The sequence below is a fragment of the Sphaerodactylus townsendi genome, linkage group LG03 (assembly GCF_021028975.2).
Source record: "Sphaerodactylus townsendi isolate TG3544 linkage group LG03, MPM_Stown_v2.3, whole genome shotgun sequence".
NCBI classification, from domain to species: domain Eukaryota; kingdom Metazoa; phylum Chordata; class Lepidosauria; order Squamata; family Sphaerodactylidae; genus Sphaerodactylus; species Sphaerodactylus townsendi.
In genome coordinates, this window is record NC_059427.1 from 10,821,435 (window position 1) to 10,883,444 (window position 62,010).

General features: G+C 57.7%; 3 protein-coding genes across 3 annotated transcripts in view; all 3 read right to left on the bottom strand.

Annotated features, from left to right (window-relative positions):
- Positions 1–18,354, bottom strand: part of LOC125430041 (protein-glutamine gamma-glutamyltransferase E-like) — a 20,257-nt gene extending 1,903 nt beyond the window's left edge. The window contains exons 1-13 of the mRNA XM_048491717.1: positions 18,348–18,354; positions 18,147–18,180; positions 15,731–15,961; positions 15,436–15,629; positions 15,025–15,267; positions 13,928–14,046; positions 13,342–13,470; positions 11,789–11,972; positions 9,974–10,109; positions 6,462–6,565; positions 4,779–5,024; positions 3,721–4,008; positions 1,615–1,775 (exon numbers count right to left, since the gene is read on the bottom strand). Coding sequence (XP_048347674.1) covers positions 1,615–1,775; positions 3,721–4,008; positions 4,779–5,024; positions 6,462–6,565; positions 9,974–10,109; positions 11,789–11,972; positions 13,342–13,470; positions 13,928–14,046; positions 15,025–15,267; positions 15,436–15,629; positions 15,731–15,961; positions 18,147–18,180; positions 18,348–18,354 — 2,076 coding nt within the window. The remainder of the gene's footprint in view (positions 1–1,614; positions 1,776–3,720; positions 4,009–4,778; positions 5,025–6,461; positions 6,566–9,973; positions 10,110–11,788; positions 11,973–13,341; positions 13,471–13,927; positions 14,047–15,024; positions 15,268–15,435; positions 15,630–15,730; positions 15,962–18,146; positions 18,181–18,347) is intronic.
- Positions 18,355–34,424: 16,070 nt separating this feature from the next.
- LOC125428814 lies at positions 34,425–37,460 on the bottom strand. Its single transcript, XM_048489487.1, has 3 exons — positions 37,318–37,460; positions 35,898–35,993; positions 34,425–35,372 (listed from the first exon to the last, which is right to left on the bottom strand). The coding sequence occupies exons 2-3, from the start codon at positions 35,950–35,952 to the stop codon at positions 34,555–34,557; spliced, it is 873 nt and encodes a 290-aa protein (XP_048345444.1). The 5' UTR covers positions 35,953–35,993; positions 37,318–37,460; the 3' UTR covers positions 34,425–34,554.
- A 6,576-nt stretch (positions 37,461–44,036) lies between these two features.
- LOC125428838 (myb/SANT-like DNA-binding domain-containing protein 2) lies at positions 44,037–52,523 on the bottom strand. The gene is made up of 3 exons (XM_048489529.1): positions 52,353–52,523; positions 47,760–47,867; positions 44,037–44,773 (listed from the first exon to the last, which is right to left on the bottom strand). The coding sequence occupies exons 2-3, from the start codon at positions 47,815–47,817 to the stop codon at positions 44,112–44,114; spliced, it is 720 nt and encodes a 239-aa protein (XP_048345486.1). The 5' UTR covers positions 47,818–47,867; positions 52,353–52,523; the 3' UTR covers positions 44,037–44,111.
- Positions 52,524–62,010: the final 9,487 nt, after the last annotated feature.

A 62,010-nucleotide genomic window follows, 5' to 3' on the forward strand; every position in this document is an offset into this window, starting at 1 on the left:
GGGCGCCAAAAATGCAGGATTTGTTTGTGGGTTTTTTTTGGTATTTTAGTGGGTTTTCCGTTTTTGGCCTGCAGGGGGGTGCAGTTTTTAGGCTAGCAGCACCAAAATTTCAGGGATGTTTTGGGAGACTCTCCTGATGCTATCACCCAAGTTTGGTGAGGTTTGGTTCAGGGAGTCCAAAGTTATAGACTCCCAAAGGGATTGCCCCATCCCCCATTGTTTCCAATGGGAGCTAATAGGAGATGGGGGCTACACCTTTGAGGCTCCATAACTTTGAACCCCCTGAACCAAACTTCACCAAACCTGGGTGTTATCATTAGGAGAGTCTCCGAAAGATACCCTGAAAGTTTGGTGCTGCTAGCTCTTACTGAATATAGTAGGCACCCGACAGGCAGGGCACCCCCAAATTTCCCCCCAGATTCTCCTCCTTCAACAAGTCTCCCTCTTCAGCATGGTGGGATTTACAGGAGGGAGAATCTGAGGTCCCACACCCCAGTTTAAACATTGAAAGTGATGTTGCTTTCAGGGTGGGGGAGAATCAATTTTCGTGGCTAGGCATCACTTTCAATGTTGTGCTTAAATTAGGAACCCCAGATTCTCCTCCCTTTAAGGTGGGATTTAAAAGGGAGTAACTGGGCTCCCTAGTTCAACAATCATTAGAAAAATGATGCTATTTGGGGGGTTGGATTCCCAGCATCACTCTGTTTAAACCTAAGGGTTTCCAGATTCTCTTTTAAAATCCACCTTAAGGGGAGAATCTGGGGGTTCCCAGTTTAAATAATATTGAAAAAATGATGCTGTTTCCCCCATAAATTGTGGGGGGACTGATACAACACCACATAAAATGTTTTCATAGCAGTAATAAACATTTTGAAAGCATTTTGGAAAAATGCGTTCTTCAAAAAAATTATTGCTGCTGTGTGGCAATGGCTTATTGCTGTGTCTAGATTTGTGAGTTGGGGCAATGTTCTATAATGTGATGGTGACTTTGAAATCCACCTGGTAAAAAAAAATCATTGCCTCTGGTCAATAAGTGATGGTGGGGGAAGGTGGCCACCCATTGGGGGGGGGCGCCAAACTCCAGTTTGCCTAGATATGCCACTGGGCATAGCTACAAGGGGACCGGGGGGGGGGGGTGTTTGCATTGCACCAGGCACGCACCTGGGGGCATCAAACTCAGGTTTTGCCCAGGGCTCCAGTTTGCCTAGTTGCGCCACTGGGGGTGAGGCACAAGAGCCAAGGGCTTTGGAGCCTCTTTCAGGCAAGTGGGGGGGGGGGCGGGGGGCAGAGAGAGAGAAGGGAAAAATTGGCCTGGAGGCAGCTGGCCATCCTCACCTTGCTGTGGCCTTCCCAGAAACCTCACTTTGCACCACTGGCTTCACTTGCAGTGGTGAGACTTGCACAGAAAATCCCCCCCAGCCAGTTCTGCAGGGTGACCCCCACACACACTTTCTGCCCAGAGTGGTCCCGCCACCGCCCCTGTGCCTGTTGGCCCTGGCTTGAGAAAGAGGGCCTTTGCCCCGTCCTCCTGCAAAATGTGTGTGCCACGCGGCCGCTGCAGACCACTTCATCCCAAGACACCCGCCCTGGACATTGCGGTGGGGGGCCACTGACCTTCACGGTGAGGCTGGGGTTTTCCAGCATGAGGTTGCGCTCCACCAGGGTGTCCCAATCCCCCCCCTGTGGGCGGCACAAGGCTGTGATGTGGATCATGTTGTCTGTGGTCAGGTGCTGCTGGTAATCCTCATAGGTGATCTTCACAGGGAAAGTTTTCTCTGGAGGGAGAGGAGGGAGAGAGGAGGGGGCCTTCAAGGTCAGAAAAGGTTTGTCCGGCTGTGCCTGGGGCGGACTTTGCTGAGGGGTTTTGCCTGGAGCAGGTGGATTCAGGCTGCTGGTAATTAGACGGTTCTAGGCGATGTCAGATTTTTATCCTTTCTTTCCAGTGGTATTGTGTTTTAGTTGCCTGCTTTTATTGTCTTTTAATTTGATTGTAAGCTGATTTGGGGCCACTTCTGCTGAACAGCGAAGTATATAAAAAGTAAAGTTTCCCCCTTCAGTCATGTCCGACCCTGGGGTACCACTGCAAGCAGTGATTTCATAGGCAAGCTGTTTTTGTGGGGTAGTTTGCTGTTGCTTTCCCTGGCTATTCTTTACCCCCTAGCTATGAGCTAGGTACTCATTTACCGACCAAGGAATGGCTGGCTGGCTGAGTTGACCATGAGCCAGCTGCCAGGATATCTGACCCACAGGGGGCTCGAACTCCTGACCGTGTGAGTGGCAGTGCAAGCACTTAACCACTACGCCACGCGGCTCCTAGTGAAGTGGGTTTCAAAGAAGGCGTCTAATGACTGAGCCACCAGAGTCCTTCTGCGCATCATCATTCTGCTTCACAAGAAGGTCCCTGCAGGTGCAAACATCAAATGTGCCAGCAGAGAAGAGCTCAAGCCAGAACCCAGAACTCCCACCCTGTGGGTCAAGGCGCAGCTCCATTGTAAGGCTTTCTGGCCTAAAAACATCTCTCACCTCCAGGCCAGAAGGTCCGTTGAGACAGACCCTGCAGCACGTCCTGGGAGAGTGCAAGTCGCCACTTGGAGAGGGGGAGGGGGCCATGGCAGACGCCCCCTCCCTCCCCTCCCCCACAGACCACTGGCAAAGGGAAGGACTTTAGGGCTCCCTCATCCCGTCGCAGGTGAGGATGGGTGGGGTCCTTTGGGTGCCATCAGTCAAGGTTAGGCTGAAAGAAGAAGTTTGGATCACAACCATCCTGGGAGACACGGCAACCGAGAACGGAGGGGCAGCCCATGGGGGCGGTTTGCTGGAGACCAGAGCCTCGACCTCCACTCTGGGCACCCGCGGAGGCTTCCAGGTGCTCTTCCACTGCAGCCATTCGTGCATCCGGCAGCAGCCGCAGGTGAACCTGGGTGATGCCAAAGCACACCTGAAAGCACCTGAAAGCCCTTTCTCCAGGGAGGGCAGCGCCGAGCAAAGCAGCTAGAGGCAGCCCCTCCCACCCGACTCTGCCCTCTGCTCGCTGAGGGGCAGCAAGAAAGAGGGAGATTTTTTAGTTTTTTTATTTCAGTGGGATTTTTATACCCCAGGAGCTCATCACGGCCCAGTGAGGTCGGTTCTGCTGAGAGGGCTGACAAGGTCCCCCAGTGAGCTCTCCTGGCAGATCCCTGGCAGATCCCCTGGCAGATCCCCGCCTGACCCACTGACCCCCCCCCCTCCATCCTGGTGGAGAGGAGCAAGGAGCGAGCGCCGCACCCAAAAGAGAGAGGAGGGGGGCAGGTGGGAGGCCTCCAAGGAATGGCTGAAAAGAAAGTGTGTGTGTGGGCGGGGGTGGGGTGGGCAGGAAGGTTGTGGCTTGTGCTGAATGAATGTAGGAGGAGGTGGGGAGGGGAGTCCATGAGGCAAGGGCGAGGGGGAGGGGCTGGGCTGCCTGGTGTGTCCTGAGGGCGGAGTTTGGGGAAGGTGCAACACAAAACAGAGGGGAACGGAGAGGCGGGTGGGGATTGACTAGCAGAGAGAGCACTGGGCGTGGAAGACTGAAGCCAGGCATGGAAATGGGCCAGGGGGCTCACTTTTATATGACGTTCAGGGGGGTCTGCAGCAGCAGGTCTGCTAGCTCTGGTTCTCGCCCTGCTCACCTCCAGTCTGGAAGCCCAACTCTCCCTGCCCCCACACTTCATACCTCCAGCCCCCCCTCTCTTCCCTACCCACCTTCTTTGGGGTTCAGGGTCACAGACTGAGTGTTCTTCCAGATCTTTTGGATTAGCTTCCCCGTGTAGACAATGGTCCATGCAGTCATGTACACCTCTGCGGTCTTGGGCTCAGAAGTAGGGTTGGTGAGTATCAAAGCTACGTGGATATCTTTGCCCACCTCTGGGGTGTTCTCCACCTTGAATTTCCCCAAAATGCTGGGCTTTAGAGGAAGCGGATAAGCAGCTGGAGCGTTTTTATTCATCTTTGACCAGGCTTTCTCAAAGACTTTCCTTTCTTCAGCAGAACCTGAGAGAGAGAGAGAGAGAGAGGGAGGGAGGGAGCGGGGGGGGGGGAAGGCTTGCACATGAGTGAGGTGGGACGCTTCTGTCTTGGCTGAGACTCATCCACCTCCACAGGGCTGATGATAAGGTGAATACCACGGACCCTCCAGCCCTGAGCCTCTGGGCCATGTTGGTAGCCTCACCGTCAGCAAGAGAGGTGGGCGGAGCTCCTGTGGACTACTCTTTGCCAGGGCTTGGTTTGACCACTGCGGGGGGGGCACAAAGGGGTGCAGAGCTCCTGTTTGGCTCCCTCCAGGGCAGATACCAGGGCAATGTTCAGCGCGGGGGGGTGGGGAGGAGAGGAGGTTGGCGTGGGGATATGATTACTCTCCTGAAGGGCTGTCATTTAGAGGAGGACAGGTTCAGTTGGCAATGAAGGAGAGCAGCACCCATAAATAACGTATGTACATTGTACATTAAGGGCGGGGATATATTTGCATGATAGTAGGAAAGACTTCATAACGATAAAGGCAGACTCTCCATCTTGGGAGGTATTTAAGTGGAAGCTTTTGAATTCTAGGATTTTATGGAAAGGAACGAGTGTTCGGAGGCGTTTTTGAGCTGCCCACCTTGACGTCGTGCCAACTGTGCTTCCACCTGCAGGACGAACTTGGCTACAGACCCTCTTTGGGAGGGATGAGGCGACTCACCAGACCTGTGTCCCTGGAGGGGCCAAACGTCAAGCAGCCAGCCTGAGCAGAGAGTCAGGAGGCATTTCCACCCCCCTCCCTTTACCTTCTGGGTATTTGTAATTGTCGGTGACGTCCACCCGGGCATAGCGGCCCACGGCCTTGGTGCTGGTGAACTGGCCGACTGACTTGGTCTCGGTGTAGAGTCTCTTTTTCCCTCCTGTGAACATGTTGTGCGTCCAACTGACGCAGTCCGCGTTGACCTCCGCAAAGACAAAGGGGCAGTCGTACTTCAAGTCCACGTCTCCCTCTTTGATGGCTACGAGGGAAGCTGGACCACACCGGAAGAGGCCTGCGGGGTTCAGAGAAGAGGGTGAGAGGGCAGAAGGACAGGGGGGGCACCCAGAGTGTGTACGGAGGGGAGGGGGGGCTGAATTGAGGGCGTTGAGCAAAAGGAAGCACGGCTCCGTCTCACGCTGTCCAGTGGGCGCCAATTTGTAACCTCTAGCTGTGGGTTCTGTGGGGCAGAACCTGGAATGAGTTTGCAACAACAATCTTTAAAAACAAAATGGGTTTACTTTCTTAACATATAACATCAACATTTAACATCACACTTCAAGGTCCTGTTCAGGTTTGCATTTTCAAGTCCTTCTAGTTACAGTCTTGTAATGCCAAGTCCATTTCTTCTTGCAAGTGGGTTGGCTCCTGAAGACTCCAAGGGCTTGGTGAACAGGATTCAACATGGTGAAGGTTTCCAGGAGAACTCTCACCCATTACAACCACAAAAAAGAAACCCTGAAACAATAAACTCCAACATTTACAACATAGGAAAAATAAACAACTACCTTCCCAGTAGTTCCCAACAATATTGCAGTTACCTTAACAAGGTGTTAAGGGCTTATACAACCAAGGTCCGAGTCTGGTAGCCTTGTCTCCTCCAACTACATGAGGTCTGCTGCAGCCTCTGGCTGCTTTGAGTCTCCACCCCTTACTGGGTCAACCCATTCTGAGCATGGGGGTTACACCTGCAGTACCCAGCTGGCTTTGTGTAGGATGAGATCCAGTTGGAGAGGCAGACAGCAACAGGCAGACTTTGGCCTCCATGTCTCTCCTGAGCACGGGGGGGGGGCTTAATCACGCATCTGGCTGACACTGCAGCGGGGCCCTCTTTGGGCTGATCCAACTGTCTTGCAGAGGTCGGAACTCAACACTCAGAGGCCCAAGAGCAACCACCCCACCCCACCCCCCTGGGCTGTCAGAAGAGAAGGGCAGAGCTGCAGGGAAACGTGGTGCCTTCCATGCCCTGGTCCCGATCCCACCTTTGGGCAGACAGTGCTGCGTTCTTTGTGTAGCCCAGCAGTTCTCAACCTGTGGGTCGCGACCTCTTTGGGGGTCGAACAACCTTTTCACAGGGGTCACCTGAGACCATCGGAAAACACATCTTTCCGATGGTCTGAGGAACCAAGACACCGCTCCTCTATCCGTCTCCAGGCGGGTTCGCCCACATGCAGATACGCCCACATACGAGTATCCGGCATGATGACATCATCGCGCCAACCCCATCACATATACCCTGTACATATATGGAGGTCACCACAACATGAGGAACTGTATTAAAGGGTCACGGCATTAGGAAGGTTGAGAACCACCGGTGTAGCCAGTATGCAAAGGAAAGGGCGAATGAATTGGCAAACTCTGGGAATGCCCAGGAGACAGCAGAGGGCATTTCTGCCACGGGGGACCCACGTAAGAAGCTGGCCTGCGTGACTCTCAAACAGTACTCCCTTACCTGCACTTCTCTCCTGTGGCGTTGCATCCAGAATTTGCCATCCACTGTATGCAGAGCCCAGGTCAGACCGAACAAACCAGCTTTCATTCCACGCGTGGTAGTTCCTGCAAGCAAACAGGAGCCGGTGAGCCCAACAGACCCTTCCGGTTCGTAGCCAGCTTAAATGCCAAAAGCAAATAGATCCCAGGGAAGCCAGAGGGGCTCCAGAAAGAAGCAGCACAGCGACAGCAGAGGAGGGGAGGGGAGGGAAGCTGCCCCCCTTCTGGCTCCAGCTGCTGTGTCTTCACCACCCCCCCGCCTCCTTGAAGTCATCAGTTGTCTCAACCCTGCCATGTGGCACATGGGATCCAGGAAGTCCTGCCTTTCTTGCATCCAACGAAGGGAGGGTTGAGTCTCAGGAGCTTCTGCCTCCAGAAATCTTGGGGTCTCTACGGGGGCTCCTGAGCCATTCTCCTGCAGACTGAGGCGGCTGCCCTCTGGGGCCCCCTTCGTGGTGCTGCCTTTCCTTTGACAGCGGCTCCTTTCTTGGCAACACCCCTCCCACTTTCTGACGGGGACAGGGGTGGGGTGGGGGGTTCTGGGTTCTGACCTGTATGATGCAGAGAGCTGTGACCCCCTGAAGCTTAAACCCTGGGGATGCTTGTGGGTCTCTCAGGTGCTCCTGGACCCAAGCTTGGGATGATCCAGAAAGACCCCCTCCCCTCCCCGGCAGGTGGGCCTTGCAAGGTGGGCCTTGGGGCTTGGAGGCCAGGGAGGAGGAAGCGGGGAAACCTGTGCTCAGGTCATGCAACAGAAATGGATTCCCAGATACCAGAAATGACTGTGCACTGGAACCACCGACCACAGAGCCAGAGGGGGAGCGAGAGAAGTGGAAGCCGCGGCACCAACTGGTCACCGAGTGAGTACAGTGCTATTCAATTCAGCAGTCGTGTCAGTGGGAAGCTACCCTTCAAATTCCAAACTGTAACATTCAGTTTCAGAAAGGGACCTTCATAAAAATAGAAATAGTTAAGAGGAAGCTGGAACGGAAACACAAGAGAGCCAAATCCCTAGATCAGGGGTCTGCAACTTGCGGCTCTCCAGATGTTCAGGAACTACAATTCCCATCAGCCCCTGCCACCATGGCAGGGAATTGTAGTCCATGAACATCTGGAGAGCCGCAGGTTGCAGACCCCTGCCCTAGATGGTGGTCAAAAGCTATTTAAAGCCACACTCCTTGAAGCCCAGGCAGAACGAGCCCAGCCTAAAACACACTTGCAGGGTGAAGGAAGACTCAAATCAAGGAAGCCCTAACAGGCGGAAAGAGTTAAAAAGTGGAAAGCGGAAGGGCTGCCCTGGTGAAATGAGCAGAAGGCAGCACGGCAGGGCATGTAAAAAGAGTCGGAGGAGCCCACTGCTCACAGCACCGAGGCAAATGGTAAGTATCTCTTTAAACAGATCAGAATCGGGCCTGGGGCTGAAATGGCCGGCAACTAAGGGAGAGCAGCAAAGCAGCCAAGTTCACGGGGGACACCGGATCCCTGAGGACGGTGAAAGCCCAGGCCGGCGGTGGAGAGATCCAGGAGGACGTCCAGACAGCTTGGGAGCCTGGAATGCCTTCTAGGGAAGGAGAAGCTGACTGGAGCAGAAAAGCCCATCTGCGGACGGAGGGCTGAGCTTGGGGAGCTCATTCCTCCCCCCCGTCCACAGACACAGGCTGTTTCTAACATGTGTGTGTGGTCACATGTCAAACTCTGATCAGACCCTTCTTGACCTTTCTGACTCGCTCGGAAGCAGCAGCACAGACTGCGCTCTCTGAGACCAGGGAAAAAAGTTCCACTTGCGACCAGGTCCGGAAAGGTCGCGGAACAAGGGGGAGAATGAGCGACAGGACCTGGGAGAAGACGCGGCAGTCACTCCGACAGTGGGGAGTTCGTCAATATTCCGTGACATTTCGCGTGAGTGTAACCCCCATGCCCAGAATGGGTTGACCCAGAAAGGGGTGGAGACCCAAAGCAGGAGAAGGCTGCAGAGCTCATGTAGTTTGGAGGAGACAAGGCTACCAGACTTGGACCTTGATTTCTATAAGCCCTTAACACCTTGTTAAGGTAACTGCAATGTTGTTGGGAACTATTGGGAAGGTAGTTGTTTGTTTTTGCTATGTTGTAAATGTTGGAGTTTATTGTTTCAGGGTTCTTTTTGTGGTTGTAATGGGTGAGAGTTCTCCTGGAAACCTTCATCATGTTGAATCTTGTTCACCAAGCCCTTGGAGTCTTCAGGAGTCAACCCACTTGCAAAGAAGAATTGGACTTGGCAGTATCAGTAGACTGTAAATTAAGGACTTGAAAATGCAACCTGAACAGGACCTTGAAGTGTGATGTTAAATGTTGATGTTTGGTGTTATATGTTAAGAAAGTAAACCATTTTGTTTTTAAAATTTGTTGTTGCAAACTCGTTCCAAGTTCTGCCCCACAGAACCCACAAGCTGAGGTTACAGGAGCATCTCTCGATTAATCAACATTGGGGAATCGACCCTAAAAGAGAAGGGGGTACAAGATGGATGGGAGTGTCTTAAAAGTGAGATCTTGAAAGAACCATTTCAAACAGTTCCAATGAGGAGAAAAAAAATGGAATTTGTCTAAAGAAACCAGGATGGATGTCTAAAGAACTCTCAAGTGAGCTAAGATGTAAAAGGGACACGTACAAAAAATGGGAAAAGGGAGGAATTACTAAAGAGGAATTCAAACAAATGGCCAAGACATGTAGGGAGAAAGTCAGTAAAACTAAAGCTTAGAATGCACTCAGGCTTGTGAGAGATGTTAAAAACAATAAAAAGGGCTTTTTTTGGTTAGGTCCGTAGACAAAGGAAGAGAAAGGACATGATAGGGCAGAGGTTCTCAACCTTCCTAATGCTGCGACCCTTTAATACAGTTCATGTTGTGGTGACCCCCATCCCTAACATTTATCCATTTTACAGATGGAGAACACTGATGCAGAGAATCTTAGGTGACCCCTGTGAAATGGTCATTCGACCCCCAAAGGGGTCCCGACCTCCAGGTTGAGAACCACTGTGATAGGGTCACTGCGTGGAGTTGATGGTGAAATTCTTACAGGGGACGGAGAAAAGGCAGGACTACTCAACACTACTCAAATCCAGAGGGGAAAGGCAGCCTTGGGGGCTGGAGGGTCATGCAGGCAAAGACATTTGGAAATCCCCTTGGAAACCAGCTGAGGCCGTAGCCTTGGGATGGGGCAGCGGGGGTGGGGGGGAGTTGCAACCCATGCAACTCTGCGTGGTGTGGCGTGGCTGACAGTGGAGTGTGGTGGGGTGACATGAAGGCAGGGAAGGAGTCCAGAAGGAGTGACTGGAGGCCTACCTGGCCAGAAGACCTCCGAACTGGCAAGGGTGGCGTAGGGGGGGGGAGGGCCTGGTGGGGAAAGGGGAGCCTCCTTCCCCCTCCCTCCCTCCCTCTGGCCCTGCAGCTGGGCCCTGTTTGTGTGCACCGAGGCCCTCGGCTGCCAGAGCCCGTTACCAAACACTGTCGTCGTCCCTTCCCAGGGGGTTTCCAGACTCATCGTAGTAGACATCCACTGTGAGGTTTCTGTCTGTGTCATGGGCCGAGTTGAAGTTTGTGATCACGCGCGCAGGCATTCCCAGGCACCGGAGGACTAAACCAGAGAGAAGGAGAGAGGATCTTGGGGCGGGGCCTCCCGTGGTGGAGTGCAAAGCCCTTTGGGCAGGTGTGCCTCTCCTCCTCCTGGACAGAAGGTGGAGGTTGTGGCAGCCCCTCCCAGCCAGGCACTGGCAGGGAGGGGCCGTGGCTCGGGGCTGCAGCAGCAGAGGGGCTGCCCTGGGGAAAGGCCTTCCTAGAGCCCTGCCAGTCAGAGGAGACCCACCCAGCCGGGGGGGGGGGGAGCGAGGGGAAACAGCGCCCAGGGAGCACACATGCCCTGCCCCCCTGCCGCAGCACCCCCTGCCCCAGAACGCCCCCAAAATGCCACGCCCCCACCTCAGGGAGTGCCTGGGGTGTCGCCCCCCATCCCGTGGTCGCTACGCCACTGCACCCAGCCGACTGGGACAGGCCGAGACGAACACACTGCCTGCTTCCTCCGTCAGCAGTTTGCCCTGTGGGAATTTGCAAGGGCAGCTGGGCCAGCCAGCCCAAAGCACAGGAAGCCAGCCCAGCTTTGCTCACCAGCTGAAAGCCCAGGCTAAGGGTGGGCTCACATTTCTCCCACTGCAGAGGAAGATCTCTCTCTTTAAGGGGTCTCAGAGGGGCTGAGGAACTCCTTCCCTGCCCCCCCCCCCACAATAGGCACCTTGTGTGCTAGGTGGGGCTGAGAGAGTTCTGAGAGAACTGTGACTGGGCCAAGGTCCCCCAGCAGACTTCATAAGAAGGGAAACAAATCTGGTTCACTAGATCAGTCCTGCACTCCTAACCTGGACGAGGAGAAGAAGTGATGGATTCAAAGTGCAGGAGTGGAGATTCCTAAACATCAGGAAGAACTTCCTGACTGTCAGGGCTGTTCGGCAGTGGAATGCACCACCTCGCAGTGCGGTGGAGTCTCCTTCTTTGGAGGCTTTGAAACAGAGGCTGGGGGGCCATCTGCCGAGGGTGCTTTGATTGTGCGCTCCTGCATGGCAGGGAATTGGACTTGATGGCCCCTGTCTTCTCATCCAATTCTATGGTTCCATGATTGTATTCTAACAACTACACCTTGCTGGTGGCCAAGGGCAACCGTTAGCAATGCAACGGGGGTGGGGTGAGGAAGGAGTTGCTCTGTGAAGGGCTACTTCCCCCTCTCCCCACCTGTCCTGCCTGGCTCCTGCCCAAGAGCAGTCCCTTTGGGGGGAGGAAAGGCCCTGCCCCTCCCTCCCCCTCTGCAGCTTCCTGCCTGCCTCATCCCCCCCTCACCCTGGAGGTTGAAGGATTGGGGGTGGGGGTACAGCAGAAGACCTCTTCCCAGCCTCTGGCCACTGAAATGCCACAGCCCAGGAGAAGAACTCTCCTCACCGATGGTCAGCCCCCAGCTGAACCCCAGAAAGCCAGGAAACCGGCCAGCAAGAAGTCAGTGGAAAGGCCACGCAGCAGGGATGCAGCCCCTGGGGCCTTTGCACTTACGCAGAAGGAGGCTGCACGCTGCAGAGGAGCCTGGGAGTGATACAGCCCCTAGGTGTGGTGGGGTCTCCTGCCCTTGCCTGGCCCTGGATGCTCTGCAGCCCAGCCAAGCCTCTGACCGACCCAGCCTTTTGGCCCCACCACTGCTTCCCACCCACCCCTGCAGGAGTGGCATAACCCCCCCCACACACACACACACACACGGCTGTCCAGGAGAAGGAGACTCACCGGTGTTCAAAACTCCTGCAAAGACCCAGCACTGCCCATACTTCACCACGTTGTAGCCAGAAGCCTTCCACCGCCGGAGGATGTCCACGCTCCCAGTCCAGAAGGTGGGGTTCTCCCCGCCCCGGTAGTTCCCGCTCCAGTTGCCCCGCAGGACTCCTATGTCATAGTCACTGATGTTGTTGACCTGGGGAAGAGCGGGCAGAGTTCCTCTAAGGCAGGGGTCTGCAACCTGCGGCTCTGGAGCCGCATGCGGCTCTTTCAGCCTTATACTGCGGCTCCACGTGGCCTGGAGGTCAGAGGGTAGCATGGGCGTGTCCCTCCAGAGCAGCCACCATCCCCCTTCTGCTATCCCCACAGCCACCATCCCCCTCTGCCCCACGGAGCAGGTGACTGCCTGCTCCATCGGGCAGAGGGGGTTTCCCTGCCCAGTGCCTCCGCCTCCCAGCGCTGGAAGGAAAGGTGAGTGGAGGGGCTGAACCAGAGGTGGCTCCATAGATCTTCGGGGCTGTGGAAAACGGGTCCAAATGGCTCTTTGGGTGGTAAAGGTTGCTGACCCCTGCTCTAAGGCCAATATCCAGGCATTCCCTCCCTCCCGCCCTGGGCACATTTTCCTCCTTTCTTGAACTTGCCATTTCCCTGGAGGAGCCTGAAAGAGGAGAGAATGCACCCCCTCCCCCCTTGCCCTGGGAGATGGGCCAATGCCCCTGCCCAGCCAAGCTCTGCAGGCAGTTTCAGTGCCCCTCTGCCAGGGTGACACGGCCAGACCTTCCCCTCAGTCAAGCCCCAGGCACAAGCACAGCTGGAAGGAATGCAGGTGGAAATGTCCAGCTTTGCTCGTCCACTGAGATCTCCGGTCAGTGGGCGGGGGTGTACTCCACAGCCCCACCCACCTGCCCAGTGCAGCCCCAGTTCATCAGCAAAGCACAACTTCCCTGGGTGAGGAAATAGCCCTGCTCTCGGGACGGCATCGTCCTCTTGGGAGTGGAATTCCTTCCCATCAATCCCCAAGGTCACCTGATCTTATGATTCTTGTTTTCACAAGTGTGGGGGTGGGGGTGTCTCACTTCAGCATTGCTTGCAATGGATCCAAAAACAGACCTTCACTGCCACTCATCTTGCCACAAAAGTCTTTGTTTTGGCTTCCTGAAATGGGGTCCTCGCAGCCTGAACCTCCCCCCCACCCATTGAACTTTCATTCACTTCCTCTAGTGCAGGGGTCTGCAACCTGCGGCTCTCCAGATGTTCATGGTCCATGCTGGCAGGGGCTAATGGGAATTGTAGTCCAGGAACATCTGGAGAGCCGCAGGTTGCAGACCCCTGCTCTAGTGGATGGCTGGCCAGCCAGCACCTGGTCCAAGGGCTGTGGAAAAGCTGTCCGGGGGAGATCTGATTCCTATGGGGATTGGACTGGACAGCCCTAACTGGAGGCCCTTTGCCTCTGTAGGGTTGGCAGCAGAGCAGGGGGACAGGGAGCGCTAGAATGGGGAGCGGCAGGCGGCCGAGCTTGCAGGCATGAAGTGTCCAAACAGGGACTATTCCCGGTCTCTCCTTACCATGACACTCATCACTCGGCCCACGTGCTTGGGGTCATTCCGGCGAGTCAGGTCTCTGTGGGCGTCCTTCCGGAAGCTTTTGCTCAGGTCCAGCATAGCGAGGCAGATATCCAGAATGCCAGCTTGAAACTGTTTGTGGAGGAAGATATTAGCCAGGCAGCCTGCCCTGCTCGCAGGGAAGTATGGGCTTTTTCGGAGAATTCGCCAAAGCTCTTCACACCTCCTTTCCAGCTGACTGCTTGATGTTTACAAACGTAACAGGTTGAGGGACAGAGGCTGGGGTGGGGGTGGGGGGGGGGGAAGGCCAAGACATCTGACCAAAGTTTGCTCCAAGAGACAGCAGGAAGAACCCTCCCCTCCCATTTCTCAGTCAATCATTCTCTGTCCGCTCCTTCCTTCCACACAATTTGGCAAAATTAAGAAAGTGGGGAAAGGGAGTCTTTCTGGACACCGGTGAAACCCAGAGGCCGGGGTGTCGGGGGGCTCTGGGGTTCTCAAACCGAAGAGCTCATTTCAGTGGGTGCCTCTCCTTTCTGGGATTCTTCCCCCTCGTTTGCTTGAGGCCCTTTCCTCCCCTTCAACTTACCTGTCCAAAGTTCCATCCAATCCGAGAGATATAATAGGGGCTGCCCATAAAGATCAGGCCAGACTCCGAGAGGACGTACTCCTCGCGCTCGGCGCTGTTTGGCATGAACACATCATCCCCTGAAAAAGAATGCACCCTCGCTGCAAGGAAGCTGGGGGGGGGGGGGAGTTGAAAGGCAACACGGCCGCCAGCCCCAACTTAGAGGCTCTGTGTTGGGGAAGCCCCAAATGGTGGAAGCGTTCTCATGGTGGCGGCTAGAAGGACACCGTCGAGCCCCGGCCTGGTGGAACGCTCTTCCGCCAGCTTTCCGGGCCCTGCGGGATCTTAATGAGTTCCGCAGGGCCTGTAAGACTGAGCTGTTCCGCCGGGCCTTTGGGGAGACTAGCCGCTGATGGGCCCTCCCTCCTTATAATATCAAGTGGATCCTGCCGCCCCTTCCCTCTGGTTTTTAAGGGAATTGCTGGTAGGTGCCATCTTTTAGGCTGATCTTAATAATGCTGCATTTTAATGGGGTGGGGTTTATTTTATTAGAGCCTATATTAATTGATATTTAACGGATTTTAGTCTGACATACGTGCTCTATTCTATTTGTTGTTTGCCGCCCTGAGCCCTCCGGGGGATGGCGGTATATAAACCTAACAAATACATACATACATACATACATACATACATACATACATACATACATACATACATACATACATACATACATACATACATACATACATAGTGCACCACCACCCCCGTTCTGAAGGAAGGGCTAACCCCTCCTCCCCCAAAAGGAGCGACTGAGGGCAGACCATTCAGCCAGAGGCTCTGCCTGCAGCCGGCACACCACTCCCCTCCCCATTGGGGGTTTCCTTTTCTCCTGAGTAAAAGGCAAAGTCCTCGGAGTCATGCTTGGGAAGAGCACAGCGACAGAAACTCCCCAATAAAGCAGAAAAGTCCCCCTGTGGAATCAGCCAGACAGAGAGAGAGAGATATCTCCCCCCCCCACCCCAGTCCCTGTGAAGCCGGAGGACTGGAGCTGAGCTGAAGCAGGCCACAGAAGATGCTCTGGGTTGCTCTGGCTTCTGAGGGCCACCTTTGTTGTGTACCTGTCAGCCAAGGGTTGAAGAGCAAGACCAGCGTGCCCAGGCTGGTGTCGGGGGCGCTGCTTCCGGAGCCGGCTCTCACGCTGAGGTTATAGCGTCCAATTATGGCATTGGCCGGGCTCGAAATGGAGACTGTCACCGAGTTGGCATCAGAGGAGGTCTGGACCGCACACCAAGTTCCATACTGAAGAGCCTGGGTCGTGGTAAAGGCCACCCGCGTCTGGGCCTGGAGAACAGGGGTTGCCCCTGAGGACACAGGAGACAGCCACACCGTGAGGAAACCCACACCCTGCCCAGCCGAGAGGCCTCCAGTGCCTGGACTGGCGGGTGACTCTCGCCTGCCACTTAGGGGGGTGTACGATGGGGGGTGGTGGCCTACAGAGGGTGGCACAGAAGAGAGACCGGGGAGGGTACCTGTTTCCACGATGAAGGTGAGGCTGTCCGATGGCTTCGTCTTACGGAAGGTCAGAGTGAGAGTCCAGGGTTCCCCCCGGCGCACCACCAGCTCTTTGGTCCTGAACTGGTGGGTGTGGTGGGCCCGGGTGTTCTCCTTCCATTTCCAGTCAATGCCTGTGAGATTCACCGCTGGAAGAAGTCGAGGAGAAGAGCTGAGAGGGCAGATCTTGCATGGACAGCCTCCAGACCCTCCCCCTCCCCATCAAATCCTACACAGGGAGGGGAGCAATACAAATCTCATGATAAATCCAACAGATTGTGGTCAGGGAGGGACCCCCCTTTCCTGACTGGACCAAAAGGTGCCACCTTCAGGTGAGCAGCCGGGGGAGGGGGGGCAGGAGGGGGCTCCTTCCGCAGTCTGGAAGAATCACAGCTTCCCTGCAAGGTCTGGTGACTGCCGGGCTCGAACCTCCGGTTAACCCCCTGAATTCCATTTGCTGGTACAGGGGGTGGGGGTTCTTCTGGATCGGAAATGTCACTGCACCTTCACCCCACAGAGAAAGAGCGAGTTGTTTGGGGGCCCGGACGAGACCACTGAGCAAGGGGCCCGTGCAGGTCATTCTGCCGGCTGCCGGCCCAACCAGAGAACCCCGAAATGGCTCTACTCAGCCTGGTGCTGCCTCCCCCCTCCCCCAGTGGCTGTGTGTTGTGGCAGGGGGCACCAAGGGGGGGGGCTGTGGGGCGGCCTGCTTATTAACGGCCCTTGTTCCACTTCGCAGAAGTCCCCCGAGCAGCTCACCACCATATAAGGAATCAACATTTGTTGCAAACGAGCAAAATGCACTTTTTCTATCTCTTCAATATCCTTTTTGAGATGTGGCGACCAGAACTGAACACAGTACTCCAAGTGCTGTCGCACCACTGCTTTATATAAGGGCATGACAATCTTTGCAGTTTTATTATCAATTCCTTTCCTAATTACCCCCAGCATAGAGTTTGCCTTTTTCACAGCTGCCATGCATTGAGTTGACATTCCCATGGAACTATCAACTAAGACGCCCAAATCCCTTTCCTGGTCTGTGACTGATAGCACTGACCCTTGTATGTGAAGTTTGGATTTTTTGCCCCTATGTGCATCACTTTACATTTTGCCACATTGAACTGCATTTGCCATTTCTTAGCCCGCTCACCTAATTTATCAAGGTCCGCTTGGACCTCTTTGCAATCCTTTGCGGTTCTCACCACCCTACATAATTTGGTATCATCCGCAAACTTGGCCACCACGCTACCCACCCCTACTTCCAGGTCATTTATGAATAGGTTAAAGAGCACTGGTCCCAAAACGGATCGTTGGGGGACACTACTCCCTACATCTCTCCATGTGAGAACTTCCCATTTTCACCCACCCTTTGCTTCCTGTTCCTCAACCAGTTTTTAATCCAGAGGAGGACTTCCCCTCTTATTCTTTCATTGCTGAGTTTTCTCAATAGTCTTTGGGGGGAACTTTGTCAAAAGCCTTTTGGAAATCCAAGTAGACAATGTCCACTGGTTCCCCCTTATCCACATGCCTGATTACACCCTCAAAGAACTCTAGTATGTTTGTAAGACAGGACTTGCCTCTGCAAAAGCCATGCTGACTCTTCCTCAGCAGGTCTTGCTTTTCTACATGTTTAATAATTTTATCTTTAATGAGAGATTCTACTAATTTACCAGGAACAGATGTCAAACTGACTGGCCTGTAATTTCCTGGGTCTCCCCTAGATCCTTTCTTAAAGATTGGTGTGACATTGGCCATCTTCCAGTCTTCAGGGATAGAGCCTGATTTCAGGGATAAGTTGCATATTAAAGTGAGAAGATCAGCAATTTCATGCTTGAGCTCTTTAAGAACTCTTGGGTGAATGCAATCTGGGCCAGGGGATTTGGTAGCATTTAGTTTATCAGTGGCTGTCAGAACGTCTTCCTTGTCTACCACTATCTTCACTAGTTCCTCGGATTCACCTCCTAAGAAGCTTGGTTCAGGTGCAGGTGCATTGTTCCTTCTGTGTCGGGAGCCAAACTAGCCAGGCATTTCCCGCCAAGCCTTCTGGAGTTGTTGGTGGAGCTCCAGGGACAACCACAGGAGGAAGGCTTCCTGCCCTGGACCCTGCCCTGGAGTTAGGTTCGAGTTGGGCTCGGCGGCAGCAAAAGCAGGATTGGCCCCAAAGCTGGCCGTGTCCAGCAAGCACCAACTTGTGTGCTGGGTGACGGCTCCAGCCTCTCCTTATCATGGGGCTTCCTTCCCTGCAGCCACCAGCCTCTGCTGCCTGTCTGCTCATATAGCAGAGCCCAGGAAAAGGGCAGCCCTGGGTCAGAGCAGAAGAGGTTGCTGCAGGGGAAGCATCGCCTTCAGGGAGGGGCTGTCTGCAGTTGCTGACAGATCATGCCGCCTACAGACTCCTCTCCACCACGGCCACGAGGACGTCCCCTCAGACAGAGGAGGCTCCAGCCGCTGCCTTGGTGGGGCACCTCTGAGAGGCAGATTCATGCAATGGGGCTGTCGGGAGGCCCCAGCGGTGGGTCTGGATGCCCAAGGCTGCCCAGTGGAACTCCGGCCTCCTGATGCCAATCAGTCCCTGCTGCCAAGTGAGGGAACCTGTCCATGTTTCCCAGCCGTGTGCCCTGGGCTGCCCCGACGCCAGCTCTGCTGCCAGGCATCATCTATCCTGCAGACCACCCAGGGGTTGACTCACGCAAGCCCCAGACCCCGGCGGCACACGGTCAGCCCTGAAAGGAACAGGGCAGTGACATGGCCCCTTCCCCTTCACTGCGGGCCCAGTAGGGAGAGGGCCATCCCAGTGGAGACAAGGCCAGGGAGGCCCAACGATTCCGTGTGGTCCTTGGCGCCAGGGCCTCCGGGGCACTTCTGCTGCTTGCTGGCTGCTGGCACTTACCGGTCATGGTGCCTTCTTCAGCGGTTCCTCAGGAAGAGATCAGCTCCAGGGGTTCCTTGAGAAGAGATCAGCTCCGGGGGTTTCAGGAGCCTCTTATATGCTGCATGCCCAAGGCCCCTCCTCCCCAGAACAGGGGCAGCCCCGTGAGGTGGGCGAGGCTCCCACGTCACACTGCAGGTGCTGTAAACTTTCTGGTGACAGGCGGCCATCCAGCTGGCTCTGCCCTGGCGGGAGAGGAGCAGGAGGCTGGGCTCTCCGCCGCTTGGGAGTGGAGGACTCCGGGCGCATGGAGGGGAGTCCCTTCTGGGGGGGGAGGGAGGGAGGGAGGGAGGGAGGAAGAAGGAAGGAAGGAAGGAAGGAAGGAAGGAAGGAAGGAAGGAAGGAAGGAAGGAAGGAAGGAAGGAAGGAAGGAAGGAAGGAAGGAAGGAAGGAAGGAAGGAAGGAAGGAAGGGGGAAGGAAGGGGGAAGGAAGGAAGGAAGGAAGGAAGGAAGGAAGGAAGGAAGGAAGGAAGGAAGGAAGGAAGGAAGGAAGGAAGGAAGGAAGGAAGGAAGGAAGGAAGGAAGGAAGGAAGGAAGGAAGGAAGGGGGAAGGAAGGGGGAAGGAAGGAAGGAAGGAAGGAAGGAAGGAAGGAAGGAAGGAAGGAAGGAAGGGAACACGACTCAGGAGACACCGAGAGGGCTTATAGGCAACACTCCGGCACCAAAGTCTTAAGCAACCTCCATTCCATTGGCTGGGACAGGGACCAGGAGCAAAAATGCTTTCACCTCACACACACCCCACCCCCGACTCTAGTGCAAATAAAGAAGACTCCTAATTCATGCAGCGGTAAGGCCAGCATTTCCCAATGAGGAAGAGCTGGGTTGTGCAACCAATTTGTCCAAGCAGCCAAACCTATTTTCAAGGTCTATTTCCATTGTAGGTCTTTTCTTGAAAGTAGTTAGCTATTTTGCTTTGTTTTTTCTTATTCTGGCCAGTTTAATTGGGAGAAGAGAGCCGGCGTTTCCTATTCCCCATGCTGTTTAGGCAAGGAGGTTGCGTTAATCCAGGCTCCAAACTCAAGAGATTTGATTGGACTCCGATAGTGCCTTACCTCCCACACTTTGCAGTTGCAGTAGTAATTTACTGGTTAGGTGCTGCCCATTAACCATAGGTATGCAATACTATTCAAACCCCTTCCAACTTGCAGGAATTCAGAGAAACAGAAATACGGCAGAAATAGAAACAATATAACTATTAGGAAAAACTTGCGCAGGAGCTGGGAGCGTGCTTCCACTTCGCCTGCCGGAATCGGATTGCGAAGAGCTCCAAGCGGACCTTGATAAATTAGGTGAGTGGGCAAAGAAATGGCAAATGCAGTTCAATGTAGCAAAATGTAAAGTGATGCACATAGGGGCAAAAAATCCAAACTTCACATACACGCGACAGGGGTCAGTGCTATCAGTCATAGACCAGGAAAGGGATGTGGGCATCTTAGTTGATAGTTCCATGAGAATGTCAACTCAATGCATGGCAGCTGTGAACAAGGATGCTGGGGGTAATTAGGAAAGGGATTGATAATAAAACTGCAAAGATTGTCATGCCCTTATATAAAGCAGTGGTGCGACCACACTTGGAGTACTGTGTTCAGTTCTGGTCGCCACATCTCAAAAAGAATATTGAAGAGATAGAAAGAGTGCAGAGAAGGGCAACGAGGATGATTGAGGGATTGGAGCACCTTCCTTATGAGGAGAAGCTGCAGCATTTGGGACTCTTTAGTTTGGAGAGGAGACGTCTTAAGGGGGATATGATTGTAGTCTATAAAATTATGCATGGGGTAGACAATGTTGACAGAGAGAATTTTTTCTCTCTTTCTCACACTACTAGAACCAGGGGGCATTCATTGAAAATGTGGGGGGGAGGATTAGGACTAATAAAAAGAAACTTTTTTTCATGCAACGTGTGTGATTGGTGTTTGGAATATGCTGCCACAGGAGGTGGTGATGGCCACTAACCTGGATAGCTTTTAAAAGGGCTTGGACAGATTTATGGAGGAGAAGTCAATCTATAGCTACAAATCTTCTCCCAGACTTACAACAAAGATCAGTTGGGCTAAAGGAAACGGCAGCTTGGAAGGGTAGGCAGCAGCATGCCCCCCCCCCACCTTCACCTTCTCCTCCCCTCCCTCCTCCCTAGTCCCTGCCCCCAAATCTTCAGGCATCTCCCAAACTGAAGTTGGCAACCCCAGCAGGAAACCTGCTCCCCTCTCCCAAAAGACTAGAACATTGGGGCACACATCAAAGATGGCTAATAGTTTTAAGATAGAGACAAGGATATCATTATTGATTTAAGAAGGAATTACATTGTGGAATTCACTATCAGTGGATATAGGCCATTTATGTACTTGTGGCCTCCTTCACATTAAGCATACATTCCCTTTGGGTTTGATTCTTGGTTACATCCACATTTCCTCCTCTTCGCTTTCAGATCAGAGAACCCCCAGAATCTCTGAATGTTAAAAGTTCAACTTTTTCTCCCTCTTTGCAGGGAAAGCGAAGTAACCTGTATGCTTCCTGAGGGCTTTCTTGCTCCTCCCTCCTCCCCTGCCTACATCACAGCAGCTCCTCCCACTTTTTGGGCAACCATTTCAGAAAGATCAGAAGGGATTCTTTCTTTAAAAAATTCAATGCTGAGGGCCTATCGCTGGAGTAACAGACCTCGTGAAGCTCTGTGAAACTGGCATGATCTGGTAACAGTATGTGAGATCAAAACCCATCCAATGCAGAAGAGAGCTGCTCCCTTCCCTGCTCACCAGATGCTGCTGCTGCAAAAGATTCTGCAAGCCAGGAAGCCACCAGCCATAGGGCTGTGAAGGCCAGCACAGCCAGCCATTCCCAAGCACTTTGGAGCCCCGCCTCCCCCCGCCTGCCACACACACTCTCCAAGGAAAGTGTTTCTGCTGCCCCTCACGCAGGCAATTGTGTTGCTTGCCCGGCTCCTGCTCCCGATGCAGGGGACGCAAATGGCGGATGTGACAGCCCCTCCTCTGCCAGGTGCTGCGCTTTCATTTAATTGGAGGGCCCTCGCCTGCCCTCCGGCCAATCAGGAGATTCCTTGTCCTCTGGAGGGAGCCCTGCTGGGAAGCTGGAAGGTGCGTCCAGGCCTGCGGGGAGGGGAAGGCAACTGACCTCCAGAAGGCCCACGTCGTGTTCCCACCCATCACTCCTGCCCCATTCCCCGGGAGAGCCGGCTGCTGCTTCTGCATGCAGGCGGGATGCACTGAGTTCAGCAGCACCCCCGTTGCCAAAGGGGAGAGCCATCTTGGTGCAGACCTGGGAAGGTGTCCGCTGCTGCTGCTGCTGCCACGGTTGGGGGGTGCTTGCTCCCACACCCCATGCGCTCTTCAGTGGACACGCCTCTTCTCTCCAATTTGATCTGGCACGAAGTTCTTCCCAGCATTATAGCTCCACATGAACCCTGTGAGGTAGATGAAGCTGAGACGGTGGTGGGGGGGGGGGGGGGTGGGGGGGGGGGGGGGGGGGGGGGGGGGGGGTGGGGGGGGGGGGGGGGGTGGGGGGGGGGGGGGGGGGGGGGGGGGGGTGGGGGGGGGGGGTGGTGGGGGGGGGGGGGTGGGGGTGGGGGTGGGGGGGGGGGGGGGGGGGGGGGGGATTGGGCGGGGGGTGGGGTGGGGGGGGGGGGGGTAGGGGGGGGGGGGGGGTGGGGGGGGGGGGGGGGGGGGGGGGGGGGGGGTGGGGGGGGGGGGGGGTGGGGGGGGGGGGGGGTGGGGGGGGGGGGGGGTGGGGGGGGGGGGGGGTGGGGGGGGGGGGGGGTGGGGGGGGGGGGGGGTGGGGGGGGGGGGGGGTGGGGGGGGGGGGGGGTGGGGGGGGGGGGGGGTGGGGGGGGGGGGGGGTGGGGGGGGGGGGGGGTGGGGGGGGGGGGGGGTGGGGGGGGGGGGGGGTGGGGGGGGGGGGGGGTGGGGGGGGGGGGGGGTGGGGGGGGGGGGGGGTGGGGGGGGGGGGGGGTGGGGGGGGGGGGGGGTGGGGGGGGGGGGGGGTGGGGGGGGGGGGGGGTGGGGGGGGGGGGGGGTGGGGGGGGGGGGGGGTGGGGGGGGGGGGGGGTGGGGGGGGGGGGGGGTGGGGGGGGGGGGGGGTGGGGGGGGGGGGGGGTGGGGGGGGGGGGGGGTGGGGGGGGGGGGGGGTGGGGGGGGGGGGGGGTGGGGGGGGGGGGGGGTGGGGGGGGGGGGGGGTGGGGGGGGGGGGGGGTGGGGGGGGGGGGGGGTGGGGGGGGGGGGGGGTGGGGGGGGGGGGGGGTGGGGGGGGGGGGGGGTGGGGGGGGGGGGGGGTGGGGGGGGGGGGGGGTGGGGGGGGGGGGGGGTGGGGGGGGGGGGGGGTGGGGGGGGGGGGGGGTGGGGGGGGGGGGGGGTGGGGGGGGGGGGGGGTGGGGGGGGGGGGGGGTGGGGGGGGGGGGGGGTGGGGGGGGGGGGGGGTGGGGGGGGGGGGGGGTGGGGGGGGGGGGGGGTGGGGGGGGGGGGGGGTGGGGGGGGGGGGGGGTGGGGGGGGGGGGGGGTGGGGGGGGGGGGGGGTGGGGGGGGGGGGGGGTGGGGGGGGGGGGGGGTGGGGGGGGGGGGGGGTGGGGGGGGGGGGGGGTGGGGGGGGGGGGGGGTGGGGGGGGGGGGGGGTGGGGGGGGGGGGGGGTGGGGGGGGGGGGGGGTGGGGGGGGGGGGGGGTGGGGGGGGGGGGGGGTGGGGGGGGGGGGGGGTGGGGGGGGGGGGGGGTGGGGGGGGGGGGGGGTGGGGGGGGGGGGGGGTGGGGGGGGGGGGGGGTGGGGGGGGGGGGGGGTGGGGGGGGGGGGGGGTGGGGGGGGGGGGGGGTGGGGGGGGGGGGGGGTGGGGGGGGGGGGGGGTGGGGGGGGGGGGGGGTGGGGGGGGGGGGGGGTGGGGGGGGGGGGGGGTGGGGGGGGGGGGGGGTGGGGGGGGGGGGGGGTGGGGGGGGGGGGGGGTGGGGGGGGGGGGGGGTGGGGGGGGGGGGGGGTGGGGGGGGGGGGGGGTGGGGGGGGGGGGGGGTGGGGGGGGGGGGGGGTGGGGGGGGGGGGGGGTGGGGGGGGGGGGGGGTGGGGGGGGGGGGGGGTGGGGGGGGGGGGGGGTGGGGGGGGGGGGGGGTGGGGGGGGGGGGGGGTGGGGGGGGGGGGGGGTGGGGGGGGGGGGGGGTGGGGGGGGGGGGGGGTGGGGGGGGGGGGGGGTGGGGGGGGGGGGGGGTGGGGGGGGGGGGGGGTGGGGGGGGGGGGGGGTGGGGGGGGGGGGGGGTGGGGGGGGGGGGGGGTGGGGGGGGGGGGGGGTGGGGGGGGGGGGGGGTGGGGGGGGGGGGGGGTGGGGGGGGGGGGGGGTGGGGGGGGGGGGGGGTGGGGGGGGGGGGGGGTGGGGGGGGGGGGGGGTGGGGGGGGGGGGGGGTGGGGGGGGGGGGGGGTGGGGGGGGGGGGGGGTGGGGGGGGGGGGGGGTGGGGGGGGGGGGGGGTGGGGGGGGGGGGGGGTGGGGGGGGGGGGGGGTGGGGGGGGGGGGGGGTGGGGGGGGGGGGGGGTGGGGGGGGGGGGGGGTGGGGGGGGGGGGGGGTGGGGGGGGGGGGGGGTGGGGGGGGGGGGGGGTGGGGGGGGGGGGGGGTGGGGGGGGGGGGGGGTGGGGGGGGGGGGGGGTGGGGGGGGGGGGGGGTGGGGGGGGGGGGGGGTGGGGGGGGGGGGGGGTGGGGGGGGGGGGGGGTGGGGGGGGGGGGGGGTGGGGGGGGGGGGGGGTGGGGGGGGGGGGGGGTGGGGGGGGGGGGGGGTGGGGGGGGGGGGGGGTGGGGGGGGGGGGGGGTGGGGGGGGGGGGGGGTGGGGGGGGGGGGGGGTGGGGGGGGGGGGGGGTGGGGGGGGGGGGGGGTGGGGGGGGGGGGGGGTGGGGGGGGGGGGGGGTGGGGGGGGGGGGGGGTGGGGGGGGGGGGGGGTGGGGGGGGGGGGGGGTGGGGGGGGGGGGGGGTGGGGGGGGGGGGGGGTGGGGGGGGGGGGGGGTGGGGGGGGGGGGGGGTGGGGGGGGGGGGGGGTGGGGGGGGGGGGGGGTGGGGGGGGGGGGGGGTGGGGGGGGGGGGGGGTGGGGGGGGGGGGGGGTGGGGGGGGGGGGGGGTGGGGGGGGGGGGGGGTGGGGGGGGGGGGGGGTGGGGGGGGGGGGGGGTGGGGGGGGGGGGGGGTGGGGGGGGGGGGGGGTGGGGGGGGGGGGGGGTGGGGGGGGGGGGGGGTGGGGGGGGGGGGGGGTGGGGGGGGGGGGGGGTGGGGGGGGGGGGGGGTGGGGGGGGGGGGGGGTGGGGGGGGGGGGGGGTGGGGGGGGGGGGGGGTGGGGGGGGGGGGGGGTGGGGGGGGGGGGGGGTGGGGGGGGGGGGGGGTGGGGGGGGGGGGGGGTGGGGGGGGGGGGGGGTGGGGGGGGGGGGGGGTGGGGGGGGGGGGGGGTGGGGGGGGGGGGGGGTGGGGGGGGGGGGGGGTGGGGGGGGGGGGGGGTGGGGGGGGGGGGGGGTGGGGGGGGGGGGGGGTGGGGGGGGGGGGGGGTGGGGGGGGGGGGGGGTGGGGGGGGGGGGGGGTGGGGGGGGGGGGGGGTGGGGGGGGGGGGGGGTGGGGGGGGGGGGGGGTGGGGGGGGGGGGGGGTGGGGGGGGGGGGGGGTGGGGGGGGGGGGGGGTGGGGGGGGGGGGGGGTGGGGGGGGGGGGGGGTGGGGGGGGGGGGGGGTGGGGGGGGGGGGGGGTGGGGGGGGGGGGGGGTGGGGGGGGGGGGGGGTGGGGGGGGGGGGGGGTGGGGGGGGGGGGGGGTGGGGGGGGGGGGGGGTGGGGGGGGGGGGGGGTGGGGGGGGGGGGGGGTGGGGGGGGGGGGGGGTGGGGGGGGGGGGGGGTGGGGGGGGGGGGGGGTGGGGGGGGGGGGGGGTGGGGGGGGGGGGGGGTGGGGGGGGGGGGGGGTGGGGGGGGGGGGGGGTGGGGGGGGGGGGGGGTGGGGGGGGGGGGGGGTGGGGGGGGGGGGGGGTGGGGGGGGGGGGGGGTGGGGGGGGGGGGGGGTGGGGGGGGGGGGGGGTGGGGGGGGGGGGGGGTGGGGGGGGGGGGGGGTGGGGGGGGGGGGGGGTGGGGGGGGGGGGGGGTGGGGGGGGGGGGGGGTGGGGGGGGGGGGGGGTGGGGGGGGGGGGGGGTGGGGGGGGGGGGGGGTGGGGGGGGGGGGGGGTGGGGGGGGGGGGGGGTGGGGGGGGGGGGGGGTGGGGGGGGGGGGGGGTGGGGGGGGGGGGGGGTGGGGGGGGGGGGGGGTGGGGGGGGGGGGGGGTGGGGGGGGGGGGGGGTGGGGGGGGGGGGGGGTGGGGGGGGGGGGGGGTGGGGGGGGGGGGGGGTGGGGGGGGGGGGGGGTGGGGGGGGGGGGGGGTGGGGGGGGGGGGGGGTGGGGGGGGGGGGGGGTGGGGGGGGGGGGGGGTGGGGGGGGGGGGGGGTGGGGGGGGGGGGGGGTGGGGGGGGGGGGGGGTGGGGGGGGGGGGGGGTGGGGGGGGGGGGGGGTGGGGGGGGGGGGGGGTGGGGGGGGGGGGGGGTGGGGGGGGGGGGGGGTGGGGGGGGGGGGGGGTGGGGGGGGGGGGGGGTGGGGGGGGGGGGGGGTGGGGGGGGGGGGGGGTGGGGGGGGGGGGGGGTGGGGGGGGGGGGGGGTGGGGGGGGGGGGGGGTGGGGGGGGGGGGGGGTGGGGGGGGGGGGGGGTGGGGGGGGGGGGGGGTGGGGGGGGGGGGGGGTGGGGGGGGGGGGGGGTGGGGGGGGGGGGGGGTGGGGGGGGGGGGGGGTGGGGGGGGGGGGGGGTGGGGGGGGGGGGGGGTGGGGGGGGGGGGGGGTGGGGGGGGGGGGGGGTGGGGGGGGGGGGGGGTGGGGGGGGGGGGGGGTGGGGGGGGGGGGGGGTGGGGGGGGGGGGGGGTGGGGGGGGGGGGGGGTGGGGGGGGGGGGGGGTGGGGGGGGGGGGGGGTGGGGGGGGGGGGGGGTGGGGGGGGGGGGGGGTGGGGGGGGGGGGGGGTGGGGGGGGGGGGGGGTGGGGGGGGGGGGGGGTGGGGGGGGGGGGGGGTGGGGGGGGGGGGGGGTGGGGGGGGGGGGGGGTGGGGGGGGGGGGGGGTGGGGGGGGGGGGGGGTGGGGGGGGGGGGGGGTGGGGGGGGGGGGGGGTGGGGGGGGGGGGGGGTGGGGGGGGGGGGGGGTGGGGGGGGGGGGGGGTGGGGGGGGGGGGGGGTGGGGGGGGGGGGGGGTGGGGGGGGGGGGGGGTGGGGGGGGGGGGGGGTGGGGGGGGGGGGGGGTGGGGGGGGGGGGGGGTGGGGGGGGGGGGGGGTGGGGGGGGGGGGGGGTGGGGGGGGGGGGGGGTGGGGGGGGGGGGGGGTGGGGGGGGGGGGGGGTGGGGGGGGGGGGGGGTGGGGGGGGGGGGGGGTGGGGGGGGGGGGGGGTGGGGGGGGGGGGGGGTGGGGGGGGGGGGGGGTGGGGGGGGGGGGGGGTGGGGGGGGGGGGGGGTGGGGGGGGGGGGGGGTGGGGGGGGGGGGGGGTGGGGGGGGGGGGGGGTGGGGGGGGGGGGGGGTGGGGGGGGGGGGGGGTGGGGGGGGGGGGGGGTGGGGGGGGGGGGGGGTGGGGGGGGGGGGGGGTGGGGGGGGGGGGGGGTGGGGGGGGGGGGGGGTGGGGGGGGGGGGGGGTGGGGGGGGGGGGGGGTGGGGGGGGGGGGGGGTGGGGGGGGGGGGGGGTGGGGGGGGGGGGGGGTGGGGGGGGGGGGGGGTGGGGGGGGGGGGGGGTGGGGGGGGGGGGGGGTGGGGGGGGGGGGGGGTGGGGGGGGGGGGGGGTGGGGGGGGGGGGGGGTGGGGGGGGGGGGGGGTGGGGGGGGGGGGGGGTGGGGGGGGGGGGGGGTGGGGGGGGGGGGGGGTGGGGGGGGGGGGGGGTGGGGGGGGGGGGGGGTGGGGGGGGGGGGGGGTGGGGGGGGGGGGGGGTGGGGGGGGGGGGGGGTGGGGGGGGGGGGGGGTGGGGGGGGGGGGGGGTGGGGGGGGGGGGGGGTGGGGGGGGGGGGGGGTGGGGGGGGGGGGGGGTGGGGGGGGGGGGGGGTGGGGGGGGGGGGGGGTGGGGGGGGGGGGGGGTGGGGGGGGGGGGGGGTGGGGGGGGGGGGGGGTGGGGGGGGGGGGGGGTGGGGGGGGGGGGGGGTGGGGGGGGGGGGGGGTGGGGGGGGGGGGGGGTGGGGGGGGGGGGGGGTGGGGGGGGGGGGGGGTGGGGGGGGGGGGGGGTGGGGGGGGGGGGGGGTGGGGGGGGGGGGGGGTGGGGGGGGGGGGGGGTGGGGGGGGGGGGGGGTGGGGGGGGGGGGGGGTGGGGGGGGGGGGGGGTGGGGGGGGGGGGGGGTGGGGGGGGGGGGGGGTGGGGGGGGGGGGGGGTGGGGGGGGGGGGGGGTGGGGGGGGGGGGGGGTGGGGGGGGGGGGGGGTGGGGGGGGGGGGGGGTGGGGGGGGGGGGGGGTGGGGGGGGGGGGGGGTGGGGGGGGGGGGGGGTGGGGGGGGGGGGGGGTGGGGGGGGGGGGGGGTGGGGGGGGGGGGGGGTGGGGGGGGGGGGGGGTGGGGGGGGGGGGGGGTGGGGGGGGGGGGGGGTGGGGGGGGGGGGGGGTGGGGGGGGGGGGGGGTGGGGGGGGGGGGGGGTGGGGGGGGGGGGGGGTGGGGGGGGGGGGGGGTGGGGGGGGGGGGGGGTGGGGGGGGGGGGGGGTGGGGGGGGGGGGGGGTGGGGGGGGGGGGGGGTGGGGGGGGGGGGGGGTGGGGGGGGGGGGGGGTGGGGGGGGGGGGGGGTGGGGGGGGGGGGGGGTGGGGGGGGGGGGGGGTGGGGGGGGGGGGGGGTGGGGGGGGGGGGGGGTGGGGGGGGGGGGGGGTGGGGGGGGGGGGGGGTGGGGGGGGGGGGGGGTGGGGGGGGGGGGGGGTGGGGGGGGGGGGGGGTGGGGGGGGGGGGGGGTGGGGGGGGGGGGGGGTGGGGGGGGGGGGGGGTGGGGGGGGGGGGGGGTGGGGGGGGGGGGGGGTGGGGGGGGGGGGGGGTGGGGGGGGGGGGGGGTGGGGGGGGGGGGGGGTGGGGGGGGGGGGGGGTGGGGGGGGGGGGGGGTGGGGGGGGGGGGGGGTGGGGGGGGGGGGGGGTGGGGGGGGGGGGGGGTGGGGGGGGGGGGGGGTGGGGGGGGGGGGGGGTGGGGGGGGGGGGGGGTGGGGGGGGGGGGGGGTGGGGGGGGGGGGGGGTGGGGGGGGGGGGGGGTGGGGGGGGGGGGGGGTGGGGGGGGGGGGGGGTGGGGGGGGGGGGGGGTGGGGGGGGGGGGGGGTGGGGGGGGGGGGGGGTGGGGGGGGGGGGGGGTGGGGGGGGGGGGGGGTGGGGGGGGGGGGGGGTGGGGGGGGGGGGGGGTGGGGGGGGGGGGGGGTGGGGGGGGGGGGGGGTGGGGGGGGGGGGGGGTGGGGGGGGGGGGGGGTGGGGGGGGGGGGGGGTGGGGGGGGGGGGGGGTGGGGGGGGGGGGGGGTGGGGGGGGGGGGGGGTGGGGGGGGGGGGGGGTGGGGGGGGGGGGGGGTGGGGGGGGGGGGGGGTGGGGGGGGGGGGGGGTGGGGGGGGGGGGGGGTGGGGGGGGGGGGGGGTGGGGGGGGGGGGGGGTGGGGGGGGGGGGGGGTGGGGGGGGGGGGGGGTGGGGGGGGGGGGGGGTGGGGGGGGGGGGGGGTGGGGGGGGGGGGGGGTGGGGGGGGGGGGGGGTGGGGGGGGGGGGGGGTGGGGGGGGGGGGGGGTGGGGGGGGGGGGGGGTGGGGGGGGGGGGGGGTGGGGGGGGGGGGGGGTGGGGGGGGGGGGGGGTGGGGGGGGGGGGGGGTGGGGGGGGGGGGGGGTGGGGGGGGGGGGGGGTGGGGGGGGGGGGGGGTGGGGGGGGGGGGGGGTGGGGGGGGGGGGGGGTGGGGGGGGGGGGGGGTGGGGGGGGGGGGGGGTGGGGGGGGGGGGGGGTGGGGGGGGGGGGGGGTGGGGGGGGGGGGGGGTGGGGGGGGGGGGGGGTGGGGGGGGGGGGGGGTGGGGGGGGGGGGGGGTGGGGGGGGGGGGGGGTGGGGGGGGGGGGGGGTGGGGGGGGGGGGGGGTGGGGGGGGGGGGGGGTGGGGGGGGGGGGGGGTGGGGGGGGGGGGGGGTGGGGGGGGGGGGGGGTGGGGGGGGGGGGGGGTGGGGGGGGGGGGGGGTGGGGGGGGGGGGGGGTGGGGGGGGGGGGGGGTGGGGGGGGGGGGGGGTGGGGGGGGGGGGGGGTGGGGGGGGGGGGGGGTGGGGGGGGGGGGGGGTGGGGGGGGGGGGGGGTGGGGGGGGGGGGGGGTGGGGGGGGGGGGGGGTGGGGGGGGGGGGGGGTGGGGGGGGGGGGGGGTGGGGGGGGGGGGGGGTGGGGGGGGGGGGGGGTGGGGGGGGGGGGGGGTGGGGGGGGGGGGGGGTGGGGGGGGGGGGGGGTGGGGGGGGGGGGGGGTGGGGGGGGGGGGGGGTGGGGGGGGGGGGGGGTGGGGGGGGGGGGGGGTGGGGGGGGGGGGGGGTGGGGGGGGGGGGGGGTGGGGGGGGGGGGGGGTGGGGGGGGGGGGGGGTGGGGGGGGGGGGGGGTGGGGGGGGGGGGGGGTGGGGGGGGGGGGGGGTGGGGGGGGGGGGGGGTGGGGGGGGGGGGGGGTGGGGGGGGGGGGGGGTGGGGGGGGGGGGGGGTGGGGGGGGGGGGGGGTGGGGGGGGGGGGGGGTGGGGGGGGGGGGGGGTGGGGGGGGGGGGGGGTGGGGGGGGGGGGGGGTGGGGGGGGGGGGGGGTGGGGGGGGGGGGGGGTGGGGGGGGGGGGGGGTGGGGGGGGGGGGGGGTGGGGGGGGGGGGGGGTGGGGGGGGGGGGGGGTGGGGGGGGGGGGGGGTGGGGGGGGGGGGGGGTGGGGGGGGGGGGGGGTGGGGGGGGGGGGGGGTGGGGGGGGGGGGGGGTGGGGGGGGGGGGGGGTGGGGGGGGGGGGGGGTGGGGGGGGGGGGGGGTGGGGGGGGGGGGGGGTGGGGGGGGGGGGGGGTGGGGGGGGGGGGGGGTGGGGGGGGGGGGGGGTGGGGGGGGGGGGGGGTGGGGGGGGGGGGGGGTGGGGGGGGGGGGGGGTGGGGGGGGGGGGGGGTGGGGGGGGGGGGGGGTGGGGGGGGGGGGGGGTGGGGGGGGGGGGGGGTGGGGGGGGGGGGGGGTGGGGGGGGGGGGGGGTGGGGGGGGGGGGGGGTGGGGGGGGGGGGGGGTGGGGGGGGGGGGGGGTGGGGGGGGGGGGGGGTGGGGGGGGGGGGGGGTGGGGGGGGGGGGGGGTGGGGGGGGGGGGGGGTGGGGGGGGGGGGGGGTGGGGGGGGGGGGGGGTGGGGGGGGGGGGGGGTGGGGGGGGGGGGGGGTGGGGGGGGGGGGGGGTGGGGGGGGGGGGGGGTGGGGGGGGGGGGGGGTGGGGGGGGGGGGGGGTGGGGGGGGGGGGGGGTGGGGGGGGGGGGGGGTGGGGGGGGGGGGGGGTGGGGGGGGGGGGGGGTGGGGGGGGGGGGGGGTGGGGGGGGGGGGGGGTGGGGGGGGGGGGGGGTGGGGGGGGGGGGGGGTGGGGGGGGGGGGGGGTGGGGGGGGGGGGGGGTGGGGGGGGGGGGGGGTGGGGGGGGGGGGGGGTGGGGGGGGGGGGGGGTGGGGGGGGGGGGGGGTGGGGGGGGGGGGGGGTGGGGGGGGGGGGGGGTGGGGGGGGGGGGGGGTGGGGGGGGGGGGGGGTGGGGGGGGGGGGGGGTGGGGGGGGGGGGGGGTGGGGGGGGGGGGGGGTGGGGGGGGGGGGGGGTGGGGGGGGGGGGGGGTGGGGGGGGGGGGGGGTGGGGGGGGGGGGGGGTGGGGGGGGGGGGGGGTGGGGGGGGGGGGGGGTGGGGGGGGGGGGGGGTGGGGGGGGGGGGGGGTGGGGGGGGGGGGGGGTGGGGGGGGGGGGGGGTGGGGGGGGGGGGGGGTGGGGGGGGGGGGGGGTGGGGGGGGGGGGGGGTGGGGGGGGGGGGGGGTGGGGGGGGGGGGGGGTGGGGGGGGGGGGGGGTGGGGGGGGGGGGGGGTGGGGGGGGGGGGGGGTGGGGGGGGGGGGGGGTGGGGGGGGGGGGGGGTGGGGGGGGGGGGGGGTGGGGGGGGGGGGGGGTGGGGGGGGGGGGGGGTGGGGGGGGGGGGGGGTGGGGGGGGGGGGGGGTGGGGGGGGGGGGGGGTGGGGGGGGGGGGGGGTGGGGGGGGGGGGGGGTGGGGGGGGGGGGGGGTGGGGGGGGGGGGGGGTGGGGGGGGGGGGGGGTGGGGGGGGGGGGGGGTGGGGGGGGGGGGGGGTGGGGGGGGGGGGGGGTGGGGGGGGGGGGGGGTGGGGGGGGGGGGGGGTGGGGGGGGGGGGGGGTGGGGCTGAAGGGGGGGGGGGGGGGGGGGTGGGGGAGGGGGGGGAGGGGGGGGGGCGGGGGGGGGGGTGGGGGGGCGGGGGGGGGGGGGGGGGGGGGGGGGCGCGGGAGGGGGGGGGGGGTGGGGGGGGGGGGGGGGACTCCTATTCAAGTCCCCGTGCCATCCACCGTCTCAGCTTCATCTATGTGGAGCTATAATGCTGGGAAGAACTTAGTGCCAGATCAAATTGGAGAGAAGAGGCGTGTCCACAAGGTCCGTTACTCCAGCGATAGGTCCTCAGCATTGAATTTTTAAAGAAAGAATCCCTTCTGATCTTTCTGAAATGGTTGCCCAAAAAGTGGGAGGAGCTGCTGTGATGCTCAATTTTTCTACCCCATGCATAATTTTATAGACTACAATCATATCCCCCTTAAGACGTCTCCTCTCCGAACTAAAGAGTCCCAAATGCTGCAGCCTCTCCTCATAAGGAAGGTGCTCCAGTCCCTCAATCATCCTTGTTGCCCTTCTCTGCAATTTTTCTATCTCTTCGATATTCTTTTTGAGATGTGGCGACCAGAACTGAACACAGTACTCCAAGTGCGGTCGCACCACTGCTTTATATAAGGGCATGACAATCCTTGCAGTTTTATTATCAACTCCTTTCCTAATTATCCCCAGCATAGAGTTTCCCTTTTTCACAGCTGCCATGCATTGAGTTGACATTCTCATGGAACTATCAACTAAGGGCGTTTCGCCACTCACCATGATCCCCCCTATGCTGTGCGCCCGGGCGTCCCCACGACCCCGCGCTCTGTGCCCAAAAGGCGCCCTTTGCAAGAGCACCAGAGATGCCGCACGCTGAGGGGGCACGACAGCGGCAGCGTTGGGGCAGCTGCACTGTCGCCGCCCCTCTCGTGGGGAGTGCCGGGGGACCACACACTACTCTCCTCGAGTAGCGCGGGGCTTAAGGCAGGGGTGTAGCTAGGGTAAATGGAGCCCGGGGCAAAATCTGAGTTTTGCGCCCCCCCCCCATATGGGCAGCGTCCCTCCCCCACCACGACCAAACAACATTTTTTGCACCAGGTCATCTCAAAGTCACCATCGCATTATAGAACATGCCCCAACACACAAATCTGAACACACCCAGGGCTCCCTAGTTTAAACAACATTGAAAGTGATGCTATTTTTTGAAGGCGGGGAATCCACCCTGAAACAGCATCACTTTTAATGTTGTTTAAACTACAGAGCCCAGATTCTCCTTTTAAATCCACCTTAAGGGGATACTCTGGGCTCCCTAGTTTAAACAACATTGAAAGTGATGCTGTTTCAGGGTAGATTCCCCACCCCAAACAGCATCATTTTCAATGTTGGTTATTGTGGGTTTTCTGGGCTGCGTGGCCGTGGTCTGGTACATCTTGTTACTAATGTTTCACCTGCATTTGTGGCTGGTATTTTCAGAGTTGTATCACAGAGAGAAGTCTATTATACACTGTGTCCAGCCTTCTCTTATAACAGACTTCTCTCTGTGATACACCTCTGAAGATGCCAGCCACAGATGCAGGCAAAACGTTAGGAACAAGATCTACCAGACCATGGCCACACAGCCTGTAAAACTCACAACTACCAGTTGAATCTAGTTTTGAAAGCCTTCAACAATACTTTCAATGTTTTTTTTAATCTAGGGAGCCCAGATTCTCCCTTTAAATCCACTCCAAAGGAGGTGGATTTAAAGAGAGAACCTGGGGAAAATTTGAGGGTGCCTGTCAGGGGAGCAATGTTTAAGCTAACAGTACCAAACTTTTAGGCTATCTTCAGGAGACTCTCCTGATGAAACCACCCAGGTTTAGTGAAGTTTGGTTCAGGAAGCCCAAAGTTATGGACCCTCAAAAGGGTAGCCCCATCTACCATTAGCTCCCATTGGAAACAATGGGGGATGGGGCACCCCTTTTGGGGGTCCATAACTTTGGACCCCCTGAACCAACCTTCACCAAACCTGGGTGGTATCAGCAGGAGACTATCCTTATGATACCACCTAGGTTTAGTGAAGTTTGATTCAGGGCTCAAAATGGTAGCCCCATTTACTATTAGCTCCAATTGGAAACAATGGAGTATGGGGTCACCCCTTTTGGGGGTCCATAACTTTGGACCCCCTGAACCAAACTGCACCAAACTTGGCTGGTATCATCAGGAGAGTCACCTGACAATAGCCTGAAGTTTTGGTGCCGCTAGCCTAAAAACTGCGCCCCCTGCAGGCAGAAAATGGAAAACACCCTGAAAAATAGAAAAAGTCACAAACGAACCTGCAATTTTTGCACCCACCACAAGGGGGCGCCCGGGGAACTTGTCCCCGGATGTCCCCATGGTAGCTACGCCTCTGGCTTAAGGTAAGTGGGGAAAGGTCCTAAGATACGCAAATCCCTTTCCTGGTCTGTGACTGATAGCACTCACCCTTGTAGCGTGTATGTGAAGTTTGGATCTTCTGCCCTATGTGCGTCTCTTTGCTTTTTGCCACATTGAACTGCAGTTACCTTTTCTTTGACCATTTTGCAACATTGAACTGCACTCGCCTTTTCTTAGACCAGTCACCGGAGAGGAATGTGTTCCGGGTGGCATTTTAAAATTCCACATGGGTGATACAGACGCTGCAACTATCTCAAGAGGGATGTATCAGGGCTGAACATGCGTTATGCCACTGCCAGACTGCGGTGTGCTGCATTGCCTGAAGAACACCAAACGGTTGTTTAATATGCAATTAGGGTCAACTTTATTCAACGACAACAGACATGCAAGGGCTCTCCACAAGAAAAGGAGAGGGGATAACAAAACAGTAGGCAATTGACATACTATGCAAGGGAGCTCGCAGTGCTACTTCACAGGTCAAATATTGGTTTCTGCCTGCGTGCCCTACCACTGCCCACCCTCCCCATATTGTGTTCCCCAGCATCCCTGGATGCTGACTGCTCCATTCCCTCCAGGGAACGCTCACGTTTAGCGGGAGGGCCAGTGTTACTCTGGGCCAGCACATGGCTTTTGCGTGTGCTTGCCTTGCCTTCGCAAGACGACTTGTCCCGTGAAGGCGGGCAGAACAAGGGACGTGTGGCCGGTGGCCGGTTCTCCCTGTCAGTCTCATCAGGTATGGAGTTACGTTCCGAGTCGCTGCCATTCGCCTCTGGAGCATCTGGAACTAACAGTGGACATGTTGCTCTCTCTTCTGGTGCTCCAGAAAATAAAAAACGAAGGTCCCTAAATGGATCTTGGACAACCTCTCTGTGGACGCTGGACAAATGGGCTGGCGAGGCTGCCTGGAAAGGTCGCCCTGGTGTGGCAGCGGTGGTCGGCCGAGCCGGCAAATCAATGCTAAGCTCTCCTGCAGCCAGACTCCGCTGCACATGGCCTACCAATGTTTCCAAAATCGTGTTTGAACGCTCCCTCGAGGCAACTCTCTGACTCAACATGTCCACCATGCTCTCTATTACACTGTTTCCCCTATCTATGGCACTCATTAGTGTGTCAAAGCGCCGACGGGACTCCCTCCTTTCCTCCAGCCGTGCCTGTCTGCGCTCCTCACCCTGCTCTACCATAGCACGAGCAAAGTCCGCCAGAACCCCCACACGCCGCAGTCTGGTTCTCTCCCGGGTGGCCCTGCGTTCTGCTGTTCTCGGCTCCTGTGGCTGTCCTTCACAGTGCCCTGGGAGGTGAAACAGAAACCGTGTTAGCAGGGGTCGTCTTAAGATTGTCCTAATGTGACCCCCCAAGGTTGGCGCATTATGCCTCTGGGGGACCATAGCTGTGGACCCTCAAAAGGGAACCCCCCATGTGCATAGGGGAAAAAAATGAAGGATGGGGCACCGCCCCTTGATTGTCTGTACCCTTTGCCCCCCCCCCCCCCCCCCCCCCCCCCCCCGCCACGGGAGCATCCCATACATTTGCCTAAGAATCCTTCTGTGGCATTGAGTTTTCTGCATTGCTGTCAAGGGGACGTTGCAGGCTGGGAGTGGCACATTTCTGAAGGCACAATCTCAAAAAAATCAATTTCTCCATCAGGAGACTGCCCTGATGACACACCCCGGGTTGTGTGCAGTGGTTTTCAGGGGGGGGGGCATTCTTGTGGACCCTCAAAATCGCAGCCCCGCTCTCCTGTTAGCTACCATGTGAAACAGTGGTGGAAAAGGCACCACACGCAAAAGATGCCAAAGATTCAGTCCAACAGTACCTTCGCTATTTGGCGGTGACACGGGCCTGCCTGCATCAGGGACTTGATTTTCCATTCGTCCCTCCACTGGTTCCTCCAAGTCTCCTGGACTAGCACCTGGAAGTGGACAAGAAGACAGTTGGGGAAGATTTCAGTGGGGGGTTTGGATGGTGACTATTTGAGGTTTCGGAGGAATCGAGCAGCCATCGGGCCAGGCATACATGCCCACATCCTTGCCCGCTCACTCTGCTAAATAAACTAAGAACCGTGGCTACGGCTACACTTAATGTGGAGGACAGACCGGGCGTGTTGTTGCCCTGCAGCCTTCCCTGTCAGTCTAATGCTTCACATACCCTGTTTCCCCTAATATAAGACATCCCCGAAAAATAAGACATAGTAGAGGTTTTGCTGAAGTGCGAAATATAAGGCATCCCCCGAAAGTAAGACATAGCAAAGTTTTTGTTTGGAAGCATGCCCGACGAACAGAACACAGGAAAAATAAGACATCCCCTGAAAATAAGACATGGCGCATCTTTGGGAGCAAAAATTAATATAAGACACTGTCTTATATTTGGGGAAACACGGTACCATGCACGGCTGCCTCTTCGGAAAAGGCAATCTGTCCTCTTAATGATGCTTCGTGATCCTCTCCTGCTGTTGGGATGAGAGAGTTAGGTTGGCGTTGCGCGGCTGTCAGAATGCACGGAATCAATCGCTGCACCCCTGTGAAATGGAGATCTGAAGACTGAAAGGACGGGGGAATGGAGACTGGAAGGACAAAGTCAATGAGAGAAGGATGACCTGCATGTGTGCGCATCACCCTGGTGCACGGCTCCGTGGCCATCACATTGATGGGTGCTCCTGTTGAACGGGGAGTCACCAGGGTACAGTGTGCCATGTGCCTTTTGCTATAAAAACTCTCCCTGCTGTCCACACGCCCATGCGTGCCTGAGGTTTTCATAACGCTGCATACATGGCTGGGGAGGGGGAATAGTTGTAATTGCACAAGATCTCCAGGTCTGAGCCGGAGATTGGCAATCCTAACGAGGGATAAGGCTGTCTTACCAGGAAGGAAAACAACCGAAAAGTGTGTGTGGGGGGGAGGGTTGAGCATTGGGAGAACCCCTCTCTGGCCCAAGAGAGGGGGGGCGGGGGCGGGAAATCTACAAAACAGGGGCTGAATGGCGCCCCCGGACTGGGACTGAGGCTTTTCTGCAAGATTTAGGCCACTTTCTGCTGATTTATGATGGTCAATGGGAAGCGTGCAGAATAATTGAGCAAAATTCACAGTGGGCAACCCCCCCACCCCCCCAGGTAGTTCAGAGATTACGCATTGCTCTGCCCTCTCCAGTTGCAAATATGAGCCTTCGGTTCATGCACCATTCCTCCTCTCCCCGGCCCCTCTCTTGCCCCGAAGCTCTCCAAAATATCATAAACGCACCGTTTCCGCGCACGCCCCAATTCCAAATTCTTCCTCCGACCTGGGGAAAAGAAGCAGAGGGCAGCGACCCCAACTTCCCGCGTAGGAAAAATGAGGCGCGACTTGCAAACGCGGAGCTCCGCTAACCCTGCCCTCTATGGGAACCGAACGCACAAACACGCTCTTCCCCGTTGCAAGGGCTTCTGGGAACTGTAATTCGCAGCAACCAGAGCAGAAGTCTGCAACGAAGAGAATGTTTTTCCCCCCATCATCTGCTGGCTATTTTTGTGCCCCTTCCATATTTCTCAAGTTGCAGAAATTCTCACCTATCTGGTTTTTCTCTCCACACGCTTTAATATTTAGGACCCGACTTAAAGATGCAGATCAATACAGAGGAGAGGGAGGGAGGAAGCACTGAATTCTATTTTAAAAATATTTGAAATATTTGGAAGCCTACTTAAAAAGATCCAGCAATCCAGAGGGGTAGGGGAGGAAGGGAGGGAGAAGAGAGAGAGAACAACTTATATTTTAAAAATGAGGCTAGAGTAACTACATGTCCTTTGCTTTTCAGAAGAATAGCAGTTCTTCACTGGATCAAATCAAAGATCTGTCACGTCCAACATCCCACAGTGGTCAACCCCATGCTTCTTGGCACCACATAGTTGCCCCCAGTATTCAGGGGTAGACAGCATCTGAACATGGCGGCTCTGTTTAGCCATCACATTGTAAGCAGTTCATTTCAATAAAACAAAACAACACATTCTTGTTTTGATTAAACTTCGAAATGATTCTTTTCTTTTGTCTTATATTTATTTATTTTACCTGTTCAATTTCGTGAGGAACAGTTCTGCAGATAGATGTGTTCCTTCCTACGTTTTCTCTAGGGGCTTCCAGCAGTTTGTAGATTGGTTGCCGCCCTTCTTTTACATACCCTGAAGAGGATTTCTTCATGTTTTGCAACAACCCCCGGAACCTCCAAACAAAAAGGACAATGAACTCAAACAAAAGGGTGCTGGATTCTTTATTGTGATGCAACACCCCCTGAAGATCGGACAGCCAGCAGTTAACCCTGCTTTGTTTTGATGTTTTAACAACAACAACAACATGCCTTTATTGGCATACATTGTTTTGATGTAATTCCACCTAACGGCTGTGGCGGGACCCCCAGGCACTGGGAACAGCCCTCCACAAGCCCTTCTCCTTCCAAACTCCCTAAGCACCCAAGACAAGGGTGCGGGTTCCTGAACGTGTAACGAAGTGCCATGGCAGCGTGATTTCACTGAATTCCTCGCCGCTTTTCATTCATTGCTTTCTAAAGTACTCCGTATTGTGTTTTAAGTTGTTTTTACTTGTTCTCAACTACTCTGTCTCCTTTGCTTTGATTGCCCTGCTTTGTTGCAACACTTGTTGGGGTTAGGTGCTCTTTTGTGTTGGTCACTTCCATGTCACTACTTGATGGCGGGGCTGTCATTGTTAAACCGCTCTCTCTCCTTTCTCCTGAAGAGGAGTGGTTTCATTCATTTTTAAAAAGGTACTAACATATCTGACCTGAATAAATCTCAAAGCTGGGCTGGGCAAGTATTTGGATGAGAGACCTCCAAGGAACACGAGGGTCATGATGCAAGTGTAACCCGTGCCATTTTAGTATTTTTTGGCTTTGCTGGATCTTACGGCCCAGGGGATAAAAGCTCAGAGCATGTGCAGTTGGTAAGCTTGCTTACTTATGATATGAATATGCTAAGCTTATGTTTTAAGCCATTGTATTTAATCATATAAGTTATATGAGTGTAATTCACGGGGCACCAAGCACTTCAAAAACTTACTTTCGTTGGAAGAAACAAAACTCATAGAGCAGTGATGGCGAACCTATAGCACTGGTGCCAGAGGTGGCACTCGGAGCCCTCTCTGTGGGCACACACAGAGTTCGTCATGTGGGGGGCAGAAAATCACCCCCCCACACACACACACACACATCTAGGCTGGCCTGGGCCACTGAGCACGATGTGTGAGCACTGGGGTGAGCAGGGAGGACCTGGCTGGCGGGCCTGGTACCTGTGCTCCAGGTGGCTGCTGCCCGAGGGGGGGGGGGGCGCAGAGGAGGCAGAGATGCTAGAGAGGCACAGAGTGGTGCACGCAGGACTTGCTGGAGGCTAGAGCAGGCTGGCCCCTGCTCGAGCGGGTGGGGTGGAGGAGGAGGGAGCCAACCGTTTTTTTCTAAACTAAAACCTCAGCATTCCGGTTAAATTGCCGTGTTGGCACTTTGCAATAAATAAGTGGGGTTTGGGTTGGAATTTGGGCACTCGGTCTCAAAAAGGTTCGCCATCACTGTCATAGAGCAGCCTGACACTGAGCTTTGATTTGGGAAAACAGGGCCCCACCAAGGAGATAAGGAATTAGCAGAAGCTCACAAATACAGATTAAGGTAAAATAGAAACCAGTAGTTGTTATAGAAACCTTTTACGCAAGGTGTTTTTGACTTAAGTTTCACCGAATATGGGAATGGGGAAGGTGTGGTAAAAGGTGGGATGAGATGACCAGGTCTGTATGTCTTCTTGACTCAAACCAATGGTCAGAAGACAAGGAGGGATGTTTGTAAGAGGGTATCAATTATGTTACGCAAGCAACAGCCCCTTGAACCTCCTCCCTGTTGCTAACAGAGGAGAGTTCCCTCTTCTGCGCAGAATTGAAAGAAAACAATAAATCTCTGAACACTGAAGAAGCTTTTGGATGGTTATTTTTGTAACCGGTCAGAGCTTTTGCTCTGTGGACAGGGCCTTTGCCCTTGTGCCTATCACTTATTACCAACTGCAAGAGCCCCACCCTCCTGAATTGATCTAGCCTGCAGCAGGAGAAGGAAGGCCTACCGCTTAATTGAGGGGATGACTTATTTTTTTACAGGCCCAAATTGAGGGAAGACCTGCAGCAGCTACATCAGATGCAGAAGGCCAGATGAGAGAAAGAAGCCCCGCTTGATTGATAGTTTGGACTTTATTGCTATTCTTTTATTACTGGACACTATTAGTGGTGGTAGCTGTTCTGAGTGCTTTTTCTTTAAAAAGCACTGAAGATTTTGTACAATTGAGTTGTGCTGTGTATATATACTCACGATATATTCACTATTATTTATCCTTAAATGATAGAAAGTTGTGTTAAGATTTAAAGTGTGTTAATTTGTTCAAGCAATTTCATATTTGTTTGTTAAGCCCCAGGGTGCTGACATATATTATTTCCTAAGTCTCCAATGGAGATTGATGTGGCCAAGGATAAGTAGGCTACACAAGCAATGGCAAACCACCCCAACTGCCTTGTTTTGAAAACCTAAGGTAGCTGCACACCAACGTCAGAGACATGACTTTTCCCAAAAATCTTCCCCTGGATGTCTTTCTGTAGCCAGCTTCCTAAGGTCACTTGGGAACCCTTTCAACCTGTCACACCTGTTCCTAAGGTCATTTGGGAACCCTTTCAACCTGTCACACCTGTTCCCAACCAATGCGGGACAATCTGTAATGGCTACTAGCAACAGTCAATGTGTGTTCTCTCTCAAGGATGAAGAAAAGCCTATGACTGCAGTGTTCATCTGTTTGATTCTGAATTTGCTTGAACCAATACCTCCCCCTTTCCCTTCCAGTCAGAGACCTCAAAAGACGCTTCTCCCAGCTGGAGCAGCTCACCAGGAGAAATTCAAGGGACATTCGGCAGTTGATGGGCATGTGTGCAGCGCGACGTCCGGATGAGGGTGTGCCACCAGAACGAGGCCATCCTTAAAAACATTTTGAGATCTTTCTTGGGGATGTTGGGGACGTTCTTTGGGGATGCGGGGAGGGATGTTGGGGTGTTCTACGGCTTTGGGGTTAGTGTTGTTATTTATGTGTTTGAATTTCTAAATACAGTTGCATTTATTTTCTAAACCTGTTCCTTGTTTTTTGAAAGGGAGGGGGGTTGTGGGTCCTACCAGCCCCATCACACTCATCATCACAAAGTGGACACACTTTAAAACCTGTCAGTCAATCCAGCACATGTAATTGTGACTGCATCACTGAGTTACAATCAATTGTACTTAATTCACAGGTGAATGATGCAGCAGGAGAGTTATGGCGAACCCTCATCCCAAGTTAAAATGTCAGCCAAGTAGGATACAAGACGTGGGTAACTCCCTCTGTGTGGCATTCCCAGCATCCTCCCCACCGTGCGCTAGCAATGGCCTTCCCTGGCAGAGGTTTCAGAGCTCTCTTTTGGAGCAGCAGTGGCGTAGGAGGTTAAGAGCTCGTGTATCTAATCTGGAGGAACCGGGTTCGATTCCCAGCTCTGCCGCCTGAGCTGTGGAGGCTTATCTGGGGAATTCAGATTAGCCTGTGCAGTCCTACACACGCCAGCTGGGTGACCTTGGGCTAGTCACAGCTTCTCGGAGCTCTCTCAGCCCCACCTCCCTCACAGGGTGTTTGTGGTGAGGGGGGAAGGGCAAGGAGATTGTCAGCCCCTTTGAGTCTCCTGCAGGAGAGAAAGGGGGGATATAAATCCAAACTCTTCTTCTTCTTCTTCTTTTGCTCACAGCCCATTACACGGGGCCCCTCTCTCCAACCACCCATCTTTGCTCCCGTAGTGCTCTCCCAGAGACTGTTTCAATCATCAGGCCGCACTAACAGTGCAGAAATCTTTTTTAAAAGCTGTGCTTCAAAACCATCCAAAACTTTATTAACGTCAACATTTTCAAACCATGTGTCCAAAAGACGTGTGGGCAGCTGTTAACTGGCAACTCGAACCAGTGACCTGTCACAAGGGCGTCCTAAGCACCGCTACAAGTCAAGCACGTGTTTGGCTTTTCGTACCCTCCTCGCCCGCCCCTGCCCCACAGAGCTCTCCTCGGCCCCCTGCACTGCTGTCTGTCCCCAGCCCCCGGAGCCACACCTGCGTTTTGCTGGAGGGGCATGGTTGCAAGGCTGCAAAACACCACTCGTTTGGGTGCTCACTGAGGTCACTGGGGGTCGAGACTCAAGCGGAGCTGGGCATGGCTGTGACCTGGGCCCTGCCAGTGGGGCATCACGGTTTTGGGCCTGTGGTGACACGGTTTCCTGGTTCTCCACAACTTGCTCATCCGAACAGGCAAGGGGGACTGATGGCGCAGTGCCGGAGGGCTGGGGAGTATCTTCAGCAAGCTCTGGCTGAGTTCCTGGCAACAGCAAGGGAACATCTGCGGACTGGGCTTGGGTATCGGGTTGTGCTTTCTGCCCTGAGGATGCTGGCAATGTTACCAAGTCAGGTCGCGGTGTGGAAGGTGTGATGCCCAACTCACCCCCACCCCCACGGCCCTGTTCGCCAGCAGCCAACCTCTGCTCCAGAATGCCGACGAGCCTCTCCAATATCGAGTTCCCCCGATCGATGGCCCCTATGACTGAGGACAATTGCTTCGCGCAGGAAGCGAATGCCTCTCTGGACTGCTCCGCCTCCCGTCTTCTTTGTTTCGCCTCGGCCTCGCCTTGCTCCACCATTTCACGTGCGAAGTCTGCTAAAACACCCACTCTGCGTATCCTTCGCTTCTCCAGCAGAGCCCGGCGTTCCGGGGATGTCTCCACACGAGGCTGGCCGCATTGTTGATCTGTGAATTGTAGAACAGACCGAGAATGGGTTACTTATGTCTCCACGAAACATCTTGCATTGTCAATTAATCCACACCTGCATGTTATGAGGGTGGGCATTAATTAAGAACATAAGAACATAAGAACAAGCCAGCTGGATGAGACCAGAGTCCATCTAGTCCAGCTCTCTGCGACTTGCAGTGGCCCACCAGGTGCCATTGGGAGCTCACATGTAGGATGTGAAAGCAATGGCCTTCTGCGGCTGCTGCTCCTGAGCACCTGGTCTGTTAAGGCATTTGCAATCTCAGATCAAAGAGGATCAAGATTGGTAGCCATAAATCGACTTCTCCTCCATCAATCTGTCCAAGCCCCTTTTAAAGCTATCCAGGTTAGTGGCCATCACCACCTCCTGTGGCAGCATATTCCAAACACCAATCACACGTTGCGTGAAGAAGTGTTTCCTTTTATTAGTCCTAATTCTTCCCCCCAGCATTTTCAATGGATGCCCCCTGGTTCTAGTATTGTGAGAAAGAGAGAACAATTTCTCTCTGTCAACATTTTCTACCCCATGCATAATTGTATAGACTTCAATCATATCCCCCCTCAGACATTTCCTCTCCAAACTAAAGAGTCACAAACGCTGCAGCCTCTCCTCATAAGGAAGGTGCTCCAGTCCCTCAATCATCCTCGTTGCCCTTCTCTGCACTTTTTGGGGGGGGGGTGGGGGGGGGGGGGGGTGGGGGGGGGGGGGGGTGGGGGGGGGGGGGGGTGGGGGGGGGGGGGGGTGGGGGGGGGGGGGGGTGGGGGGGGGGGGGGGTGGGGGGGGGGGGGGGTGGGGGGGGGGGGGGGTGGGGGGGGGGGGGGGTGGGGGGGGGGGGGGGTGGGGGGGGGGGGGGGTGGGGGGGGGGGGGGGTGGGGGGGGGGGGGGGTGGGGGGGGGGGGGGGTGGGGGGGGGGGGGGGTGGGGGGGGGGGGGGGTGGGGGGGGGGGGGGGTGGGGGGGGGGGGGGGTGGGGGGGGGGGGGGGTGGGGGGGGGGGGGGGTGGGGGGGGGGGGGGGTGGGGGGGGGGGGGGGTGGGGGGGGGGGGGGGTGGGGGGGGGGGGGGGTGGGGGGGCAGCCTAGGCCTTCCTCTCCAGAGGCCCCACGCAGATCAGGGAATCATGAGGCTGCCTTGGCCATCCCTCCTTGACCCTTCTCCCCACCACACACCACAGACAGCATGTGTTCTCAGCCCCTCAGCAACTCACACGGCAGGAATTGCGCTGCACACACATGGAGAAGCGCAGGAACCTCCAAGAAAAAGAGATTTGACTTGCTTACCGGAGGCCAGTTGAGACGGACTTGAGGCGCGGATGTCCATCTCATTGATGGTCTCCAATTTGGGGTGAGAGACGGGTGGAGGGTTTGAGGCTGCAGGACCTCTTGTGTTGCCCGCAACACACACCACGGCTCTCGATTGCTCTGGGGGGTTGATGTTTCTGTTGTTACCCACTATAATGTCCAGTTCCTTATAGAAGGGCAGCGTTTTGGGACGGTTCCCTGAAATCTTGTTATGCTGCACAACACGTTTAAAGTCCCTCTTCAGTGACTTCGCCTTTGTGCGGCACTCAATGGCAGTCCTGCTGTGACCCCTTTTACTCATTTCGGCAGCCACCTTTTCAAACACATCCATGTTTCTGTAGCTGCTCTTCAGGGTCCTCTGCACCTCCTCCTTTCCCCATATCCCAATGAGGTCCCTAGTTTCGTCGTGTTGCCACGCGACACCTCTCCCAGGCCCTTTGCTGTAGCTCCCCCCTAAGAATCCAGCAGCGGTGGCAGATGCATGCATTCCAGCCATTGCAAAACCAGTCGCTGTTTCGCACAGCCCGCTGCGCTCCGATTGGCTGGAAGGCTCTGCGTCACTCCCTACAACGGGAAAATAGATACGGTGGGAAAATAAAAATGGCGGAAAAATAAATCTACATTCAACCCCCGAACCTCCCCACCGATCTGGCTTCGGCGAGTGTTTTTTAAAAAGGTGCACATTCATGCAGGTTCTTTAAAAATGCATGATAAGGGGGAGAAGGATGACCTAGAAGTAGGGGTCATAAATGACCTGGAAGTAGGGGTGGGTAGCGTGGTGGCCAAGTTTGCAGATGATACCAAATTATGTAGGGTGGTGAGAACCACAAAGGATTGCGAAGAGCTCCAAGCGGACCTTGATAAATTAGGTGAGTGGGCTCAGATATGGCAAATGCAGTTCAATGTAGCAAAATGTAAAGTGATGCACATAGGGGCAAAAAATCCAAACTTCACATACACGCTACAGGGGTCAGTGCTATCAGTCACAGACCAGGAAAGGGATTTAGGCGTCTTAGTTGATAGTTCCATGGGAATGTCAACTCAATGCATGGCAGCTGTAAAAAAGGCAAACTCTATGCTGGGGATCATTAGAAAAGGAATTGATAATAAAACTGCAAAGATTGTCATGCCCTTATATAAACAGTGGTGCGACCGCACTTGGAGTACTGTGTCCAGTTCTGGTCGCCGCATCTCAAAAAGGATATTGAGGAGATAGAAAAAGTGCAGAGAAGGGCAACAAGGATGATTGAGGGACTGGAGCACCTTCCTTATGAGGAGAGGCTGCAGCGTTTGGGACTCTTTAGTTTGGAGAGGAGGCGGCTGAGGGGGGATATGATTGAAGTCTACAAAATTATGCATGGGGTAGAAAATGTTGACAGAGAGAGAGAATTTTTTCTCTCTTTCTCACAATACTAGAACCAGGGGGCATACATTGAAAATGCTGGGGGGAAGAATTAGGACTAATAAAAGGAAACACTTCTTCACGCAACGTGTGATTGGTGTTTGGAATATGCTGCCACAGGAGGTGGTGATGGCCACTAACCTGGATAGCTTTAAAAGGGGCTGGATAGCTTGGACAGATTTATGGAGAAGTCGATCTATGGCTACCAATCTTGATCCTCCTTGATCTGAGATTGCAAATGCCTTAACAGACCAGGTGATCAGGAGCAGCAGCCGCAGAAGGCCATTGCTTTCACATCCTACATGTGAGCTCCCAATGGCACCTGGTGGGCCACTGCAAGTCGCAGAGAGCTGGACTAGATGGACTCTGGTCTCATCCAGCTGGCTTGTTCTTATGTTCTTAAGGAGTGCCAAAACCGGGATGAATCTGTGTTCGGTGGTTAACCAGTGGGGAGTTCTTGCTGAAACATTGATATTCCGCGTGAGTATCACACGATTAATTGACTGTGGGGATTATGCCCTTGTGGGGTTGTTCTGAATTTGGAAAAACACATATAATATCATTCCAGAGGAGGAAAACCAAAAGCAGGAAAGGTTCATTCTGGGAGAATCAAAAGAGTTTGAAATCATCGAAAAAGGGAAGGCCTTCTTGCTAGTTTCTTGGGAAACATTTCATGGGAGACATTTCCATGTTGACACTTCGGTCCACTAGACTGTCCACTACTCTATGTCCTCTCCTCTCTCAACCACTGAATCTGTGTTCTTTCCTCCGTATGTTGGAGAAATGTGGAATTGAAATTTTCCCCTCTTTCTCACAATACTAGAACCAGGGGGCATCCATTGAAAATACTGCGGAGAAGAATTAGCACTAATAAAAGGAAACATTTCTTCACACAACGCGTGATTGGTGTTTGGAATATGCTGCCACAGGAGGGGGTGATGGCCACTAACCTGGATAGTTTTAAAAGGGGCTTGGACAGATTTACAGAGAAGAAGTCGATCTATGGCTACCAATCTTGATCCTCCTTGATCTCAGATTGCAAATGCCTTAGCAGACCAGGTGCTCAGGAGCAGCAGCAGGTCATTGCTTTCACCTCCTGCATGTGAGCTCCCAAAGGCATCTGGTGGGCCAATGCGAGTAGCAGAGTGCTGGACTAGATGGACTCTGGTCTGATCCAGCAAGGCTCAATCTTATGTTCTTATGAGGAAAACCAACAGCACCAGAGATCTATCCTGGGAGAATTAAAATAGGCTGAGATCATCAAGGAGGGGGTGGCCTTCCTGCATGGGAGTCCACCCCCTTTCATGGGAGAAGATTCTGTCCTGACACATGTATCATGTGATTCTTTCTGTTCAGAAGATTGCCCATTAGCAACCTCTCTTCCTCCCTCAGACCCTGAATCTGTGTTCTTTCCTCTGTATGTTGGGAGAAATGTGGAACTGAAATGGAAGGACTACCCAACAACGGACTTGTCAATGGACTCAGGGGCAGCTCTGCCTCAGAAAACCAGACTTTCAATGGCTGTTTCTTGGAGTTTTTCTACATTTACTGAATATCTAATTTGGCACGCAGTTGGCTACTCTTCTGGGGGTTTCACTGTCAAGAAGCGCCACAGGGGGAACAGGATATCGTTTACACCCAGAGGTGGGATCCAGCAGGTTCTCACAGGTTCCCGAGAGTAGGTTACTAATTATTTGTGTGTGCCGAGAGGGGGTTACTAATTGGTGATTTTGCCACGTGATTTTTGCCTTAGTTACACCCCTCCTCTCAGCAGCAGCACGCAGAACTTGAAGCAGTCTAGCAGGAGGTGACCCGGCGTGCGTGGCAGCCTGCGCCTGCGTGCATTCGTTTCCTGCCCAGGGACCGGCGCAGCGGCTGCGTCCTTGCCACAGCCCCGCCCAGGAATGCCCCCCCCTGGAATGCCTGGCCATGCCCCCACCGTGCCCCGCCCAGCCCCATTGGCGCTACGCCACAGTTTGAATCCCACCACCATGGGAACCTGTTACTAACATTTTTGGATCCCACCACTGTTTACACCTATTGTATCTCTGATAAGACCAAATGGGAGCACATGGAGTTCTGACAGGAAAAAAATACTGCAAAATAAACTTACTCCCCCCTTTCCCTATATGGCTGTCTCCCCCTTACCTGACAAGGGGACACCAGAACAGCCGCCTGATTCTTCAGTGCCCTGGAGGAACCACATTTCTTTCTGATGGTGCTGCAAATCAAGGAGGGGTCCAGGAGGCCAAAGTCCTTCAAAGGGAACAGAAGACAGCATGAAGGGATTTAGACTGTCCAAGAGTTGAAGCAGGCAGTTGCTGGTCTGATACTTAGATTGCCTATTGTTGTGTCGAGACTATACCTAGATTTTAGGGGATCTACAAGATCTTTGCTTCCAGCTTGATGCAGGCGTAATCATTACTAGGGGAAAAAAATCCAGACTAGTAGCTTTTAAAAAAAAAAAGTGAGGAAAATAAGAACATAAGAACATAAGAACTAGCCTGCTGGATCAGACCAGAGTCCATCTAGTCCAGCTCTCTGCTACTCGCAGTGGCCCACCAGGTGCCTTTGGGAGCTCACATGCAGGATGTGAAAGCAATGGCCTTCTGCTGCTGCTGCTCCTCCCGAGCACCTGGACTGTTAAGGCATTTGCAATCTCAGACCAAAGAAGATCAAGATTGGTAGCCATAAATCGACTTCTCCTCCATAAATCTGTCCAAGCCCTTTTTAAAGCTATCCAGGTTAGTGGCCATCACCACCTCCTGTGGCAGCATATTCCAGACACCAATCACACGTTGCGTGAAGAAGTGTTTCCTTTTATTAGTCCTAATTCTTCCCCCCAGCATTTTCAATGAATGCCCCCTGGTTCTAGTATTGTGAGAAAGAGAGAAATGTAAACCATTAGACAGTAGTTGTGAAATGTTAGGTCTTAAACAGTGCATGCTTAAGGAAAACTTTCAACTGGGGAGGTTTATATGAAATATAAACACAGCACTGTGCAGCAACTTGCTTACCCGCTAGACCCAGCAAATACTATTAAGGACATCTATTCAAAATGCTATTCAAGGCTACTCAATTGGGCTTTTTTTCCTAGAAAGGTGTTCTTTGGCATCCACTGTGTAATGCCTCAGTGTACTTGGCTCCCAAATCAGAGAAATTTCAGCAGTGGACTGATGTCTTGTGACTCCCTGTGTTTTTTTCCAATTCTGAAGAGTATTCCACCAGTCTTATATAACCTGGGAAAATCAGAGAGGTGCCATCTTGGAACAATGTTCCAAGCAGTACAGATTCAGAAAATGTACCTGACCAGAGGCCTCTTGGGTCCAATTTCCTCAAAACCTGCATGGAACTAATCAGGGGTAGGGAACCTTTAACACTCAAAGAGCCATTTAGACCCATTTTCCACGGGGAAAGAAAACACTTGGAGCCGCAAATAATTTTTGACATTTAAAATAAAGATAACACTGTATATATAGGATTTTTTTTAACCTTTTACTCCGCTCATTCTGAGAAGCGCATGGATGCGCCTGCCCTGCCACTGCCACAGAGCCGAGGGCAAGGATGAAGCAGTGACTCGGCCCACCGGCCACTGGGAAAGAAACCCACCCAGCTCCAATGGGAAGTAGTGAGAGAAAGCCATAGCCCTTGTGTCGACAGTGGGCAGTTAGTGCGGCAGCAAAGGCGGTGCAAGGATAGAGACGGCTGACTCAGCTACAGTGGAGCCACAGTGCAAGGGCAGAAGAGCCGCATGCGGCTCTCGAGCCGCAGGTTCCCTACCCCTGAACTAAATGAAAGCTGACACAAACTAACTGTTTTTGTACCTACAGTTACATTGTTTAACAGTTTCACTATAAATACAAATACACCCTGTGCAACGGATCAACTACAAGCCTCCTCCCATTAAAGATTCAAATCTGCTGCATTTCTGCTGGAATTTTTGACTTTAATTCTTAACCTGTGTGAAGTGATTTGGCCTCGCAGAAACAGTGAGTGTATGCAACGGACAGCCAACATAGTGTAGAATTTGGCAGACCCAAGAATCTACATCCTGCCATGGAAACTCGCTGGACAACTTTGGGCCTATACCACCATTTTATAACATTTTATGATGGGAGAATTTCATATAGGGAAAAAAAGATTTGAAAAAGTTATAGAAAGGAAGGGACAAGATGAACAAACAAGCAATGGTTGTGTTCAAAATTTGGAGGATACTGTCATTGTTGAAATCCATGACATGGCTGATCTTAACATTTCCAAAATCCTGGGGCAATTTTACCAAATGTTTTAATTGAGTTTGGGCCCCACACCAGCCAAAATGGGGATTACTGAAAATGTTAAGAATGCAAATACCAAAAAGACAGACTAGTAACACATTTTTACAAAATGATTTGGTAATCCTAAACTGATGAAGTTCCATTCATTCGACAAAAGTGAGACAAAAGGTTCCTCCTGGCCTTTTCCGCACACACAAAATAATGCGTTTTCAAACCACTTTCACAACTGTTTGCAAGTGGATTTTGCTATTCCGCACAGCTTCAAAGAGCACTGAAAGCAGTTTGAAAGTGCATTATTCTGCATGTGCGGAATGATTGATTTTTGGGAACAGAAACATTTAGGGATGTATAAAAGTAGAAAGGGAAATAACAGAGGGTGATATAGCATGTGTATTATAAATATTGTTTGGACTGGATGGTCAATGGCAAAGAACACAGCTAAACTTAGGCTCATTCCGCACATACAGAATAATGCACTTTCAAACTGCTTTCAGTGCTCTTTGAAGCTGTGCAGAATGGCAAAATCCACTTGCAAACAGTTGTGAAAGTGGTTTGAAAACGCATTATTTTGCATGTGCGGAAGGAGCCTTAGTCTCGGAAGGGCCTCTTTCGTTAGCATGTGCCTCCACACAAAACATATTTTTGGCTGTTGAAAAGTAACAGCCGAAGAAGCGGATTCCAACGTAGCCTTCCTGAGGAAGGTTCTGTGTTGAGGAAACTCTTGACTTGGACATCCCATCAGTGTTACACCCCACTGTAGGTTTTTACCACAGACAGGTTGAGGACTGGGGACAGGGTTGGCAACTCTGAGTTGGCAACTTCCTGGAGTTTTAAGGGGGGGGGTTAGGAAAGGGATCTAAGTTGTAACTGCAGGAGATCACACCCCCACACCTGGAGACCTGGGGCTTTCCCCACTCACCTTCTGCTGCGCGCTGCTCTCGCGCTCCCTCAGTGCGTGTCATTTCTGGTGCGCTCTCGGGGTTCCCCATGACCCCGCGCTCTCTGTGCGGGGTCATCAAAAGGTGCTGTTTCTTCAGCGCCAGGAATGACGCGCGCTGAGGTGGTGCAAGAGCAGCAGCATCGGGGCGGCTGCGTGGTTGCCGCCCTTGCAAGTGGGGAGCGCCGCTGGACCCCGCGCTACTTTCTCTGAGTAGCGCGCAGCAGAAGGTAAGTGGGGAAAAACCCCTGGTGATCTCCTGAACTTTTGGAGAATTTCTGGTTGTAAACTCAAATAATGAGAACATATTGAGGGGCCTGAGAAGGCATTACTGGAGGTTAACTAGCCCCACCTTTTGTGTTTATTTGGAAACAGCAACTGATGAAATGCTCTCTTGCACATTCGTGTACTTATTTCAAAATGGATTATAAATGTATGAAATTCTGTATATCATACTGTGTAAACTATTCTTTATGAAATTGGTTCTGGTGGGTTTTCCGGGCTGTGTGGCCGTGGTCTGGTGGATCTCGTTCCAAACGTTTCGCCTGCATCTGTGGCTGGCATCTTCAGAGGTGTATCACAGAGGGAAGTCTGTTACACACTAGAAATACTATAAACCAGTGTGTAACAGACTTCCCTCTGTGATACACCTCTGAAGATGCCAGCCACAGATGCAGGCGAAACGTTAGGAACAAGATCCACCAGACCACGAAAGCCACACAGCCCGGAAAACCCACCAGAACCAGTTGAATCCGGCCGTGAAAGCCTTCAACTTTATATTGTGGTCTAAGCCACTGGATACAGACTGTATTATTGCCCACCTGGAGGTGGGCAACTCTACCTGGAAACCCACCACCTGAGAAGCTGAGATGGAAGTGAGCCAAACAGTAGACAAGCGAGGCGGCAAAGGCTGCTTGCACTTCTCAGGGACAAAAAGAACACCAAAGGGGAGGGTGTGTGTGTGTTTAGCACTGAGAGATTCCCTCTGGCTCAAGAGGGGAACTCTCAAGGCAACGGGGCTGAGCCGCACTCCAGTTGTGGGAACATTTGTGAGGGCTCAGTGGGGTACAGGAGAGGGAGCAGTAGATCTCCTCTAGAGATTGGCAACCCTAACTGGGAATCCATCCAGATGAGAAGCAGAGACGGGGGGGGGGGGAGGAAGAAAGGGAGGCGCAGAAGGCAGGATAGGCTGGCTGCAATGATCAGGAACGGGGAAAAGCAAAAAAGGGAATATGCAAACTTGGAGAAAGGGGAATATTGGGACTTGGGAGCAATCTCTGCTCTCTTCTCTTCTGGAGTGTAACGCATTCTGAGTTATCTACTGTGACCGCACAGGGAAATTGCAAAATAAATCAAGGAAACACCTGGTGTGGAGCGATCACTCCCCGCCTGGTGCTTCGGGGATCTTTCCCTGGAAGCTTCTGTCGCTCTCTCCTGACCCCTCCAAGCAGCTCCCTGCATTCATTCCCCATTCTTCCCCGCCCCCTCCCCCGTGCCCGCCATCTCCTCCAGGAATCCCCACTGTACCTTTCCTGCAACCGCCCAAAAGCCAAATTCTTCCCCCAATCTGGGGAAAGGGCTCCAGCCGAGAGTGTTTCAAACGTCCCTCCTAGGAAAAACGAGGGACGGCTTCAAACCACGCGTCTGCACTTTCCTGCCCTCTCCAGGAGTCATCCGAACACCAAGAAACACACCCCGTTCCACCCTCCCTCTCCCTCCTCTCGCAAGGGCTTTTGGGAACTGTAGTTCACCGCAACGAGAAGAAAAGGCAGCAATGAAACAAAAAGTATCTGCTCGTTTTAGAGTCTTTTCTGACGCTACTTTGTAGACTCTCTGCTTCCAGAAATACCCAGGTGGCTGGTCTTTCAAGATCACCTCTTAAAGGTTCAGGAGCCTTCTTAAAGATTTAGGGGAAGGGAAGTTTTTTGGGGGGAGGCACTGAACTCTCTTTGTAAACTGAGGATCGGGTTACAAGCCTCATCATATCTTTCAGAAGAATTAGCAGAGCTCCAGTGGATCAAACCGAATGCTTGCCTCATACACCTATTATACCACAATGAAGTGTTTTAGTAAATGGATAGGGATTGTGGACTAAGATTTTGTGTATAGAGGAGGAGGAGGAGGAGGAGGAGGAGAAGAAGAAGAAGAGGAGGAGGAGGAGGAGGAGGAGGAGGAGTTTGGATTTATATCCCCCTTTCTCTCCTGCAGCAGACTCAAAGGGGCTTACAGTCCCCTTGCTCTTCTCCCCCATCACAACAAACACCCTGTGAGGTAGGTGGGGCTGAGAGAGCTCCGAGAAGCTGTGACTAGCCCAAGGTCACCCAGCTGGCATGTGTGGGAGTGCACAGGCTAATCTGAATTCCCCAGATAAGCCTCCACAGCTCAGGCGGCAGAGCTGGGAATCAAACCCAGTTCCTCCAGATTAGATACACGAGCTCTTAACCTCCTACGCCACTGCACGTACTGTCTATATTGCTATCAGGATGAATGAACTATGTAATTTTTGCATCATTTAATGTGCAATACTAGTGCTTACTATTGGCATACTAGTGCTTACTAGTTACGCAGAGTTGTTTAGGCACCAGCTTCTCTTAAGTGAACCCAAAGCGGTCAATGATTCTTTCGGGAACTATAGGGTCTTTGGACAGATGGAGTCAAACCTGGCACCGCAATCCCAGAAGCAGACAGAGAACAATGAAATACAATTTTGTTCAGAATAAAAGGGCAGCAGAAAGAACAGCGGAGGGATACAGTCAATCCAAAACTTAGCAGTTGATCCAGCAGAATATAATTTGTGTGCAGAGGCAGCAGCGACTCAGTCTGAAAGGGAATAAAAGGGGTGAATGCAGAGGTGGGATCCAGCAGGTTCTCACAGGTTCCCGAGAGTAGGTTACTAATTATTTGTGTGTGCCGAGAGGGGGTTACTAATTGGTGATTTTGCCACGTGATTTTTGCCTTAGTTACGCCCCTCCTCTCAGCAGTAGTGCGCAGAACTTGAAGCAGTCTAGCAGGAGGTGCACCGGTGTGTGTGGCAGCCTGCGCCTGCATGCATTAATTTCCCGCCCAAGGACCAGCGCAGCGGCTGCGTTCTTGCCACAGCCCCGCCCAGGAATGCCCCTACCCCCAGAATGCCCAGCCACACCCCCGTTGTGCCCCGCCCAGCCCCATTGGCGCTGCGCCACAGTTTGAATCCCACCACCATGGGAACCTGTTACTAAAAATTTTGGATCCCACCACTGGGTGAATGTAGACAAATATAGATATACTTGCCTGTCAGATGAGAAGGGGAGGGGGTCGGCTTTCAATGATCCCTTAAAGATTGGGGGGAGACAGTTCTTGGGGGAGCCAGAGTCCTTGCCTGGTTCCAAGTTGATGTCTGGGTCCCAAGGGTGGCCAAATCCAAACTGCTGTCTGTTGGACAGCTGAGGTTTGAATTTTGAAAATCCAGTTTTTGGCAGAGCTAGAAGGGGCTGCTGAGAGGGAATGTGGGAAATTGGATTGAATGAAAATGAAAAGATTGGCTTGGAAGGTATCTGAAATTGGCCTAGGGCAGTGATGGCGAACCTATGGCACGGGTGCCAGAGGTGGCACTCGGAGCCCTCTCTGTGGGCACGTGCACACAGAGTTCGTCATGTGGGGAGCGGAAAATCACCCACCCACACACACACATCTAGGCTGGCCTGGGTCACTGAGCAGGAGGTGCGCGCACCGCGGTGAGCAGGGAGGACTCGGCTGGCAGGCCTGGTGCCTGTGCTCCAGGTGGCTGCTGCCCGAGGGGTAGGGGCGCAGAGGAGGCTAGAGAGGCACAGAGCAGTGCATGCGGGACTTGCTGGAGGCTAGAGCAGGCTGGCCCCTGCTTGAGCGGGTGGGGTGAAGGAAGAGGGAGCCAACCGTTTTTTTTCAAAACTAAAACCTCAGCATTCAGGTTAAATTGCCGGGTTGGCACTTTGCGATAAATAAGTGAAGTTTGGGTTGCAATTTGGGCACTCGGTCTCAAAAAGGTTCGCCATCACTAGCCTAGGGAAGGTCCTGTTTCTCTGGGCAAGACAGGATTCCTGCTTTCTTTCTGCTGCAGCTGATCGAATTACCACTCTGGGAGGGGTGCATTCATGGCTATTGGCTGGGTGGAACTGAAGTGGTTACCAAGGCAGACCTCAAACAGACCTGGGGGCTCTTCTGGACTGGTTGGCTTTTTATTTCCCCTGCATATATGGGCTACTTGTGATGGTGCAAAGAATATGCTTTCCAAAATGGGATTCTAGAAGGCACCTCTTGTGTAATACGAGTTCAGTTTCAGGTGAGCATCCATGCTAGTCTTCAGTAGAAGATCAAGATCAGAGTCCAGTAGCATTTTGAAGACCAACAAAAAATTCAGCTTCTGGAGCTCCCTTAATCCCTAAGTCTAAGATCTTTATTTCATTTTCAAAACAGCCCCCCCCCAAATTGCCTTTGCAACCATGATCCAATAAGAAAAAAGCACCCTGCATCTAAATGTGAACAGTGTTTAACATAACAGCATTAAAATGCAGAATTTAACAAGGAGGGATCACTTATTTGGAACAGGAAGTTCTTTTAAAATAAATAAAAGTACTTTTTTTCTGAATGGTTCTGCTGGTGATGGAAAGCACTGTTAAGTCATAGCTGACTCAAGGCCAGAGAAAGTGGTGGTTTACTATTGCCTGGACTTCCTTGGTGGTTTCCCTTCCAAACACTAACCAGAAAGGAGTTGATAATAAAACTGCAAGGATTGTCATGCCCTTATATAAAGCAGTGGTGCGACCGCACTTGGAGTACTGTGTTCAGTTCTGGTCGTCACATCTCAAAAAGGATATTGAAGAGATAGAAAAAGTGCAGAGAAGGGCAACGAGGATGATTGAGGGACTGGAGCACCTACCTTATGAGGAGAGGCTGCAGCGTTTGGGACTCTTTAGTTTGGAGAGGAGACGTCTGAGGGGGGATATGATTGAAGTCTATAAAATTATGCATGGGGTAGAAAATGTAGACAGAGAGAGAGAATTTTTCTCTCTCTCTCACAATACTAGAACCAGGGGGCATTCATTGAAAATGCTGGGGGGAAGAATTAGGACTAATAAAAGGAAACACTTCTTCACGCAACGTGTGATTGGTGTTTGGAATATGCTGCCACAGGAGGTGGTGATGGCCACTAACCTGGATAGCTTTAAAAGGGGCTTGGACAGATTTATGGAGGAGAAGTCGATTTATGGGTACCAATCTTGATCCTCTTTGATCTGAGATTGCAAATGCCTTAACAGTCCAGGTGCTCGGGAGCAACAGCCGCAGAAGGCCATTGCTTTCACCTCCTGCAGGTGAGCTCCCAAAGGCACCTTGTGGGCCACTGCGAGTAGCAGAGAGCTGGACTAGATGGACTCTGGTCTGATCCAGCTGGCTTGTTTTTATGTTCTTATGTTCAGTCCGACCCTGCTTCGTTTCCAAGATATGATGAGATCTTGGGCTACTCTAAGACAGCTACGTCAAGGGAACAACTCTGCTACTTAACATTTTTGTAAGTCATATTCTGTAAGGTGGACTCAATCGAATACCAGTGGATTATATTACACAGTTTGTGTAGTTGATGGAGCCTGCTATGGTCCATGAAGACTTATGCCACACTAATTCACTGGCTACTTGTTGAAGTGCCACAAAGCCTCGGGGGGGGGGGGGGGCAATTTCAGTGCCTGTCCTGGCCACCAATTTCTGTAAATATGCCTGTAGATAAGCATAGCATGACTGGTCTCCTGAACTTTTGTGGCCATTCTGTCCAGTGACTTGCACAATGAGTGCTGGAATTCTGGGTGGTTTATTATTGATTGGGGGGGACAATAATTATGTTTAGCAGGATGGTTGATGAATGCAGTATTTCAGGGCTGTTGGGAATTGGGAGATATGAAGGTGGGATGTTTGGAGGAAGGCCAGAATGGAGTAAGGAAGCTCTCTGCCTGTCTAACCTCCCACACGGTAATGTAGAAATGGGCCCTGCTTCTTATGTCTTCACTAACACTATGTAATGCCAGATCAGAAAGGCACCAAACTGTTCAAGTCTATGAGATATTACAGGAAGATGAAATGGACCTGGCTTGCATAAGAGATGCATGGCTGGAAGAAAACAGTGTGGTCTCTCTGTCCCAACTAACACCAGACCTATGCCATCCTCCGTGAACCACGCATAGTTGGTGGAAGAGGAAGCATAACCATTATTCTCTGTGAATCCTTCAGCCTCCAGAACAGTGTTTCCCAACCTTTTCGAGGTCAGGGTACCCTTGACCTCACTCTTCATATCTCACGGTACCCCTGCCGCCACCCTCCACCTTCCCCTCCCATTGCCCCTGCTTGCCACACCCCCCACCTTCCCCTCCCAGAGTGAAGGGAAGCACTGGGGGTGGGGGTGGCTGCTGACCTTGTGGCAGGCCCTGCCCCATGGGCCAGCTCCATGTCCTTGCTGGCGCCAGTGGGAGACACCACAAAAATGGGGGGGGGGGTGCGGTAGTGTTGCCGCGGTATCCCTGGGACATGCTCATGGCACCCCAGGGTACCATGGTACCCTGGTTGAGAATGGCTGCTCCAGAAGCTTCCAGGGTGAACCATCACCGACATGGACTGGACTCTCCTCACGAAAGGGAGTAAAAATACATTCGGCATTCTGCTTATAAACCAGCTTCCGCCGGGCACCTTGTCTGAATTGGCAGAGGTGGGCTGAGATGTAGTTCTGGAAATTTCCAGATTGATTGTTCTAAGGGACTTCAACATTCTTCTGAATTGAACAAAATGAACTACAACTATTGAACTACAACAAACAAATTGAACTACAACAAATAATCAAAACCAGGGAATAAGAAGTTGCAGCTTCTTATTCTTCAGACTTTCACGTTCTTGCCAAGAATATCTCACCAGGGCCTGGCCAGGATTTTATACCTTTGCTATATGCCTTGTTTCCCCCCCAAATCATACTAGGTCCAATACATAATGAAAGAGGTAACGCTTTGGACCTGAATTTTTTTTTTTTGCATTCAATCTTAGAGGGAAGATGTGACTGCAAAACTGGAGATTTGCCCTGAGCCATGATCTGACTGACCTCTATTTATTCAAAACCTAGTTCAATGTGGCTCCCATATTCCATGGAAGAATTGAAATGCTCCAAACCAAGGGGCCTTTAGGAGCTGGACTGAACATAATCTTGACATTATGAGGAGCAACTTTGCATAAATAATCAGTTCCACTCAAGCTGCTCTATATGATGGGTGTGTGGAGGTATGCATGCAATGTTTTTAACTGTTTGTTTGTTTGTTTGCTTGTTTATTCATTCATTCATTCATTCATTCATTCCTTCGATTTGATAAACCGCCCTACTCCCAGAGGGCTCAGGGCGGTGTACAACAAATAGGAATACAATAAAACAAATCGAATAGCCCCAATTAAAATATACAAAACCTTAAAACTATAAAACTATAGCAGCAGCAGTGGCCTTCAATAAATAATTAATTAATAATAGTAGAAGATGTCTGGCACCCAGCCCCAGTGATCAAACCCTGGGAGGGGAGGGGGTTGGCAGATGGTCCAATAGATAGCCAGTGCGCAGGACAACACGAGGGGTGGGCCCAGCGCCCCCCCCCCCAAAGCCCGGTGGAACAACACAGTTTTGCAGGCCCTGCGGAACTCTCCAAGGTCCCACAGAGCCCTAACTGCTGGGAGAAGAGCGTTCCACCAGGCAGGGGCCAGGGCAGTAAACGCCCTGGCCCGCGTGGAGGCCAGCCACATCATGGAGGGGCATCATATGGGTCTGTTGTATGTGTATTTCATAGGTGTTATTGGTAGAAGTGTGTACATGTTTGAGGGAACAAATGATACTGATCCTTTTATATTCTTCATGTAACCTGGTTGTTGTGTTGTTTGCCTTTGGGGATATTATATATAGGCTGTAACCCCTCATATTGTTAGTAATTGTTTTATTATCTACACCAAGACAGGTTACTGGATCCCTACTTATCACGCTCTGACCTAGTTGCAGTGATCCATGCAACAGTTACCTCTAGGTTAGACTACTGTAGCTCGCTGTACACTGGGCTACCCTTGAGATTGATCTGGAAACTCTGACTGGTTCAGAATGCAGCTGCATGGCTCCTTACTCGATCACCATGGCAACAGTACACACATCCACTGCTACACCAGCTGCACTGGTGAAATACTAGGCCAGGGTCAAGATTCTAGTGCTAATTTTTAAAGCCCTGAAGGGTCGGAGCAGCAGTGACCTAGGAGGTTAAGAGCTCGTGTATCTAATCTGGAGGAACCGGGTTTGATTCTCCGCTCTGCCGCCTGAGCTGTGGAGGCTTATCTGGGGGATTCAGATTAGCCTGTACACTCCCACACATGCCAGCTGGGTGACCTTGGGCTAGTCACAGCTTCTCGGAGCTCTCTCAGCCCCACCTACCTCACAGGGTGTTTGTTGTGAGTGGGGAAGGGCAAGGAGATTGTAAGCCCCTTTGAGTCTCCTGCAGGAGAGAAAGGGGGGATATAAATCCAAACTCTTCTTCTTCTTCTTGCAGATTGCCTCCTCACATACACCCCCCAAGAGAGCACTTTGCTCTATGGATAACAACTTCCTGGTGATCCCTGGCTCGAGAGACATCCAGCTATCCTCGACTTGGGCCAGGGCCTTATCACTGTGGGCTCTGATTGGGTGGAATACTCTGTTAAGAGACCCAGTTCCATAGGGCCTGTTAAGACAGAGCTGTTCGGGGAAATTCTTTAGGAAATGTAAGAAAGATTTATGTAAATTTATTTGGGGGAAGGGAAAACCAAGAATAAGTTATAGAGTATTATGTGATGACATAAAAAGAGGTGGGTTGGGGTTTCCTAATTTAGAACTTTATCATAAGGCATCAGGTTTACTTTGGTTTCGAGAATGGGTGACACTAGAAGATAGAGAATTACTTAATTTAGAGGGATCGGACTTATTTTTTGGATGGCACTTTTATATTTGGTTTGCACACGGTAAAGAATTTAAGGTGTTTATGGACCATGCGATAAGGAAATCCATATTTAAGATCTGGGAAGACTACAAAAGGAAAAACATCACTCAAACACCAGGCTGGCTTTCACCACAGGAAGCCTTAAAAGTGAGGTTCAAGAGACAAGCTACTGAGTTGTTAAGATACAATAATTTGATTATAAAAATGGGGATGAATATAGAATGAAAGAAAGACAAGATATCCTAATTAATAATACAGAATGCCAATGGTTTCATTACCAACAATTGCTGGAAAAATTTAAAAGTTGATAAAATTAAGGGTTTTGAGTTAAAAGAATCTTTTTTTGTTGAAAACACTAAAACCGGCCAAATCGAGGAATTGTCAGCAAATTGTATACAAATATTCTAGGAAAAAAGAGCTGGCAGATGAACAGGTAAAACACTGTATGATCAGATGGGCCCCAAGACCTGAATAGGGGAAATCAGTTTGGAAACATGTGGAAAAAGTGGGTACAAAAATTAAAACTTACACAAAATCAATACGATTAAAGGAAAATTATTATAAAATGCTACACAGATGGTATTTATATCCAAGACTAAATTAGCTAGAATGTATAAAAAACCATTTGGATAAATGTTGGAAATGTCAAGACCCAAGCTGGGACCTTTATTCATCTCTGGTGGTAATGTAAAGTTAGGCCAAAATTACTTGGCGTAATGTATGTTGTCTCATGAAGGAAATTCTAGATATAGAATTTATGTTCACCTCAGAATTATTTTTATGTGTAATGGAATTTAAAATAAGGAAAAAAACAGAAAATTTACTTTTGTATATGATGAGTGAAATGACAAGGTACAATTAAGCCAAAAAAATGGAAGATCAGTATTACAACTCCCTCTATGAGAGGGACTGGATGACACAACTAGTCGAACTTGTGACTTATGATAAACTGTCAAGTTTATTACATTACAATTACAATAGAAAATTTCATAGATATAAGGCAACCATTAGTAAAATTTTACAGAGCCAGCTAAAGTCTATTTTCAGCTATCTTTGTATAAATGTTGATAGAATTTATGCTAGAATGATTTGTACTTAAGTAGATATGGTTTATATATTTATGATTTAAAGCTAAGAGGAAGTCCAAACTCTTTTTTCTCCTCCGTTTTCTTTTACTTTCACTCTCCTTTATTGACCTGTTACTACTTCTCTTTCTTTACCTTCCGATCTTCTCTCCTAGTTCACACTCTTTCTCTCCTCCTCCCTACTACTCTCATATGCTCAATTTCTTTCTTATAGTCATGTATTTACGAAAATTTTCTTATGTCTCATAAACCACAGTGGGTCCAGTTACTTTCTACCATGACTTGATGATATTATATTTTTGTTGAAACGCTCTTAATATGTTTGAATAGCTTTTGGGATTGTAAAACATTAGCAATCTTTTCTGTAAGAGACATAGGGAGACAATTGTAAATCTTATTTTTATTGTATACATCTGTTTCTAATCTTTAATAAAATAAAAAAAAAATTAAAAAAAAAAAGACAGAGCTGTTCTGCCAGATTGATGGGTGGAGGGTCAGAGTGGTAGGGTGGTTAAGAGCGGTAGGCTCTAATCTGGAGAACAGGGCTTGATTCCCCACTCCTCCACATGAATGATGAACTCTTCTCTGGTGAACTGGGTTTGTTTCCCTGCTCATGCATACCTGTTGGGTGACCTAGGGCTAGTCACAGTTCTCTTCAAACTCTCTAAGGCTCACCTACCTCACAAGGTGTCTATTGTGGGGAGAGGAAGGGAAAGGAGTTTGTAAGCCGTTGTTGTATTCTCTAGATCTCTCGATGAAATACTCAATTGATGATGAAATCCTTTTATTGATCAGGAAATCAAAAGAATTACATACAGGAAATGGCCTTTGTCTAGTCTGAAAATAGGCATGAAAATCCCAGCAGAGAGTACCCCAGTACCTCCTCCCAGGTCCCTGTCACTCAGCAGCGGCCCTCAGCTCTGCAATCCCCACATGTCTCAGACAACCACTGGTTGATTCTACCCATGCAAAGGTCATTCCACCAAGCACACAGCGGCAGAAGCAAAAACAGATAAGGAAACGAAGCTAAGCGGACGAGGCAGAAAACCACCCATGGAAGCCACATCTCCTGCTCCTTCCTGAAAACTCATGACAAGACCAAACCATCCGTCTTGA

Coding starts and splice junctions, on each gene's coding strand:
- LOC125428814 (XM_048489487.1), bottom strand. CDS start 35,952: ATGGAAAATCAAGTCCCTGATGCAGGCAGGCCCGTGTCACCGCCAAAT. Junction 35,373..35,897: donor GTCACCGCCAAATAGCGAAG/GTACTGTTGGAC, acceptor TTCACCTCCCAG/GGCACTGTGAAGGACAGCCA.
- LOC125428838 (XM_048489529.1), bottom strand. CDS start 47,817: ATGTGGTTCCTCCAGGGCACTGAAGAATCAGGCGGCTGTTCTGGTGTC. Junction 44,774..47,759: donor TTCTGGTGTCCCCTTGTCAG/GTAAGGGGGAGA, acceptor TTCCCGTTGTAG/GGAGTGACGCAGAGCCTTCC.